The sequence below is a fragment of the Entelurus aequoreus genome, linkage group LG28, assembly GCF_033978785.1.
Source record: "Entelurus aequoreus isolate RoL-2023_Sb linkage group LG28, RoL_Eaeq_v1.1, whole genome shotgun sequence".
Classification (NCBI taxonomy): domain Eukaryota; kingdom Metazoa; phylum Chordata; class Actinopteri; order Syngnathiformes; family Syngnathidae; genus Entelurus; species Entelurus aequoreus.
Window position 1 is genome coordinate 219,950 of NC_084758.1, and position 72,089 is coordinate 292,038.

Consider the following 72,089-nt stretch of genomic DNA (forward strand, 5'->3'; position numbering starts at 1 on the left):
GTCAGACAGGAAGTCATCAGTGTCACTGTTATGTAAGGTACTTTTATTTTGTTAGCACAGTCAGACAGGAAGTCATCACTGTCACTGTTATGTAAGGTACTTTTATTTTGTTAGCGCAGTCAGACAGGAAGTCATCACTGTCACTGTTATGTAAGGTACTTTTATTTTGTTAGTGCAGTCAGACAGGAAGTCATCACTGTCACTGTTATGTAAGGTACTTTTATTTTGTTAGCGCAGTCAGACAGGAAGTCATCAGTGTCACTGTTATGTAAGGTACTTTTATTTTGTTAGCGCAGTCAGACAAGAAGTCATCACTGTCACTGTTATGTAAGGTACTTTTATTTTGTTAGGCAGTCAGACAGGAAGTCATCACTGTCACTGTTATGTAAGGTACTTTTATTTTGTTAGTGCAGTCAGACAGGAAGTCATCACTGTCACTGTTATGTAAGGTACTTTTATTTTGTTAGTGCAGTCAGTCAGGAAGTCATTACTGTCACTGTTATGTAAGGTACTTTTATTTTGTTAGCCCAGTCAGACAGGAAGTCATCAGTGTCACTGTTATGTAAGGTACTTTTATTTTGTTAGCGCAGTCAGACAAGAAGTCATCACTGTCACTGTTATATCAACCTCAAATTACTCCTTTCAACTCTCAAAAAGCAATGCAATAAATTAAGAAATAAGTCAACCAACCTGACTAAATCCTTAAAAAAAAATTACATTAACGACAAAATAGAGGAAAACACGAATAAGCCACGTGAGCTCTGGAAAATTCTCAACAACCAGCTTCCTGGTTGCAGCCAGAAACTTAAAACAAGACTCACCAACATCAGCATCAAGGAGGGTGACTCCCTCATTACAGACAAAATGGAGGTAGCTAGCAGACTTAACGCCTTTTTCACCAGCATAGCTGCAACTCTTGTCAACAAGCTGCCCCACCACTCTGGTCGCTTTGGTGTAGAACACATTAAAGCCTTCTACAGAAAGCTAGGAGTATCCAACAATGATTTCAAATTAGAAATGGTCACAGCTGATGAGGTGTTTAAAAAATTGAGTGCGCTCCACCCTAACAAGGCCACCGGCCTTGATAATATTCCCTCCAGATTCCTCAGGGACTCTGCCTCCATCATTGCCCCGATCATCACGCACATAATAAACCTATCAATTACACAAGGCCAAGTACCAAAAGATTTTAAGATAGCAAGAGTAACTCCCCTCTTTAAAAAAGGAAGCAAATTGGAACCTGGCAACTACCGACCTGTTTCTATTCTCAGCTCCATTTCGAAAGTAATGGAGAAAATAGTTTATGAACAGGTCGATAGTTACCTTGCCACTAATAAACTCATGTACAAATTCCAATCCGGCTTCAGAACTAACCACTCCACTGACACATGCCTTCTCTATCTGACCGACCACATCAAACATGAGGTGGACGCGGGCAAATACTGCGGCATGGTCATGCTGGACCTTCAGAAGGCCTTTGACACCGTTAACCACGCTATACTGTTGGATAAGCTCAGAGCAATCGGATTTAACAAAACCTCTTGGAGCTGGATGCAGTCTTACTTGGAGGGGAGGGAGCAGGTGGTAGAGGTGAACGGCACCGTGTCCCCCCCCCTCTCGGTGAGCTGTGGAGTCCCCCAAGGCAGTATATTGGGACCTTTACTGTTCCTAATATACATAAACGACATGTCATCGGCATGTGACTGTGAATTGTTTTTGTTTGCGGATGACTCTGCCCTGCTGGTATCCGGCAAGGACAAGTCACAGGTGGAGAAAATCCTCAGTGCTGAGCTCTGTAGAACCTGCACCTGGCTCGCTGACAACAAGCTATCCATCCACTTGGGTAAAACAGAATCCATCCTGTTTGGGTCCCACATCAAACTTAAGAGAGTCAATCACTTCACCATAAAAGTAGGTGACAGTGTCATCACCAGGAAAGATGAGGTCACCTACCTAGGTTCCATTCTAGAGGCTAACCTTTCCTGTGATAAAATGGCAACCAAGGTAATCAAAAAGGTTAACCAACGAACGAGATTTCTCTACAGAATTTCCTCTCTGGTCAACAAAAGCACCTTGAGGATTCTGGCGGGAACTCTCGTTCAACCCTTTTTCGATTACGCATGCACCTCCTGGTACCCTAGCACCTCCAAAACCCTCAAATCTAAACTCCAAACATCTCAGAACAAGCTAGTCAGGTTACTTCTAGACCTCCACCCCAGATCCCACCTCACTCCTACCCACTTCTCTAAAGTGGGCTGGCTCAAGGTGGAGGACAGAGTTAAACAACTTGCACTGAGCCTAGTCTATAAAATCCGCTACACCTCCCTGATACCGAAGTACATGTCAAACTACTTCCTTAACGTAAATGACCGCCATAACCACAACACCAGGGGGTGCTCCACTAACCACGTTAAACCCAGATTCCGAACTAACAAAGGTCTTAACTCATTCTCTTTCTATGCCACATCAATGTGGAATGCGCTCCCAACAGGTATAAAAGAAAGGGCATCTCTATCCTCCTTCAAAACCGCTATAAAAGTTCACCTCCAGGCAGCTACAACCCTAAACTAACACCCTCCCCGGATTGCTAATAATCAAATGTAAACAATCAAATGCAGATTCTTTTTCTTATGCCTTCTGATCTCTCTCTCTCTCTCTCTCTCTCTATGTCCACTACTTGATGTCCATATCCGCACCCCCCCACCCCACCCCCCCTCCACACTCCTGATTGTAAATAATGTAAATAATTCAATGTGATTATCTTGTGTGATGACTGTATTATGATGATAGTATATATGATAGTATATATCTGTATCATGAATCAATTTAAGTGGACCCCGACTTAAACAAGTTGAAAAACTTATTCGGGTGTTACCATTTAGTGGTCAATTGTACGGAATATGTACTTCACTGTGCAACCTACTAATAAAAGTCTCAATCAATCAATCAATCAATCAATGTAAGGTACTTTTATTTTGTTAGTGCAGTCAGACAGGAAGTCATTACTGTCACTGTTATGTAAGGTACTTTTATTTTGTTAGCCCAGTCAGACAGGAAGTCATCAGTGTCACTGTTATGTAAGGTACTTTTATTTTGTTAGCACAGTCAGACAGGAAGTCATCACTGTCACTGTTATGTAAGGTACTTTTATTTTGTTAGCGCAGTCAGACAGGAAGTCATCAGTGTCACTGTTATGTAAGGTACTTTTATTTTGTTAGTGCAGTCAGACAGGAAGTCATCACTGTCACTGTTATGTAAGGTACTTTTATTTTGTTAGCGCAGTCAGACAGGAAGTCATCAGTGTCACTGTTATGTAAGGTACTTTTATTTTGTTAGCGCAGTCAGACAAGAAGTCATCACTGTCACTGTTATGTAAGGTACTTTTATTTTGTTAGTGCAGTCAGACAGGAAGTCATCAGTGTCACTGTTATGTAAGGTACTTTTATTTTGTTAGCGCAGTCAGACAAGAAGTCATCACTGTCACTGTTATGTAAGGTACTTTTATTTTGTTAGTGCAGTCAGACAGGAAGTCATTACTGTCACTGTTGTGTAAGGTACTTTTATTTTGTTAGCCCAGTCAGACAGGAAGTCATCAGTGTCACTGTTATGTAAGGTACTTTTATTTTGTTAGCACAGTCAGACAGGAAGTCATCACTGTCACTGTTATGTAAGGTACTTTTATTTTGTTAGGCAGTCAGACAGGAAGTCATCACTGTCACTGTTATGTAAGGTACTTTTATTTTGTTAGTGCAGTCAGACAGGAAGTCATCACTGTCACTGTTATGTAAGGTACTTTTATTTTGTTAGTGCAGTCAGACAGGAAGTCATCACTGTCACTGTTATGTAAGGTACTTTTATTTTGTTAGTGCAGTCAGACAAGAAGTCATCACTGTCACTGTTATGTAAGGTACTTTTATTTTGTTAGCGCAGTCAGACAGGAAGTCATCAGGGTCACTGTTATGTAAGGTACTTTTATTTTGTGAGCGCAGTCAGACAAGAAGTCATCACTGTCACTGTTATGTAAGGTACTTTTATTTTGTTAGTGCAGTCAGACAGGAAGTCATCAGTGTCACTGTTATGTAAGGTACTTTTATTTTGTTAGCGCAGTCGGAAGATAAGTCATCACTGTCACTGTTATGTAAGGTACTTTTATTTTGTAAGTGCAGTCAGACAGGAAGTCATTACTGTCACTGTTATGTAAGGTACTTTTATTTTGTTAGCCCAGTCAGACAGGAAGTCATCAGTGTCACTGTTATGTAAGGTACTTTTATTTTGTTAGCACAGTCAGACAGGAAGTCATAACTGTCACTGTTATGTAAGGTACTTTTATTTTGTTAGCGCAGTCAGACAGGAAGTCATCACTGTCACTCTTATGTAAGGTACTTTTATTTTGTTAGTGCAGTCAGACAGGAAGTCATCACTGTCACTGTTATGTAAGGTACTTTTATTTTGTTAGCGCAGTCAGACAGGAAGTCATCAGTGTCACTGTTATGTAAGGTACTTTTATTTTGTTAGCGCAGTCAGACAAGAAGTCATCACTGTCACTGTTATGTAAGGTACTTTTATTTTGTTAGTGCAGTCAGACAGGAAGTCATCAGTGTCACTGTTATGTAAGGTACTTTTATTTTGTTAGCGCAGTCAGACAAGAAGTCATCACTGTCACTGTTATGTAAGGAACTTTTATTTTGTTAGTGCAGTCAGACAGGAAGTCATTACTGTCACTGTTATGTAAGGTACTTTTATTTTGTTAGCCCAGTCAGACAGGAAGTCATCAGTGTCACTGTTATGTAAGGTACTTTTATTTTGTTAGCACAGTCAGACAAGAAGTCATCACTGTCACTGTTATGTAAGGTACTTTTATTTTGTTAGTGCAGTCAGACAGGAAGTCATCACTGTCACTGTTATGTAAGGTACTTTTATTTTGATAGGCAGTCAGACAGGAAGTCATCACTGTCACTGTTATGTAAGGTACTTTTATTTTGTTAGTGCAGTCAGACAGGAAGTCATCACTGTCACTGTTATGTAAGGTACTTTTATTTTGTTAGTGCAGTCAGACAGGAAGTCATCACTGTCACTGTTATGTAAGGTACTTTTATTTTGTTAGCGCAGTCAGACAGGAAGTCATCAGTGTCACTGTTATGTAAGGTACTTTTATTTTGTTAGCGCAGTCAGACAAGAAGTCATCACTGTCACTGTTATGTAAGGTACTTTTATTTTGTTAGTGCAGTCAGACAGGAAGTCATCAGTGTCACTGTTATGTAAGGTACTTTTATTTTGTTAGCGCAGTCAGACAAGAAGTCGTCACTGTCACTGTTATGTAAGGTACTTTTATTTTGTTAGTGCAGTCAGACAGGAAGTCATCACTGTCACTGTTATGTAAGGTACTTTTATTTTGTTAGCCCAGTCAGACAGGAAGTCATCAGTGTCACTGTTATGTAAGGTACTTTTATTTTGTTAGCACAGTCAGACAGGAAGTCATCACTGTCACTGTTATGTAAGGTACTTTTATTTTGTTAGTGCAGTCAGACAGGAAGTCATCACTGTAACTGTTATGTAAGGTACTTTTATTTTGTTAGCGCAGTCTGACAGGAAGTCATCAGTGTCACTGTTATGTAAGGTACTTTTATTTTGTTAGCGCAGTCAGACAAGAAGTCATCACTGTCACTGTTATGTAAGGTACTTTTATTTTGTTAGTGCAGTCAGACAGGAAGTCATCAGTGTCACTGTTATGTAAGGTACTTTTATTTTGTTAGCGCAGTCGGACAAGAAGTCATCACTGTCACTGTTATGTAAGGTACTTTTATTTTGTTAGTGCAGTCAGACAGGAAGTCATTACTGTCACTGTTATGTAAGGTACTTTTATTTTGTTAGCCCAGTCAGACAGGAAGTAATCAGTGTCACTGTTATGTAAGGTACTTTTATTTGGTTAGCACAGTCAGACAGGAAGTCATCACTGTCACTGTTATGTAAGGTACTTTTATTTTGTTAGTGCAGTCAGACAGGAAGTCATCACTGTCACTGTTATGTAAGGTACTTTTATTTTGTTAGTGCAGTCAGACAGGAAGTCATCACTGTCACTGTTATGTAAGGTACTTTTATTTTGTTAGGCAGTCAGACAGGAAGTCATCACTGTCACTGTTATGTAAGGTACTTTTATTTTGTTAGTGCAGTCAGAAAGGAAGTCATCACTGTCACTGTTATGTAAGGTACTTTTATTTTGTTAGTGCAGTCAGACAGGAAGTCATCACTGTCACTGTTATGTAAGGTACTTTTATTTTGTTAGCGCTGTCAGACAGGAAGTCATCAGTGTCACTGTTATGTAAGGTACTTTTATTTTGTTAGCGCAGTCAGACAAGACGTCATCACTGTCACTGTTATGTAAGGTACTTTTATTTTTTTAGTGCAGTCAGACAGGAAGTCATCACTGTCACTGTTATGTAAGGTACTTTTATTTTGTTAGTGCAGTCAGACAGGAAGTCATCACTGTAACTGTTATGTAAGGTACTTTTATTTTGTTAGCGCAGTCTGACAGGAAGTCATCAGTGTCACTGTTATGTAAGGTACTTTTATTTTGTTAGCGCAGTCGGACAAGAAGTCATCACTGTCACTGTTATGTAAGGTACTTTTATTTTGTTAGTGCAGTCAGACAGGAAGTCATCAGTGTCACTGTTATGTAAGGTACTTTTATTTTGTTAGCGCAGTCGGACAAGAAGTCATCACTGTCACTGTTATGTAAGGTACTTTTATTTTGTTAGTGCAGTCAGACAGGAAGTCATTACTGTCACTGTTATGTAAGGTACTTTTATTTTGTTAGCCCAGTCAGACAGGAAGTAATCAGTGTCACTGTTATGTAAGGTACTTTTATTTGGTTAGCACAGTCAGACAGGAAGTCATCACTGTCACTGTTATGTAAGGTACTTTTATTTTGTTAGTGCAGTCAGACAGGAAGTCATCACTGTCACTGTTATGTAAGGTACTTTTATTTTGTTAGTGCAGTCAGACAGGAAGTCATCACTGTCACTGTTATGTAAGGTACTTTTATTTTGTTAGGCAGTCAGACAGGAAGTCATCACTGTCACTGTTATGTAAGGTACTTTTATTTTGTTAGTGCAGTCAGAAAGGAAGTCATCACTGTCACTGTTATGTAAGGTACTTTTATTTTGTTAGTGCAGTCAGACAGGAAGTCATCACTGTCACTGTTATGTAAGGTACTTTTATTTTGTTAGCGCTGTCAGACAGGAAGTCATCAGTGTCACTGTTATGTAAGGTACTTTTATTTTGTTAGCGCAGTCAGACAAGACGTCATCACTGTCACTGTTATGTAAGGTACTTTTATTTTGTTAGTGCAGTCAGACAGGAAGTCATCAGTGTCACTGTTATGTAAGGTACTTTTATTTTGTTAGCGCAGTCGGACAAGAAGTCATCACTGTCACTGTTATGTAAGGTACTTTTATTTTGTTAGTGCAGTCAGACAGGAAGTCATTACTGTCACTGTTATGTAAGGTACTTTTATTTTGTTAGCCCAGTCAGACAGGAAGTCATCAGTGTCACTGTTATGTAAGGTACTTTTATTTTGTTAGCACAGTCAGACAGGAAGTCATCACTGTCACTGTTATGTAAGGTACTTTTATTTTGTTAGCGCAGTCAGACAGGAAGTCATCACTGTCACTGTTATGTAAGGTACTTTTATTTTGTTAGTGCAGTCAGACAGGAAGTCATCACTGTCACTGTTATGTAAGGTACTTTTATTTTGTTAGCGCAGTCAGACAGGAAGTCATCAGTGTCACTGTTATGTAAGGTACTTTTATTTTGTTAGCGCAGTCAGACAAGAAGTCATCACTGTCACTGTTATGTAAGGTACTTTTATTTTGTTAGTGCAGTCAGACAGGAAGTCATCAGTGTCACTGTTATGTAAGGTACTTTTATTTTGTTAGCGCAGTCAGACAAGAAGTCATCACTGTCACTGTTATGTAAGGTACTTTTATTTTGTTAGTGCAGTCAGACAGGAAGTCATCACTGTCACTGTTATGTAAGGTACTTTTATTTTGTTAGCCCAGTCAGACAGGAAGTCATCAGTGTCACTGTTATGTAAGGTACTTTTATTTTGTTCGCACAGTCAGACAGGAAGTCATCACTGTCACTGTTATGTAAGGTACTTTTATTTTGTTAGGCAGTCAGACAGGAAGTCATCACTGTCACTGTTATGTAAGGTACTTTTATTTTGTTAATTCAGTCAGACAGGAAGTCATCACTGTCACTGTTATGTAAGGTACTTTTATTTTGTTAGTGCAGTCAGACAGGAAGTCATCACTGTCACTGTTATGTAAGGTACTTTTATTTTGTTAGCGCAGTCAGACAGGAAGTCATCAGTGTCACTGTTATGTAAGGTACTTTTATTTTGTTAGCGCAGTCAGACAAGAAGTCATCACTGTCACTGTTATGTAAGGTACTTTTATTTTGTTAGTGCAGTCAGACAGGAAGTCATCAGTGTCACTGTTATGTAAGGTACTTTTATTTTGTTAGCGCAGTCAGACAAGAAGTCATCACTGTCACTGTTATGTAAGGTACTTTTATTTTGTTAGTGCAGTCAGACAGGAAGTCATTACTGTCACTGTTATGTAAGGTACTTTTATTTTGTTAGCCCAGTCAGACAGGAAGTCATCAGTGTCACTGTTATGTAAGGTACTTTTATTTTGTTAGCACAGTCAGACAGGAAGTCATCACTGTCACTGTTATGTAAGGTACTTTTATTTTGTTAGCGCAGTCAGACAGGAAGTCATCACTGTCACTGTTATGTAAGGTACTTTTATTTTGTTAGTGCAGTCAGACAGGAAGTCATCACTGTCACTGTTATGTAAGGTACTTTTATTTTGTTAGCGCAGTCAGACAGGAAGTCATCAGTGTCACTGTTATGTAAGGTACTTTTATTTTGTTAGCGCAGTCAGACAAGAAGTCATCACTGTCACTGTTATGTAAGGTACTTTTATTTTGTTAGTGCAGTCAGACAGGAAGTCATCAGTGTCACTGTTATGTAAGGTACTTTTATTTTGTTAGCGCAGTCAGACAGGAAGTCATCACTGTCACTGTTATGTAAGGTACTTTTATTTTGTTAGCGCAGTCAGACAGGAAGTCATCAGTGTCACTGTTATGTAAGGTACTTTTATTTTGTTAGCGCAGTCAGACAAGAAGTCATCACTGTCACTGTTATGTAAGGTACTTTTATTTTGTTAGTGCAGTCAGACAGGAAGTCATCAGTGTCACTGTTATGTAAGGTACTTTTATTTTGTTAGCGCAGTCAGACAAGAAGTCATCACTGTCACTGTTATGTAAGGTACTTTTATTTTGTTAGTGCAGTCAGACAGGAAGTCATTACTGTCACTGTTTTGTAAGGTACTTTTATTTTGTTAGCCCAGTCAGACAGGAAGTCATCAGTGTCACTGTTATGTAAGGTACTTTTATTTTGTTAGGCAGTCACACAGGAAGTCATCACTGTCACTGTTATGTAAGGTACTTTTATTTTGTTAGTGCAGTCAGACAGGAAGTCATCACTGTCACTGTTATGTAAGGTACTTTTATTTTGTTAGTGCAGTCAGACAGGAAGTCATCACTGTCACTGTTATGTAAGGTACTTTTATTTTGTTAGCGCAGTCAGACAGGAAGTCATCAGTGTCACTGTTATGTAAGGTACTTTTATTTTGTTAGCGCAGTCAGACAAGAAGTCATCACTGTCACTGTTATGTAAGGTACTTTTATTTTGTTAGTGCAGTCAGACAGGAAGTCATCAGTGTCACTGTTATGTAAGGTACTTTTATTTTGTTAGCGCAGTCAGACAAGAAGTCGTCACTGTCACTGTTATGTAAGGTACTTTTATTTTGTTAGTGCAGTCAGACAGGAAGTCATCACTGTCACTGTTATGTAAGGTACTTTTATTTTGTTAGCCCAGTCAGACAGGAAGTCATCAGTGTCACTGTTATGTAAGGTACTTTTATTTTGTTAGCACAGTCAGACAGGAAGTCATCACTGTCACTGTTATGTAAGGTACTTTTATTTTGTTAGCACAGTCAGACAGGAAGTCGTCACTGTTATGTAAGGTACTTTTATTTTGTTAGTGCAGTCAGACAGGAAGTCATCACTGTAACTGTTATGTAAGGTACTTTTATTTTGTTAGCGCAGTCTGACAGGAAGTCATCAGTGTCACTGTTATGTAAGGTACTTTTATTTTGTTAGCGCAGTCAGACAAGAAGTCATCACTGTCACTGTTATGTAAGGTACTTTTATTTTGTTAGTGCAGTCAGACAGGAAGTCATCAGTGTCACTGTTATGTAAGGTACTTTTATTTTGTTAGCGCAGTCGGACAAGAAGTCATCACTGTCACTGTTATGTAAGGTACTTTTATTTTGTTAGTGCAGTCAGACAGGAAGTCATTACTGTCACTGTTATGTAAGGTACTTTTATTTTGTTAGCCCAGTCAGACAGGAAGTAATCAGTGTCACTGTTATGTAAGGTACTTTTATTTGGTTAGCACAGTCAGACAGGAAGTCATCACTGTCACTGTTATGTAAGGTACTTTTATTTTGTTAGTGCAGTCAGACAGGAAGTCATCACTGTCACTGTTATGTAAGGTACTTTTATTTTGTTAGTGCAGTCAGACAGGAAGTCATCACTGTCACTGTTATGTAAGGTACTTTTATTTTGTTAGGCAGTCAGACAGGAAGTCATCACTGTCACTGTTATGTAAGGTACTTTTATTTTGTTAGTGCAGTCAGAAAGGAAGTCATCACTGTCACTGTTATGTAAGGTACTTTTATTTTGTTAGTGCAGTCAGACAGGAAGTCATCACTGTCACTGTTATGTAAGGTACTTTTATTTTGTTAGCGCTGTCAGACAGGAAGTCATCAGTGTCACTGTTATGTAAGGTACTTTTATTTTGTTAGCGCAGTCAGACAAGACGTCATCACTGTCACTGTTATGTAAGGTACTTTTATTTTGTTAGTGCAGTCAGACAGGAAGTCATCAGTGTCACTGTTATGTAAGGTACTTTTATTTTGTTAGCGCAGTCGGACAAGAAGTCATCACTGTCACTGTTATGTAAGGTACTTTTATTTTGTTAGTGCAGTCAGACAGGAAGTCATTACTGTCACTGTTATGTAAGGTACTTTTATTTTGTTAGCCCAGTCAGACAGGAAGTCATCAGTGTCACTGTTATGTAAGGTACTTTTATTTTGTTAGCACAGTCAGACAGGAAGTCATCACTGTCACTGTTATGTAAGGTACTTTTATTTTGTTAGCGCAGTCAGACAGGAAGTCATCACTGTCACTGTTATGTAAGGTACTTTTATTTTGTTAGTGCAGTCAGACAGGAAGTCATCACTGTCACTGTTATGTAAGGTACTTTTATTTTGTTAGCGCAGTCAGACAGGAAGTCATCAGTGTCACTGTTATGTAAGGTACTTTTATTTTGTTAGCGCAGTCAGACAAGAAGTCATCACTGTCACTGTTATGTAAGGTACTTTTATTTTGTTAGTGCAGTCAGACAGGAAGTCATCAGTGTCACTGTTATGTAAGGTACTTTTATTTTGTTAGCGCAGTCAGACAAGAAGTCATCACTGTCACTGTTATGTAAGGTACTTTTATTTTGTTAGTGCAGTCAGACAGGAAGTCATTACTGTCACTGTTATGTAAGGTACTTTTATTTTGTTAGCCCAGTCAGACAGGAAGTCATCAGTGTCACTGTTATGTAAGGTACTTTTATTTTGTTCGCACAGTCAGACAGGAAGTCATCACTGTCACTGTTATGTAAGGTACTTTTATTTTGTTAGGCAGTCAGACAGGAAGTCATCACTGTCACTGTTATGTAAGGTACTTTTATTTTGTTAATTCAGTCAGACAGGAAGTCATCACTGTCACTGTTATGTAAGGTACTTTTATTTTGTTAGTGCAGTCAGACAGGAAGTCATCACTGTCACTGTTATGTAAGGTACTTTTATTTTGTTAGCGCAGTCAGACAGGAAGTCATCAGTGTCACTGTTATGTAAGGTACTTTTATTTTGTTAGCGCAGTCAGACAAGAAGTCATCACTGTCACTGTTATGTAAGGTACTTTTATTTTGTTAGTGCAGTCAGACAGGAAGTCATCAGTGTCACTGTTATGTAAGGTACTTTTATTTTGTTAGCGCAGTCAGACAAGAAGTCATCACTGTCACTGTTATGTAAGGTACTTTTATTTTGTTAGTGCAGTCAGACAGGAAGTCATTACTGTCACTGTTATGTAAGGTACTTTTATTTTGTTAGCCCAGTCAGACAGGAAGTCATCAGTGTCACTGTTATGTAAGGTACTTTTATTTTGTTAGCACAGTCAGACAGGAAGTCATCACTGTCACTGTTATGTAAGGTACTTTTATTTTGTTAGCGCAGTCGGACAGGAAGTCATCACTGTCACTGTTATGTAAGGTACTTTTATTTTGTTAGTGCAGTCAGACAGGAAGTCATCACTGTCACTGTTATGTAAGGTACTTTTATTTTGTTAGCGCAGTCAGACAGGAAGTCATCAGTGTCACTGTTATGTAAGGTACTTTTATTTTGTTAGCGCAGTCAGACAAGAAGTCATCACTGTCACTGTTATGTAAGGTACTTTTATTTTGTTAGTGCAGTCAGACAGGAAGTCATCAGTGTCACTGTTATGTAAGGTACTTTTATTTTGTTAGCGCAGTCAGACAGGAAGTCATCACTGTCACTGTTATGTAAGGTACTTTTATTTTGTTAGCGCAGTCAGACAGGAAGTCATCAGTGTCACTGTTATGTAAGGTACTTTTATTTTGTTAGCGCAGTCAGACAAGAAGTCCTCACTGTCACTGTTATGTAAGGTACTTTTATTTTGTTAGTGCAGTCAGACAGGAAGTCATCAGTGTCACTGTTATGTAAGGTACTTTTATTTTGTTAGCGCAGTCAGACAAGAAGTCATCACTGTCACTGTTATGTAAGGTACTTTTATTTTGTTAGTGCAGTCAGACAGGAAGTCATTACTGTCACTGTTTTGTAAGGTACTTTTATTTTGTTAGCCCAGTCAGACAGGAAGTCATCAGTGTCACTGTTATGTAAGGTACTTTTATTTTGTTAGGCAGTCACACAGGAAGTCATCACTGTCACTGTTATGTAAGGTACTTTTATTTTGTTAGTGCAGTCAGACAGGAAGTCATCACTGTCACTGTTATGTAAGGTACTTTTATTTTGTTAGTGCAGTCAGACAGGAAGTCATCACTGTCACTGTTATGTAAGGTACTTTTATTTTGTTAGCGCAGTCAGACAGGAAGTCATCAGTGTCACTGTTATGTAAGGTACTTTTATTTTGTTAGCGCAGTCAGACAAGAAGTCATCACTGTCACTGTTATGTAAGGTACTTTTATTTTGTTAGTGCAGTCAGACAGGAAGTCATCAGTGTCACTGTTATGTAAGGTACTTTTATTTTGTTAGCGCAGTCAGACAAGAAGTCATCACTGTCACTGTTATGTAAGGTACTTTTATTTTGTTAGTGCAGTCAGACAGGAAGTCATTACTGTCACTGTTATGTAAGGTACTTTTATTTTGTTAGCCCAGTCAGACAGGAAGTCATCAGTGTCACTGTTATGTAAGGTACTTTTATTTTGTTAGCACAGTCAGACAGGAAGTCATCACTGTCACTGTTATGTAAGGTACTTTTATTTTGTTAGCGCAGTCAGACAGGAAGTCATCACTGTCACTGTTATGTAAGGTACTTTTATTTTGTTAGTGCAGTCAGACAGGAAGTCATCACTGTCACTGTTATGTAAGGTACTTTTATTTTGTTAGCGCAGTCAGACAGGAAGTCATCAGTGTCACTGTTATGTAAGGTACTTTTATTTTGTTAGCGCAGTCAGACAAGAAGTCATCACTGTCACTGTTATGTAAGGTACTTTTATTTTGTTAGTGCAGTCAGACAGGAAGTCATCAGTGTCACTGTTATGTAAGGTACTTTTATTTTGTTAGCGCAGTCAGACAAGAAGTCATCACTGTCACTGTTATGTAAGGTACTTTTATTTTGTTAGTGCAGTCAGACAGGAAGTCATTACTGTCACTGTTTTGTAAGGTACTTTTATTTTGTTAGCCCAGTCAGACAGGAAGTCATCAGTGTCACTGTTATGTAAGGTACTTTTATTTTGTTAGCACAGTCAGACAGGAAGTCATCACTGTCACTGTTATGTAAGGTACTTTTATTTTGTTAGTGCAGTCAGACAGGAAATCATCACTGTCACTGTTATGTAAGGTACTTTTATTTTGTTAGCGCAGTCAGACAGGAAGTCATCAGTGTCACTGTTATGTAAGGTACTTTTCTTTTGTTAGCGCAGTCAGACAAGAAGTCATCACTGTCACTGTTATGTAAGGTACTTTTATTTTGTTAGTGCAGTCAGACAGGAAGTCATCAGTGTCACTGTTATGTAAGGTACTTTTATTTTGTTAGCGCAGTCAGACAAGAAGTCATCACTGTCACTATTATTTAAGGTACTTTTATTTTGTTAGTGCAGTCAGACAGGAAGTCATTACTGTCACTGTTATGTAAGGTACTTTTATTTTGTTAGCCCAGTCAGACAGGAAGTCATCAGTGTCACTGTTATGTAAGGTACTTTTATATTGTTAGCACAGTCAGACAGGAAGTCATCAGTGTCACTGTTATGTAAGGTACTTTTATTTTGTTAGCGCAGTCAGACAAGAAGTCATCACTGTCACTGTTATGTAAGGTACTTTTATTTTGTTAGTGCAGTCAGACAGGAAGTCATCAGTGTCACTGTTATGTAAGGTACTTTTATTTTGTTAGCGCAGTCAGACAAGAAGTCATCACTGTCACTGTTATGTAAGGTACTTTTATTTTGTTAGTGCAGTCAGACAGGAAGTCATTACTGTCACTGTTATGTAAGGTACTTTTATTTTGTTAGCGCAGTCAGACAAGAAGTCGTCACTGTCACTGTTATGTAAGGTACTTTTATTTTGTTAGTGCAGTCAGACAGGAAGTCATCACTGTCACTGTTATGTAAGGTACTTTTATTTTGTTAGCCCAGTCAGACAGGAAGTCATCAGTGTCACTGTTATGTAAGGTACTTTTATTTTGTTAGCACAGTCAGACAGGAAGTCATCACTGTCACTGTTATGTAAGGTACTTTTATTTTGTTAGTGCAGTCAGACAGGAAGTCATCACTGTAACTGTTATGTAAGTTACTTTTATTTTGTAAGCGCAGTCTGACAGGAAGTCATCAGTGTCACTGTTATGTAAGGTACTTTTATTTTGTTAGCGCAGTCAGACAAGAAGTCATCACTGTCACTGTTATGTAAGGTACTTTTATTTTGTTAGTGCAGTCGGACAGGAAGTCATCAGTGTCACTGTTATGTAAGGTACTTTTATTTTGTTAGCGCAGTCAGACAAGAAGTCATCACTGTCACTGTTATGTAAGGTACTTTTATTTTGTTAGTGCAGTCAGACAGGAAGTCATTACTGTCACTGTTATGTAAGGTACTTTTATTTTGTCAGCCCAGTCAGACAGGAAGTCATCAGTGTCACTGTTATGTAAGGTACTTTTATCTGGTTAGCACAGTCAGACAGGAAGTCATCACTGTCACTGTTATGTAAGGTACTTTTTTTTTGTTAGTGCAGTCAGACAGGAAGTCATCACTGTCACTGTTATGTAAGGTACTTTTATTTTGTTAGTGCAGTCAGACAGGAAGTCATCACTGTCACTGTTATGTAAGGTACTTTTATTTTGTTAGGCAGTCAGACAGGAAGTCATCACTGTCACTGTTATGTAAGGTACTTTTATTTTGTTAGTGCAGTCAGAAAGGAAGTCATCACTGTCACTGTTATGTAAGGTACTTTTATTTTGTTAGTGCAGTCAGACAGGAAGTCATCACTGTCACTGTTATGTAAGGTACTTTTATTTTGTTAGCGCTGTCAGACAGGAAGTCATCAGTGTCACTGTTATGTAAGGTACTTTTATTTTGTTAGCGCAGTCAGACAAGAAGTCATCACTGTCACTGTTATGTAAGGTACTTTTATTTTGTTAGTGCAGTCAGACAGGAAGTCATCAGTGTCACTGTTATGTAAGGTACTTTTATTTTGTAGGCGCAGTCGGACAAGAAGTCATCACTGTCACTGTTATGTAAGGTACTTTTATTTTGTTAGTGCAGTCAGACAGGAAGTCATTACTGTCACTGTTATGTAAGGTACTTTTATTTTGTTAGCCCAGTCAGACAGGAAGTCATCAGTGTCACTGTTATGTAAGGTACTTTTATTTTGTTAGGCAGTCAGACAGGAAGTCATCACTGTCACTGTTATGTAAGGTACTTTTATTTTGTTAGCGCAGTCAGACAAGAAGTCATCACTGTCACTGTTATGTAAGGTACTTTTATTTTGTTAGCACAGTCAGACAGGAAGTCATCACTGTCACTGTTATGTAAGGTACTTTTATTTTGTTAGGCAGTCAGACAGGAAGTCATCACTGTCACTGTTATGTAAGGTACTTTTATTTTGTTAGTGCAGTCAGACAGGAAGTCATCACTGTCACTGTCACTGTTATGTAAGGTACTTTTATTTTGTTAGTGCAGTCAGACAGGAAGTCATCACTGTCACTGTTATGTAAGGTACTTTTATTTTGTTAGCGCTGTCAGACAGGAAGTCATCAGTGTCACTGTTATGTAAGGTACTTTTATTTTGTTAGCGCAGTCAGACAAGAAGTCATCACTGTCACTGTTATGTAAGGTACTTTTATTTTGTTAGTGCAGTCAGACAGGAAGTCATCAGTGTCACTGTTATGTAAGGTACTTTTATTTTGTAGGCGCAGTCGGACAAGAAGTCATCACTGTCACTGTTATGTAAGGTACTTTTATTTTGTTAGTGCAGTCAGACAGGAAGTCATTACTGTCACTGTTATGTAAGGTACTTTTATTTTGTTAGCCCAGTCAGACAGGAAGTCATCAGTGTCACTGTTATGTAAGGTACTTTTATTTTGTTAGGCAGTCAGACAGGAAGTCATCACTGTCACTGTTATGTAAGGTACTTTTATTTTGTTAGCGCAGTCAGACAAGAAGTCATCACTGTCACTGTTATGTAAGGTACTTTTATTTTGTTAGCACAGTCAGACAGGAAGTCATCACTGTCACTGTTATGTAAGGTACTTTTATTTTGTTAGGCAGTCAGACAGGAAGTCATCACTGTCACTGTTATGTAAGGTACTTTTATTTTGTTAGTGCAGTCAGACAGGAAGTCATCACTGTCACTGTTATGTAAGGTACTTTTATTTTGTTAGTGCAGTCAGACAGGAAGTCATCACCGTCACTGTTATGTAAGGTACTTTTATTTTGTTAGCGCAGTCAGACAGGAAGTCATCAGTGTCACTGTTATGTGAGGTACTTTTATTTTGTTAGCGCAGTCAGACAAGAAGTCATCACTGTCACTGTTATGTAAGGTACTTTTATTTTGTTAGTGCAGTCAGACAGGAAGTCATCAGTGTCACTGTTATGTAAGGTACTTTTATTTTGTTATCGCAGTCAGACAAGAAGTCATCACTGTCACTGTTATGTAAGGTACTTTTATTTTGTTAGTGCAGTCAGACAGGAAGTCATTACTGTCACTGTTATGTAAGGTACTTTTATTTTGTTAGCCCAGTCAGACAGGAAGTCATCAGTGTCACTGTTATGTAAGGTACTTTTATTTTGTTAGCACAGTCAGACAGGAAGTCATCACTGTCACTGTTATGTAAGGTACTTTTATTTTGTTAGCGCAGTCAGACAGGAAGTCATCACTGTCACTGTTATGTAAGGTACTTTTATTTTGTTAGTGCAGTCAGACAGGAAGTCATCACTGTCACTGTTATGTAAGGTACTTTTATTTTGTTAGCGCAGTCAGACAGGAAGTCATCAGTGTCACTGTTATGTAAGGTACTTTTATTTTGTTAGCGCAGTCAGACAAGAAGTCATCACTGTCACTGTTATGTAAGGTACTTTTATTTTGTTAGTGCAGTCAGACAGGAAGTCATTACTGTCACTGTTTTGTAAGGTACTTTTATTTTGTTAGCCCAGTCAGACAGGAAGTCATCAGTGTCACTGTTATGTAAGGTACTTTTATTTTGTTAGCACAGTCAGACAGGAAGTCATCACTGTCACTGTTATGTAAGGTACTTTTATTTTGTTAGTGCAGTCAGACAGGAAATCATCACTGTCACTGTTATGTAAGGTACTTTTATTTTGTTAGCGCAGTCAGACAGGAAGTCATCACTGTCACTGTTATTTAAGGTACTTTTATTTTGTTAGCGCAGTCAGACAAGAAGTCATCACTGTCACTGTTATGTAAGGTACTTTTATTTTGTTAGCGCAGTCGGACAGGAAGTCATCAGTGTCACTGTTATGTAAGGTACTTTTATTTTGTTAGCGCAGTCAGACAAGAAGTCATCACTGTCACTGTTATGTAAGGTACTTTTATTTTGTTAGTGCAGTCAGACAGGAAGTCATTACTGTCACTGTTATGTAAGGTACTTTTATTTTGTTAGCCCAGTCAGACAGGAAGTCATCAGTGTCACTGTTATGTAAGGTACTTTTATTTTGTTAGCACAGTCAAACAGGAAGTCATCACTGTCACTGTTATGTAAAGTAATTTTATTTTGTTAGTGCAGTCAGACAGGAAGTCATCACTGTCACTGTTATGTAAGGTACTTTTATTTTGTTAGCGCAGTCAGACAGGAAGTCATCAGTGTCACTGTTATGTAAGGTACTTTTATTTTGTTAGCGCAGTCAGACAAGAAGTCATCACTGTCACTGTTATGTAAGGTACTTTTATTTTGTTAGTGCAGTCAGACAGGAAGTCATCAGTGTCACTGTTATGTAAGGTACTTTTATTTTGTTAGCGCAGTCAGACAAGAAGTCATCACTGTCACTGTTATGTAAGGTACTTTTATTTTGTTAGTGCAGTCAGACAGGAAGTCTTTACTGTCACTGTTATGTAAGGTACTTTTATTTTGTTAGCCCAGTCAGACAGGAAGTCATCAGTGTCACTGTTATGTAAGGTACTTTTATTTTGTTAGCACAGTCAGACAGGAAGTCATCACTGTCACTGTTATGTAAGGTACTTTTATTTTGTTTGTGCAGTCAGACAGGAAGTCATCACTGTCACTGTTATGTAAGGTACTTTTATTTTGTTAGGCAGTCAGACAGGAAGTCATCACTGTCACTGTTATGTAAGGTACTTTTATTTTGTTGGTGCAGTCAGACAGGAAGTCATCACTGTCACTGTTATGTAAGGTACTTTTATTTTGTTAGTGCAGTCAGACAGGAAGTCATCACTGTCACTGTTATGTAAGGTACTTTTATTTTGTTAGCGCAGTCAGACAGGAAGTCATCAGTGTCACTGTTATGTAAGGTACTTTTATTTTGTTAGCGCAGTCAGACAAGAAGTCATCACTGACACTGTTATGTAAGGTACTTTTATTTTGTTAGTGCAGTCAGACAGGAAGTCATCAGTGTCACTGTTATGTAAGGTACTTTTATTTTGTTAGCGCAGTCAGACAAGAAGTCATCACCGTCACTGTTATGTAAGGTACTTTTATTTTGTTAGCGCAGTCAGACAGGAAGTCATCAGTGTCACTGTTATGTGAGGTACTTTTATTTTGTTAGCGCAGTCAGACAAGAAGTCATCACTGTCACTGTTATGTAAGGTACTTTTATTTTGTTAGTGCAGTCAGACAGGAAGTCATCAGTGTCACTGTTATGTAAGGTACTTTTATTTTGTTATCGCAGTCAGACAAGAAGTCATCACTGTCACTGTTATGTAAGGTACTTTTATTTTGTTAGTGCAGTCAGACAGGAAGTCATTACTGTCACTGTTATGTAAGGTACTTTTATTTTGTTAGCCCAGTCAGACAGGAAGTCATCAGTGTCACTGTTATGTAAGGTACTTTTATTTTGTTAGCACAGTCAGACAGGAAGTCATCACTGTCACTGTTATGTAAGGTACTTTTATTTTGTTAGCGCAGTCAGACAGGAAGTCATCACTGTCACTGTTATGTAAGGTACTTTTATTTTGTTAGTGCAGTCAGACAGGAAGTCATCACTGTCACTGTTATGTAAGGTACTTTTATTTTGTTAGCGCAGTCAGACAGGAAGTCATCAGTGTCACTGTTATGTAAGGTACTTTTATTTTGTTAGCGCAGTCAGACAAGAAGTCATCACTGTCACTGTTATGTAAGGTACTTTTATTTTGTTAGTGCAGTCAGACAGGAAGTCATTACTGTCACTGTTTTGTAAGGTACTTTTATTTTGTTAGCCCAGTCAGACAGGAAGTCATCAGTGTCACTGTTATGTAAGGTACTTTTATTTTGTTAGCACAGTCAGACAGGAAGTCATCACTGTCACTGTTATGTAAGGTACTTTTATTTTGTTAGTGCAGTCAGACAGGAAATCATCACTGTCACTGTTATGTAAGGTACTTTTATTTTGTTAGCGCAGTCAGACAGGAAGTCATCACTGTCACTGTTATTTAAGGTACTTTTATTTTGTTAGCGCAGTCAGACAAGAAGTCATCACTGTCACTGTTATGTAAGGTACTTTTATTTTGTTAGCGCAGTCGGACAGGAAGTCATCAGTGTCACTGTTATGTAAGGTACTTTTATTTTGTTAGCGCAGTCAGACAAGAAGTCATCACTGTCACTGTTATGTAAGGTACTTTTATTTTGTTAGTGCAGTCAGACAGGAAGTCATTACTGTCACTGTTATGTAAGGTACTTTTATTTTGTTAGCCCAGTCAGACAGGAAGTCATCAGTGTCACTGTTATGTAAGGTACTTTTATTTTGTTAGCACAGTCAGACAGGAAGTCATCACTGTCACTGTTATGTAAAGTAATTTTATTTTGTTAGTGCAGTCAGACAGGAAGTCATCACTGTCACTGTTATGTAAGGTACTTTTATTTTGTTAGCGCAGTCAGACAGGAAGTCATCAGTGTCACTGTTATGTAAGGTACTTTTATTTTGTTAGCGCAGTCAGACAAGAAGTCATCACTGTCACTGTTATGTAAGGTACTTTTATTTTGTTAGTGCAGTCAGACAGGAAGTCATCAGTGTCACTGTTATGTAAGGTACTTTTATTTTGTTAGCGCAGTCAGACAAGAAGTCATCACTGTCACTGTTATGTAAGGTACTTTTATTTTGTTAGTGCAGTCAGACAGGAAGTCTTTACTGTCACTGTTATGTAAGGTACTTTTATTTTGTTAGCCCAGTCAGACAGGAAGTCATCAGTGTCACTGTTATGTAAGGTACTTTTATTTTGTTAGCACAGTCAGACAGGAAGTCATCACTGTCACTGTTATGTAAGGTACTTTTATTTTGTTTGTGCAGTCAGACAGGAAGTCATCACTGTCACTGTTATGTAAGGTACTTTTATTTTGTTAGGCAGTCAGACAGGAAGTCATCACTGTCACTGTTATGTAAGGTACTTTTATTTTGTTAGTGCAGTCAGACAGGAAGTCATCACTGTCACTGTTATGTAAGGTACTTTTATTTTGTTAGTGCAGTCAGACAGGAAGTCATCACTGTCACTGTTATGTAAGGTACTTTTATTTTGTTAGCGCAGTCAGACAGGAAGTCATCAGTGTCACTGTTATGTAAGGTACTTTTATTTTGTTAGCGCAGTCAGACAAGAAGTCATCACTGACACTGTTATGTAAGGTACTTTTATTTTGTTAGTGCAGTCAGACAGGAAGTCATCAGTGTCACTGTTATGTAAGGTACTTTTATTTTGTTAGCGCAGTCAGACAAGAAGTCATCACTGTCACTGTTATGTAAGGTACTTTTATTTTGTTAGTGCAGTCAGACAGGAAGTCATCAGTGTCACTGTTATGTAAGGTACTTTTATTTTGTTAGCGCAGTCAGACAAGAAGTCATCACTGTCACTGTTATGTAAGGTACTTTTATTTTGTTAGTGCAGTCAGACAGGAAGTCATTACAGTCACTGTTATGTAAGGTACTTTTATTTTGTTAGCCCAGTCAGACAGGAAGTCATCAGTGTCACTGTTATGTAAGGTACTTTTATTTTGTTGGCACAGTCAGACAGGAAGTCATCAGTGTCACTGTTATGTAAGGTACTTTTATTTTGTTAGCACAGTCAGACAGGAAGTCATCACTGTCACTGTTATGTAAGGTACTTTTATTTTGTTAGGCAGTCAGACAGGAAGTCATCACTGTCACTGTTATGTAAGGTACTTTTATTTTGTTAGTGCAGTCAGACAGGAAGTCATCACTGTCACTGTTATGTAAGGTACTTTTATTTTGTTAGTGCAGTCAGACAGGAAGTCATCACTGTCACTGTTATGTAAGGTACTTTTATTTTGTTAGCGCAGTCAGACAGGAAGTCATCAGTGTCACTGTTATGTAAGGTACTTTTATTTTGTTAGCGCAGTCAGACAAGAAGTCATAACTGTCACTGTTATGTAAGGTACTTTTATTTTGTTAGTGCAGTCAGACAGGAAGTCATTACTGTCACTGTTATGTAAGGTACTTTTATTTTGTTAGCCCAGTCAGACAGGAAGTCATCAGTGTCACTGTTATGTAAGGTACTTTTATTTTGTTAGCACAGTCAGACAGGAAGTCATCAGTGTCACTGTTATGTAAGGTACTTTTATTTTGTTAGCGCAGTCAGACAGGAAGTCATCACTGTCACTGTAATGTAAGGTACTTTTATTTTGTTAGCGCAGTCAGACAAGAAGTCATCACTGTCACTGTTATGTAAGGTACTTTTATTTTGTTAGTGCAGTCAGACAGGAAGTCATTACTGTCACTGTTTTGTAAGGTACTTTTATTTTGTTAGCCCAGTCAGACAGGAAGTCATCAGTGTCACTGTTTTGTAAGGTACTTTTATTTTGTTAGCACAGTCAGACAGGAAGTCATCACTGTCACTGTTATGTAAGGTACTTTTATTTTGTTAGTGCAGTCAGACAGGAAATCATCACTGTCACTGTTATGTAAGGTACTTTTATTTTGTTAGCGCAGTCAGACAGGAAGTCATCAGTGTCACTGTTATGTAAGGTACTTTTATTTTGTTAGCGCAGTCAGACAGGAAGTCATCACTGTCACTGTTATGTAAGGTACTTTTATTTTGTTAGTGCAGTCAGACAGGAAGTCATCACTGTCACTGTTATGTAAGGTACTTTTATTTTGTTAGTGCAGTCAGACAGGAAGTCATCACTGTCACTGTTATGTAAGGTACTTTTATTTTGTTAGCGCAGTCAGACAGGAAGTCATCAGTGTCACTGTTATGTAAGGTACTTTTATTTTGTTAGCGCAGTCAGACAAGAAGTCATCACTGTCACTGTTATGTAAGGTACTTTTATTTTGTTAGTGCAGTCAGACAGGAAGTCATCAGTGTCACTGTTATGTAAGGTACTTTTATTTTGTTAGCGCAGTCAGACAAGAAGTCATCACTGTCACTGTTATGTAAGGTACTTTTATTTTGTTAGTGCAGTCAGACAGGAAGTCATCAGTGTCACTGTTATGTAAGGTACTTTTATTTTGTTAGCGCAGTCAGACAAGAAGTCATCACTGTCACTGTTATGTAAGGTACTTTTATTTTGTTAGTGCAGTCAGACAGGAAGTCATTACTGTCACTGTTATGTAAGGTACTTTTATTTTGTTAGCCCAGTCAGACAGGAATTCATCAGTGTCACTGTTATGTAAGGTACTTTTATTTTGTTAGCACAGTCACACAGGAAGTCATCACTGTCACTGTTATGTAAGGTACTTTTATTTTGTTAGGCAGTCAGACAGGAAGTCATCACTGTCACTGTTATGTAAGGTACTTTTATTTTGTTAGTGCAGTCAGACAGGAAGTCATCACTGTCACTGTTATGTAAGGTACTTTTATTTTGTTAGTGCAGTCAGACAGGAAGTCATCACTGTCACTGTTATGTAAGGTACTTTTATTTTGTTAGCGCAGTCAGACAGGAAGTCATCAGTGTCACTGTTATGTAAGGTACTTTTATTTTGTTAGCGCAGTCAGACAAGAAGTCATCACTGTCACTGTTATGTAAGGTACTTTTATTTTGTTAACGCAGTCTGACAGGAAGTCATTACTGTCACTGTTATGTAAGGTACTTTTATTTTGTTAGCCCAGTCAGACAGGAAGTCATCAGTGTCACTGTTATGTAAGGTACTTTTATTTTTTTAGCACAGTCAGACAGGAAGTCATCACTGTCACTGTTATGTAAGGTACTTTTATTTTGTTAGCGCAGTCAGACAGGAAGTCCCCACTGTCACTGTTATGTAAGGTACTTTTATTTTGTTAGTGCAGTCAGACAGGAAGTCATCACTGTCACTGTTATGTAAGGTACTTTTATTTTGTTAGCGCAGTCAGACAGGAAGTCATCAGTGTCACTGTTATGTAAGGTACTTTTATTTTGTTAGCGCAGTCAGACAAGAAGTCATCACTGTCACTGTTATGTAAGGTACTTTTATTTTGTTAGTGCAGTCAGACAGGAAGTCATCAGAGTCACTGTTATGTAAGGTACTTTTATTTTGTTAGCGCAGTCAGACAAGAAGTCATCACTGTCACTGTTATGTAAGGTACTTTTATTTTGTTAGTGCAGTCAGACAGGAAGTCATTACTGTCACTGTTTTGTAAGGTACTTTTATTTTGTTAGCCCAGTCAGACAGGAAGTCATCAGTGTCACTGTTTTGTAAGGTACTTTTATTTTGTTAGCACAGTCAGACAGGAAGTCATCACTGTCACTGTTATGTAAGGTACTTTTATTTTGTTAGTGCAGTCAGACAGGAAATCATCACTGTCACTGTTATGTAAGGTACTTTTATTTTGTTAGCGCAGTCAGACAGGAAGTCATCAGTGTCACTGTTATGTAAGGTACTTTTATTTTGTTAGCGCAGTCAGACAGGAAGTCATCAGTGTCACTGTTATGTAAGGTACTTTTATTTTGTTAGTGCAGTCAGACAGGAAGTCATCAGTGTCACTGTTATGTAAGGTACTTTTATTTTGTTAACGCAGTCAGACAATAAGTCATCACTGTCACTGTTATTTAAGTTACTTTTATTTTGTTAGTGCAGTCAGACAGGAAGTCATTACTGTCACTGTTATGTAAGGTACTTTTATTTTGTTAGCGCAGTCAGACAGGAAGTCATCAGTGTCACTGTTATGTAAGGTACTTTTATTTTGTTAGCGCAGTCAGACAAGAAGTCATCACTGTCACTGTTATGTAAGGTACTTTTATTTTGTTAGTGCAGTCAGACAGGAAGTCATCAGTGTCACTGTTATGTAAGGTACTTTTATTTTGTTAGCGCAGTCAGACAAGAAGTCATCACTGTCACTGTTATGTAAGGTACTTTTATTTTGTTAGTGCAGTCAGACAGGAAGTCATTACTGTCACTGTTATGTAAGGTACTTTTATTTTGTTAGCGCAGTCAGACAAGAAGTCGTCACTGTCACTGTTATGTAAGGTACTTTTATTTTGTTAGTGCAGTCAGACAGGAAGTCATCACTGTCACTGTTATGTAAGGTACTTTTATTTTGTTAGCCCAGTCAGACAGGAAGTCATCAGTGTCACTGTTATGTAAGGTACTTTTATTTTGTTAGCACAGTCAGACAGGAAGTCATCACTGTCACTGTTATGTAAGGTACTTTTATTTTGTTAGTGCAGTCAGACAGGAAGTCATCACTGTAACTGTTATGTAAGTTACTTTTATTTTGTAAGCGCAGTCTGACAGGAAGTCATCAGTGTCACTGTTATGTAAGGTACTTTTATTTTGTTAGCGCAGTCAGACAAGAAGTCATCACTGTCACTGTTATGTAAGGTACTTTTATTTTGTTAGTGCAGTCGGACAGGAAGTCATCAGTGTCACTGTTATGTAAGGTACTTTTATTTTGTTAGCGCAGTCAGACAAGAAGTCATCACTGTCACTGTTATGTAAGGTACTTTTATTTTGTTAGTGCAGTCAGACAGGAAGTCATTACTGTCACTGTTATGTAAGGTACTTTTATTTTGTTAGCCCAGTCAGACAGGAAGTCATCAGTGTCACTGTTATGTAAGGTACTTTTATTTTGTTAGCACAGTCAGACAGGAAGTCATCACTGTCACTGTTATGTAAGGTACTTTTATTTTGTTAGCGCAGTCAGACAGGAAGTCATCACTGTCACTGTTATGTAAGGTACTTTTATTTTGTTAGTGCAGTCAGACAGGAAGTCATCACTGTCACTGTTATGTAAGGTACTTTTATTTTGTTAGCGCAGTCAGACAGGAAGTCATCAGTGTCACTGTTATGTAAGGTACTTTTATTTTGTTAGCGCAGTCAGACAAGAAGTCATCACTGTCACTGTTATGTAAGGTACTTTTATTTAGTTAGTGCAGTCGGACAGGAAGTCATCAGTGTCACTGTTATGTAAGGTACTTTTATTTTGTTAGCGCAGTCAGACAAGAAGTCATCACTGTCACTGTTATGTAAGGTACTTTTATTTTGTTAGTGCAGTCAGACAGGAAGTCATCAGTGTCACTGTTATGTAAGGTACTTTTATTTTGTTAGCGCAGTCAGACAAGATGTCATCACTGTCACTGTTATGTAAGGTACTTTTATTTTGTTAGTGCAGTCAGACAGGAAGTCATCACTGTCACTGTTATGTAAGGTACTTTTATTTTGTTAGCCCAGTCAGACAGGAAGTCATCAGTGTCACTGTTATGTAAGGTACTTTTATTTTGTTAGCACAGTCAGACAGGAAGTCATCACTGTCACTGTTATGTAAGGTACTTTTATTTTGTTAGTGCAGTCAGACAGGAAGTCATCACTGTAACTGTTATGTAAGGTACTTTTATTTTGTTAGCGCAGTCAGACAGGAAGTCATCAGTGTCACTGTTATGTAAGGTACTTTTATTTTGTTAGCGCAGTCAGACAAGAAGTCATCACTGTCCCTGTTATGTAAGGTACTTTTATTTTGTTAGTGCAGTCAGACAGGAAGTCATCAGTGTCACTGTTATGTAAGGTACTTTTATTTTGTTAGCGCAGTCAGACAAGAAGTCATCACTGTCACTGTTATGTAAGGTACTTTTATTTTGTTAGTGCAGTCAGACAGGAAGTCATTACTGTCACTGTTATGTAAGGTACTTTTATTTTGTTAGCCCAGTCAGACAGGAAGTCATCAGTGTCACTGTTATGTAAGGTACTTTTATTTTGTTAGCACAGTCAGACAGGAAGTCATCACTGTCACTGTTATGTAAGGTACTTTTATTTTGTTAGTGCAGTCAGACAGGAAGTCATCACTGTCACTGTTATGTAAGGTACTTTTATTTTGTTAGTGCAGTCAGACAGGAAGTCATCACTGTCACTGTTATGTAAGGTACTTTTATTTTGTTAGGCAGTCAGACAGGAAGTCATCACTGTCACTGTTATGTAAGGTACTTTTATTTTGTTAGTGCAGTCAGACAGGAAGTCATCACTGTCACTGTTATGTAAGGTACTTTTATTTTGTTAGTGCAGTCAGACAGGAAGTCATCACTGTCACTGTTATGTAAGGTACTTTTATTTTGTTAGCGCTGTCAGACAGGAAGTCATCAGTGTCACTGTTATGTAAGGTACTTTTATTTTGTTAGCGCAGTCAGACAAGAAGTCATCACTGTCACTGTTATGTAAGGTACTTTTATTTTGTTAGTGCAGTCAGACAGGAAGTCATCAGTGTCACTGTTATGTAAGGTACTTTTATTTTGTTAGCGCAGTCGGACAAGAAGTCATCACTGTCACTGTTATGTAAGGTTCTTTTATTTTGTTAGTGCAGTCAGACAGGAAGTCATTACTGTCACTGTTCTGTAAGGTACTTTTATTTTGTTAGCCCAGTCAGACAGGAAGTCATCAGTGTCACTGTTATGTAAGGTACTTTTATTTTGTTAGCACAGTCAGACAGGAAGTCATCACTGTCACTGTTATGTAAGGTACTTTTATTTTGTTAGCGCAGTCAGACAGGAAGTCATCACTGTCACTGTTATGTAAGGTACTTTTATTTTGTTAGTGCAGTCAGACAGGAAGTCATCACTGTCACTGTTATGTAAGGTACTTTTATTTTGTTAGCGCAGTCAGACAGGAAGTCATCAGTGTCACTGTTATGTAAGGTACTTTTATTTTGTTAGCGCAGTCAGACAAGAAGTCATCACTGTCACTGTTATGTAAGGTACTTTTATTTTGTTAGGCAGTCAGACAGGAAGTCATCACTGTCACTGTTATGTAAGGTACTTTTATTTTGTTAGTGCAGTCAGACAGGAAGTCATCACTGTCACTGTTATGTAAGGTACTTTTATTTTGTTAGTGCAGTCAGTCAGGAAGTCATTACTGTCACTGTTATGTAAGGTACTTTTATTTTGTTAGCCCAGTCAGACAGGAAGTCATCAGTGTCACTGTTATGTAAGGTACTTTTATTTTGTTAGCGCAGTCAGACAAGAAGTCATCACTGTCACTGTTATGTAAGGTACTTTTATTTTGTTAGTGCAGTCAGACAGGAAGTCATTACTGTCACTGTTATGTAAGGTACTTTTATTTTGTTAGCCCAGTCAGACAGGAAGTCATCAGTGTCACTGTTATGTAAGGTACTTTTATTTTGTTAGCACAGTCAGACAGGAAGTCATCACTGTCACTGTTATGTAAGGTACTTTTATTTTGTTAGCGCAGTCAGACAGGAAGTCATCAGTGTCACTGTTATGTAAGGTACTTTTATTTTGTTAGTGCAGTCAGACAGGAAGTCATCACTGTCACTGTTATGTAAGGTACTTTTATTTTGTTAGCGCAGTCAGACAGGAAGTCATCAGTGTCACTGTTATGTAAGGTACTTTTATTTTGTTAGCGCAGTCAGACAAGAAGTCATCACTGTCACTGTTATGTAAGGTACTTTTATTTTGTTAGTGCAGTCAGACAGGAAGTCATCAGTGTCACTGTTATGTAAGGTACTTTTATTTTGTTAGCGCAGTCAGACAAGAAGTCATCACTGTCACTGTTATGTAAGGTACTTTTATTTTGTTAGTGCAGTCAGACAGGAAGTCATTACTGTCACTGTTGTGTAAGGTACTTTTATTTTGTTAGCCCAGTCAGACAGGAAGTCATCAGTGTCACTGTTATGTAAGGTACTTTTATTTTGTTAGCACAGTCAGACAGGAAGTCATCACTGTCACTGTTATGTAAGGTACTTTTATTTTGTTAGGCAGTCAGACAGGAAGTCATCACTGTCACTGTTATGTAAGGTACTTTTATTTTGTTAGTGCAGTCAGACAGGAAGTCATCACTGTCACTGTTATGTAAGGTACTTTTATTTTGTTAGTGCAGTCAGACAGGAAGTCATCACTGTCACTGTTATGTAAGGTACTTTTATTTTGTTAGTGCAGTCAGACAAGAAGTCATCACTGTCACTGTTATGTAAGGTACTTTTATTTTGTTAGCGCAGTCAGACAGGAAGTCATCAGGGTCACTGTTATGTAAGGTACTTTTATTTTGTGAGCGCAGTCAGACAAGAAGTCATCACTGTCACTGTTATGTAAGGTACTTTTATTTTGTTAGTGCAGTCAGACAGGAAGTCATCAGTGTCACTGTTATGTAAGGTACTTTTATTTTGTTAGCGCAGTCGGAAGATAAGTCATCACTGTCACTGTTATGTAAGGTACTTTTATTTTGTAAGTGCAGTCAGACAGGAAGTCATTACTGTCACTGTTATGTAAGGTACTTTTATTTTGTTAGCCCAGTCAGACAGGAAGTCATCAGTGTCACTGTTATGTAAGGTACTTTTATTTTGTTAGCACAGTCAGACAGGAAGTCATAACTGTCACTGTTATGTAAGGTACTTTTATTTTGTTAGCGCAGTCAGACAGGAAGTCATCACTGTCACTCTTATGTAAGGTACTTTTATTTTGTTAGTGCAGTCAGACAGGAAGTCATCACTGTCACTGTTATGTAAGGTACTTTTATTTTGTTAGCGCAGTCAGACAGGAAGTCATCAGTGTCACTGTTATGTAAGGTACTTTTATTTTGTTAGCGCAGTCAGACAAGAAGTCATCACTGTCACTGTTATGTAAGGTACTTTTATTTTGTTAGTGCAGTCAGACAGGAAGTCATCAGTGTCACTGTTATGTAAGGTACTTTTATTTTGTTAGCGCAGTCAGACAAGAAGTCATCACTGTCACTGTTATGTAAGGAACTTTTATTTTGTTAGTGCAGTCAGACAGGAAGTCATTACTGTCACTGTTATGTAAGGTACTTTTATTTTGTTAGCCCAGTCAGACAGGAAGTCATCAGTGTCACTGTTATGTAAGGTACTTTTATTTTGTTAGCACAGTCAGACAAGAAGTCATCACTGTCACTGTTATGTAAGGTACTTTTATTTTGTTAGTGCAGTCAGACAGGAAGTCATCACTGTCACTGTTATGTAAGGTACTTTTATTTTGTTAGGCAGTCAGACAGGAAGTCATCACTGTCACTGTTATGTAAGGTACTTTTATTTTGTTAGTGCAGTCAGACAGGAAGTCATCACTGTCACTGTTATGTAAGGTACTTTTATTTTGTTAGTGCAGTCAGACAGGAAGTCATCACTGTCACTGTTATGTAAGGTACTTTTATTTTGTTAGCGCAGTCAGACAGGAAGTCATCAGTGTCACTGTTATGTAAGGTACTTTTATTTTGTTAGCGCAGTCAGACAAGAAGTCATCACTGTCACTGTTATGTAAGGTACTTTTATTTTGTTAGTGCAGTCAGACAGGAAGTCATCAGTGTCACTGTTATGTAAGGTACTTTTATTTTGTTAGCGCAGTCAGACAAGAAGTCGTCACTGTCACTGTTATGTAAGGTACTTTTATTTTGTTAGTGCAGTCAGACAGGAAGTCATCACTGTCACTGTTATGTAAGGTACTTTTATTTTGTTAGCCCAGTCAGACAGGAAGTCATCAGTGTCACTGTTATGTAAGGTACTTTTATTTTGTTAGCACAGTCAGACAGGAAGTCATCACTGTCACTGTTATGTAAGGTACTTTTATTTTGTTAGTGCAGTCAGACAGGAAGTCATCACTGTAACTGTTATGTAAGGTACTTTTATTTTGTTAGCGCAGTCTGACAGGAAGTCATCAGTGTCACTGTTATGTAAGGTACTTTTATTTTGTTAGCGCAGTCAGACAAGAAGTCATCACTGTCACTGTTATGTAAGGTACTTTTATTTTGTTAGTGCAGTCAGACAGGAAGTCATCAGTGTCACTGTTATGTAAGGTACTTTTATTTTGTTAGCGCAGTCGGACAAGAAGTCATCACTGTCACTGTTATGTAAGGTACTTTTATTTTGTTAGTGCAGTCAGACAGGAAGTCATTACTGTCACTGTTATGTAAGGTACTTTTATTTTGTTAGCCCAGTCAGACAGGAAGTAATCAGTGTCACTGTTATGTAAGGTACTTTTATTTGGTTAGCACAGTCAGACAGGAAGTCATCACTGTCACTGTTATGTAAGGTACTTTTATTTTGTTAGTGCAGTCAGACAGGAAGTCATCACTGTCACTGTTATGTAAGGTACTTTTATTTTGTTAGTGCAGTCAGACAGGAAGTCATCACTGTCACTGTTATGTAAGGTACTTTTATTTTGTTAGGCAGTCAGACAGGAAGTCATCACTGTCACTGTTATGTAAGGTACTTTTATTTTGTTAGTGCAGTCAGAAAGGAAGTCATCACTGTCACTGTTATGTAAGGTACTTTTATTTTGTTAGTGCAGTCAGACAGGAAGTCATCACTGTCACTGTTATGTAAGGTACTTTTATTTTGTTAGCGCTGTCAGACAGGAAGTCATCAGTGTCACTGTTATGTAAGGTACTTTTATTTTGTTAGCGCAGTCAGACAAGACGTCATCACTGTCACTGTTATGTAAGGTACTTTTATTTTGTTAGTGCAGTCAGACAGGAAGTCATCACTGTCACTGTTATGTAAGGTACTTTTATTTTGTTAGTGCAGTCAGACAGGAAGTCATCACTGTAACTGTTATGTAAGGTACTTTTATTTTGTTAGCGCAGTCTGACAGGAAGTCATCAGTGTCACTGTTATGTAAGGTACTTTTATTTTGTTAGCGCAGTCGGACAAGAAGTCATCACTGTCACTGTTATGTAAGGTACTTTTATTTTGTTAGTGCAGTCAGACAGGAAGTCATCAGTGTCACTGTTATGTAAGGTACTTTTATTTTGTTAGCGCAGTCGGACAAGAAGTCATCACTGTCACTGTTATGTAAGGTACTTTTATTTTGTTAGTGCAGTCAGACAGGAAGTCATTACTGTCACTGTTATGTAAGGTACTTTTATTTTGTTAGCCCAGTCAGACAGGAAGTAATCAGTGTCACTGTTATGTAAGGTACTTTTATTTGGTTAGCACAGTCAGACAGGAAGTCATCACTGTCACTGTTATGTAAGGTACTTTTATTTTGTTAGTGCAGTCAGACAGGAAGTCATCACTGTCACTGTTATGTAAGGTACTTTTATTTTGTTAGTGCAGTCAGACAGGAAGTCATCACTGTCACTGTTATGTAAGGTACTTTTATTTTGTTAGGCAGTCAGACAGGAAGTCATCACTGTCACTGTTATGTAAGGTACTTTTATTTTGTTAGTGCAGTCAGAAAGGAAGTCATCACTGTCACTGTTATGTAAGGTACTTTTATTTTGTTAGCGCAGTCGGACAAGAAGTCATCACTGTCACTGTTATGTAAGGTACTTTTATTTTGTTAGTGCAGTCAGACAGGAAGTCATTACTGTCACTGTTATGTAAGGTACTTTTATTTTGTTAGCCCAGTCAGACAGGAAGTCATCAGTGTCACTGTTATGTAAGGTACTTTTATTTTGTTAGCACAGTCAGACAGGAAGTCATCACTGTCACTGTTATGTAAGGTACTTTTATTTTGTTAGCGCAGTCAGACAGGAAGTCATCACTGTCACTGTTATGTAAGGTACTTTTATTTTGTTAGTGCAGTCAGACAGGAAGTCATCACTGTCACTGTTATGTAAGGTACTTTTATTTTGTTAGCGCAGTCAGACAGGAAGTCATCAGTGTCACTGTTATGTAAGGTACTTTTATTTTGTTAGCGCAGTCAGACAAGAAGTCATCACTGTCACTGTTATGTAAGGTACTTTTATTTTGTTAGTGCAGTCAGACAGGAAGTCATCAGTGTCACTGTTATGTAAGGTACTTTTATTTTGTTAGCGCAGTCAGACAAGAAGTCATCACTGTCACTGTTATGTAAGGTACTTTTATTTTGTTAGTGCAGTCAGACAGGAAGTCATTACTGTCACTGTTATGTAAGGTACTTTTATTTTGTTAGCCCAGTCAGACAGGAAGTCATCAGTGTCACTGTTATGTAAGGTACTTTTATTTTGTTCGCACAGTCAGACAGGAAGTCATCACTGTCACTGTTATGTAAGGTACTTTTATTTTGTTAGGCAGTCAGACAGGAAGTCATCACTGTCACTGTTATGTAAGGTACTTTTATTTTGTTAATTCAGTCAGACAGGAAGTCATCACTGTCACTGTTATGTAAGGTACTTTTATTTTGTTAGTGCAGTCAGACAGGAAGTCATCACTGTCACTGTTATGTAAGGTACTTTTATTTTGTTAGCGCAGTCAGACAGGAAGTCATCAGTGTCACTGTTATGTAAGGTACTTTTATTTTGTTAGCGCAGTCAGACAAGAAGTCATCACTGTCACTGTTATGTAAGGTACTTTTATTTTGTTAGTGCAGTCAGACAGGAAGTCATCAGTGTCACTGTTATGTAAGGTACTTTTATTTTGTTAGCGCAGTCAGACAAGAAGTCATCACTGTCACTGTTATGTAAGGTACTTTTATTTTGTTAGTGCAGTCAGACAGGAAGTCATTACTGTCACTGTTATGTAAGGTACTTTTATTTTGTTAGCCCAGTCAGACAGGAAGTCATCAGTGTCACTGTTATGTAAGGTACTTTTATTTTGTTAGCACAGTCAGACAGGAAGTCATCACTGTCACTGTTATGTAAGGTACTTTTATTTTGTTAGCGCAGTCAGACAGGAAGTCATCACTGTCACTGTTATGTAAGGTACTTTTATTTTGTTAGTGCAGTCAGACAGGAAGTCATCACTGTCAGTGTTATGTAAGGTACTTTTATTTTGTTAGCGCAGTCAGACAGGAAGTCATCAGTGTCACTGTTATGTAAGGTACTTTTATTTTGTTAGCGCAGTCAGACAAGAAGTCATCACTGTCACTGTTATGTAAGGTACTTTTATTTTGTTAGTGCAGTCAGACAGGAAGTCATCAGTGTCACTGTTATGTAAGGTACTTTTATTTTGTTAGCGCAGTCAGACAGGAAGTCATCACTGTCACTGTTATGTAAGGTACTTTTATTTTGTTAGCGCAGTCAGACAGGAAGTCATCAGTGTCACTGTTATGTAAGGTACTTTTATTTTGTTAGCGCAGTCAGACAAGAAGTCATCACTGTCACTGTTATGTAAGGTACTTTTATTTTGTTAGTGCAGTCAGACAGGAAGTCATCAGTGTCACTGTTATGTAAGGTACTTTTATTTTGTTAGCGCAGTCAGACAAGAAGTCATCACTGTCACTGTTATGTAAGGTACTTTTATTTTGTTAGTGCAGTCAGACAGGAAGTCATTACTGTCACTGTTTTGTAAGGTACTTTTATTTTGTTAGCCCAGTCAGACAGGAAGTCATCAGTGTCACTGTTATGTAAGGTACTTTTATTTTGTTAGGCAGTCACACAGGAAGTCATCACTGTCACTGTTATGTAAGGTACTTTTATTTTGTTAGTGCAGTCAGACAGGAAGTCATCACTGTCACTGTTATGTAAGGTACTTTTATTTTGTTAGTGCAGTCAGACAGGAAGTCATCACTGTCACTGTTATGTAAGGTACTTTTATTTTGTTAGCGCAGTCAGACAGGAAGTCATCAGTGTCACTGTTATGTAAGGTACTTTTATTTTGTTAGCGCAGTCAGACAAGAAGTCATCACTGTCACTGTTATGTAAGGTACTTTTATTTTGTTAGTGCAGTCAGACAGGAAGTCATCAGTGTCACTGTTATGTAAGGTACTTTTATTTTGTTAGCGCAGTCAGACAAGAAGTCATCACTGTCACTGTTATGTAAGGTACTTTTATTTTGTTAGTGCAGTCAGACAGGAAGTCATTACTGTCACTGTTATGTAAGGTACTTTTATTTTGTTAGCCCAGTCAGACAGGAAGTCATCAGTGTCACTGTTATGTAAGGTACTTTTATTTTGTTAGCACAGTCAGACAGGAAGTCATCACTGTCACTGTTATGTAAGGTACTTTTATTTTGTTAGTGCAGTCAGACAGGAAGTCATTACTGTCACTGTTATGTAAGGTACTTTTATTTTGTTAGCCCAGTCAGACAGGAAGTCATCAGTGTCACTGTTATGTAAGGTACTTTTATTTTGTTAGCACAGTCAGACAGGAAGTCATAACTGTCACTGTTATGTAAGGTACTTTTATTTTGTTAGCGCAGTCAGACAGGAAGTCATCACTGTCACTGTTATGTAAGGTACTTTTATTTTGTTAGTGCAGTCAGACAGGAAGTCATCACTGTCACTGTTATGTAAGGTACTTTTATTTTGTTAGCGCAGTCAGACAGGAAGTCATCAGTGTCACTGTTATGTAAGGTACTTTTATTTTGTTAGCGCAGTCAGACAAGAAGTCATCACTGTCACTGTTATGTAAGGTACTTTTATTTTGTTAGTGCAGTCAGACAGGAAGTCATCAGTGTCACTGTTATGTAAGGTACTTTTATTTTGTTAGCGCAGTCAGACAAGAAGTCATCACTGTCACTGTTATGTAAGGAACTTTTATTTTGTTAGTGCAGTCAGACAGGAAGTCATTACTGTCACTGTTATGTAAGGTACTTTTATTTTGTTAGCCCAGTCAGACAGGAAGTCATCAGTGTCACTGTTATGTAAGGTACTTTTATTTTGTTAGCACAGTCAGACAAGAAGTCATCACTGTCACTGTTATGTAAGGTACTTTTATTTTGTTAGTGCAGTCAGACAGGAAGTCATCACTGTCACTGTTATGTAAGGTACTTTTATTTTGTTAGGCAGTCAGACAGGAAGTCATCACTGTCACTGTTATGTAAGGTACTTTTATTTTGTTAGTGCAGTCAGACAGGAAGTCATCACTGTCACTGTTATGTAAGGTACTTTTATTTTGTTAGTGCAGTCAGACAGGAAGTCATCACTGTCACTGTTATGTAAGGTACTTTTATTTTGTTAGCGCAGTCAGACAGGAAGTCATCAGTGTCACTGTTATGTAAGGTACTTTTATTTTGTTAGCGCAGTCAGACAAGAAGTCATCACTGTCACTGTTATGTAAGGTACTTTTATTTTGTTAGTGCAGTCAGACAGGAAGTCATCAGTGTCACTGTTATGTAAGGTACTTTTATTTTGTTAGCGCAGTCAGACAAGAAGTCGTCACTGTCACTGTTATGTAAGGTACTTTTATTTTGTTAGTGCAGTCAGACAGGAAGTCATCACTGTCACTGTTATGTAAGGTACTTTTATTTTGTTAGCCCAGTCAGACAGGAAGTCATCAGTGTCACTGTTATGTAAGGTACTTTTATTTTGTTAGCACAGTCAGACAGGAAGTCATCACTGTCACTGTTATGTAAGGTACTTTTATTTTGTTAGCACAGTCAGACAGGAAGTCATCACTGTCACTGTTATGTAAGGTACTTTTATTTTGTTAGTGCAGTCAGACAGGAAGTCATCACTGTAACTGTTATGTAAGGTACTTTTATTTTGTTAGCGCAGTCTGACAGGAAGTCATCAGTGTCACTGTTATGTAAGGTACTTTTATTTTGTTAGCGCAGTCAGACAAGAAGTCATCACTGTCACTGTTATGTAAGGTACTTTTATTTTGTTAGTGCAGTCAGACAGGAAGTCATCAGTGTCACTGTTATGTAAGGTACTTTTATTTTGTTAGCGCAGTCGGACAAGAAGTCATCACTGTCACTGTTATGTAAGGTACTTTTATTTTGTTAGTGCAGTCAGACAGGAAGTCATTACTGTCACTGTTATGTAAGGTACTTTTATTTTGTTAGCCCAGTCAGACAGGAAGTAATCAGTGTCACTGTTATGTAAGGTACTTTTATTTGGTTAGCACAGTCAGACAGGAAGTCATCACTGTCACTGTTATGTAAGGTACTTTTATTTTGTTAGTGCAGTCAGACAGGAAGTCATCACTGTCACTGTTATGTAAGGTACTTTTATTTTGTTAGTGCAGTCAGACAGGAAGTCATCACTGTCACTGTTATGTAAGGTACTTTTATTTTGTTAGGCAGTCAGACAGGAAGTCATCACTGTCACTGTTATGTAAGGTACTTTTATTTTGTTAGTGCAGTCAGAAAGGAAGTCATCACTGTCACTGTTATGTAAGGTACTTTTATTTTGTTAGTGCAGTCAGACAGGAAGTCATCACTGTCACTGTTATGTAAGGTACTTTTATTTTGTTAGCGCTGTCAGACAGGAAGTCATCACTGTCACTGTTATGTAAGGTACTTTTATTTTGTTAGTGCAGTCAGACAGGAAGTCATCAGTGTCACTGTTATGTAAGGTACTTTTATTTTGTTAGCGCAGTCGGACAAGAAGTCATCACTGTCACTGTTATGTAAGGTACTTTTATTTTGTTAGTGCAGTCAGACAGGAAGTCATTACTGTCACTGTTATGTAAGGTACTTTTATTTTGTTAGCCCAGTCAGACAGGAAGTCATCAGTGTCACTGTTATGTAAGGTACTTTTATTTTGTTAGCACAGTCAGACAGGAAGTCATCACTGTCACTGTTATGTAAGGTACTTTTATTTTGTTAGCGCAGTCAGACAGGAAGTCATCACTGTCACTGTTATGTAAGGTACTTTTATTTTGTTAGTGCAGTCAGACAGGAAGTCATCACTGTCACTGTTATGTAAGGTACTTTTATTTTGTTAGCGCAGTCAGACAGGAAGTCATCAGTGTCACTGTTATGTAAGGTACTTTTATTTTGTTAGCGCAGTCAGACAAGAAGTCATCACTGTCACTGTTATGTAAGGTACTTTTATTTTGTTAGTGCAGTCAGACAGGAAGTCATCAGTGTCACTGTTATGTAAGGTACTTTTATTTTGTTAGCGCAGTCAGACAAGAAGTCATCACTGTCACTGTTATGTAAGGTACTTTTATTTTGTTAGTGCAGTCAGACAGGAAGTCATTACTGTCACTGTTATGTAAGGTACTTTTATTTTGTTAGCCCAGTCAGACAGGAAGTCATCAGTGTCACTGTTATGTAAGGTACTTTTATTTTGTTCGCACAGTCAGACAGGAAGTCATCACTGTCACTGTTATGTAAGGTACTTTTATTTTGTTAGGCAGTCAGACAGGAAGTCATCACTGTCACTGTTATGTAAGGTACTTTTATTTTGTTAATTCAGTCAGACAGGAAGTCATCACTGTCACTGTTATGTAAGGTACTTTTATTTTGTTAGTGCAGTCAGACAGGAAGTCATCACTGTCACTGTTATGTAAGGTACTTTTATTTTGTTAGCGCAGTCAGACAGGAAGTCATCAGTGTCACTGTTATGTAAGGTACTTTTATTTTGTTAGCGCAGTCAGACAAGAAGTCATCACTGTCACTGTTATGTAAGGTACTTTTATTTTGTTAGTGCAGTCAGACAGGAAGTCATCAGTGTCACTGTTATGTAAGGTACTTTTATTTTGTTAGCGCAGTCAGACAAGAAGTCATCACTGTCACTGTTATGTAAGGTACTTTTATTTTGTTAGTGCAGTCAGACAGGAAGTCATTACTGTCACTGTTATGTAAGGTACTTTTATTTTGTTAGCCCAGTCAGACAGGAAGTCATCAGTGTCACTGTTATGTAAGGTACTTTTATTTTGTTAGCACAGTCAGACAGGAAGTCATCACTGTCACTGTTATGTAAGGTACTTTTATTTTGTTAGCGCAGTCGGACAGGAAGTCATCACTGTCACTGTTATGTAAGGTACTTTTATTTTGTTAGTGCAGTCAGACAGGAAGTCATCACTGTCACTGTTATGTAAGGTACTTTTATTTTGTTAGCGCAGTCAGACAGGAAGTCATCAGTGTCACTGTTATGTAAGGTACTTTTATTTTGTTAGCGCAGTCAGACAAGAAGTCATCACTGTCACTGTTATGTAAGGTACTTTTATTTTGTTAGTGCAGTCAGACAGGAAGTCATCAGTGTCACTGTTATGTAAGGTACTTTTATTTTGTTAGCGCAGTCAGACAGGAAGTCATCACTGTCACTGTTATGTAAGGTACTTTTATTTTGTTAGCGCAGTCAGACAGGAAGTCATCAGTGTCACTGTTATGTAAGGTACTTTTATTTTGTTAGCGCAGTCAGACAAGAAGTCCTCACTGTCACTGTTATGTAAGGTACTTTTATTTTGTTAGTGCAGTCAGACAGGAAGTCATCAGTGTCACTGTTATGTAAGGTACTTTTATTTTGTTAGCGCAGTCAGACAAGAAGTCATCACTGTCACTGTTATGTAAGGTACTTTTATTTTGTTAGTGCAGTCAGACAGGAAGTCATTACTGTCACTGTTTTGTAAGGTACTTTTATTTTGTTAGCCCAGTCAGACAGGAAGTCATCAGTGTCACTGTTATGTAAGGTACTTTTATTTTGTTAGGCAGTCACACAGGAAGTCATCACTGTCACTGTTATGTAAGGTACTTTTATTTTGTTAGTGCAGTCAGACAGGAAGTCATCACTGTCACTGTTATGTAAGGTACTTTTATTTTGTTAGTGCAGTCAGACAGGAAGTCATCACTGTCACTGTTATGTAAGGTACTTTTATTTTGTTAGCGCAGTCAGACAGGAAGTCATCAGTGTCACTGTTATGTAAGGTACTTTTATTTTGTTAGCGCAGTCAGACAAGAAGTCATCACTGTCACTGTTATGTAAGGTACTTTTATTTTGTTAGTGCAGTCAGACAGGAAGTCATCAGTGTCACTGTTATGTAAGGTACTTTTATTTTGTTAGCGCAGTCAGACAAGAAGTCATCACTGTCACTGTTATGTAAGGTACTTTTATTTTGTTAGTGCAGTCAGACAGGAAGTCATTACTGTCACTGTTATGTAAGGTACTTTTATTTTGTTAGCCCAGTCAGACAGGAAGTCATCAGTGTCACTGTTATGTAAGGTACTTTTATTTTGTTAGCACAGTCAGACAGGAAGTCATCACTGTCACTGTTATGTAAGGTACTTTTATTTTGTTAGCGCAGTCAGACAGGAAGTCATCACTGTCACTGTTATGTAAGGTACTTTTATTTTGTTAGTGCAGTCAGACAGGAAGTCATCACTGTCACTGTTATGTAAGGTACTTTTATTTTGTTAGCGCAGTCAGACAGGAAGTCATCAGTGTCACTGTTATGTAAGGTACTTTTATTTTGTTAGCGCAGTCAGACAAGAAGTCATCACTGTCACTGTTATGTAAGGTACTTTTATTTTGTTAGTGCAGTCAGACAGGAAGTCATCAGTGTCACTGTTATGTAAGGTACTTTTATTTTGTTAGCGCAGTCAGACAAGAAGTCATCACTGTCACTGTTATGTAAGGTACTTTTATTTTGTTAGTGCAGTCAGACAGGAAGTCATTACTGTCACTGTTTTGTAAGGTACTTTTATTTTGTTAGCCCAGTCAGACAGGAAGTCATCAGTGTCACTGTTATGTAAGGTACTTTTATTTTGTTAGCACAGTCAGACAGGAAGTCATCACTGTCACTGTTATGTAAGGTACTTTTATTTTGTTAGTGCAGTCAGACAGGAAATCATCACTGTCACTGTTATGTAAGGTACTTTTATTTTGTTAGCGCAGTCAGACAGGAAGTCATCAGTGTCACTGTTATGTAAGGTACTTTTCTTTTGTTAGCGCAGTCAGACAAGAAGTCATCACTGTCACTGTTATGTAAGGTACTTTTATTTTGTTAGTGCAGTCAGACAGGAAGTCATCAGTGTCACTGTTATGTAAGGTACTTTTATTTTGTTAGCGCAGTCAGACAAGAAGTCATCACTGTCACTATTATTTAAGGTACTTTTATTTTGTTAGTGCAGTCAGACAGGAAGTCATTACTGTCACTGTTATGTAAGGTACTTTTATTTTGTTAGCCCAGTCAGACAGGAAGTCATCAGTGTCACTGTTATGTAAGGTACTTTTATATTGTTAGCACAGTCAGACAGGAAGTCATCAGTGTCACTGTTATGTAAGGTACTTTTATTTTGTTAGCGCAGTCAGACAAGAAGTCATCACTGTCACTGTTATGTAAGGTACTTTTATTTTGTTAGTGCAGTCAGACAGGAAGTCATCAGTGTCACTGTTATGTAAGGTACTTTTATTTTGTTAGCGCAGTCAGACAAGAAGTCATCACTGTCACTGTTATGTAAGGTACTTTTATTTTGTTAGTGCAGTCAGACAGGAAGTCATTACTGTCACTGTTATGTAAGGTACTTTTATTTTGTTAGCGCAGTCAGACAAGAAGTCGTCACTGTCACTGTTATGTAAGGTACTTTTATTTTGTTAGTGCAGTCAGACAGGAAGTCATCACTGTCACTGTTATGTAAGGTACTTTTATTTTGTTAGCCCAGTCAGACAGGAAGTCATCAGTGTCACTGTTATGTAAGGTACTTTTATTTTGTTAGCACAGTCAGACAGGAAGTCATCACTGTCACTGTTATGTAAGGTACTTTTATTTTGTTAGTGCAGTCAGACAGGAAGTCATCACTGTAACTGTTATGTAAGTTACTTTTATTTTGTAAGCGCAGTCTGACAGGAAGTCATCAGTGTCACTGTTATGTAAGGTACTTTTATTTTGTTAGCGCAGTCAGACAAGAAGTCATCACTGTCACTGTTATGTAAGGTACTTTTATTTTGTTAGTGCAGTCGGACAGGAAGTCATCAGTGTCACTGTTATGTAAGGTACTTTTATTTTGTTAGCGCAGTCAGACAAGAAGTCATCACTGTCACTGTTATGTAAGGTACTTTTATTTTGTTAGCCCAGTCAGACAGGAAGTCATTACTGTCACTGTTATGTAAGGTACTTTTATTTTGTCAGCCCAGTCAGACAGGAAGTCATCAGTGTCACTGTTATGTAAGGTACTTTTATTTTGTTAGGCAGTCAGACAGGAAGTCATCACTGTCACTGTTATGTAAGGTACTTTTATTTTGTTAGTGCAGTCAGAAAGGAAGTCATCACTGTCACTGTTATGTAAGGTACTTTTATTTTGTTAGTGCAGTCAGACAGGAAGTCATCACTGTCACTGTTATGTAAGGTACTTTTATTTTGTTAGCGCTGTCAGACAGGAAGTCATCAGTGTCACTGTTATGTAAGGTACTTTTATTTTGTTAGCGCAGTCAGACAAGAAGTCATCACTGTCACTGTTATGTAAGGTACTTTTATTTTGTTAGTGCAGTCAGACAGGAAGTCATCAGTGTCACTGTTATGTAAGGTACTTTTATTTTGTAGGCGCAGTCGGACAAGAAGTCATCACTGTCACTGTTATGTAAGGTACTTTTATTTTGTTAGTGCAGTCAGACAGGAAGTCATTACTGTCACTGTTATGTAAGGTACTTTTATTTTGTTAGCCCAGTCAGACAGGAAGTCATCAGTGTCACTGTTATGTAAGGTACTTTTATTTTGTTAGGCAGTCAGACAGGAAGTCATCACTGTCACTGTTATGTAAGGTACTTTTATTTTGTTAGCGCAGTCAGACAAGAAGTCATCACTGTCACTGTTATGTAAGGTACTTTTATTTTGTTAGCACAGTCAGACAGGAAGTCATCACTGTCACTGTTATGTAAGGTACTTTTATTTTGTTAGGCAGTCAGACAGGAAGTCATCACTGTCACTGTTATGTAAGGTACTTTTATTTTGTTAGTGCAGTCAGACAGGAAGTCATCACTGTCACTGTTATGTAAGGTACTTTTATTTTGTTAGTGCAGTCAGACAGGAAGTCATCACCGTCACTGTTATGTAAGGTACTTTTATTTTGTTAGCGCAGTCAGACAGGAAGTCATCAGTGTCACTGTTATGTGAGGTACTTTTATTTTGTTAGCGCAGTCAGACAAGAAGTCATCACTGTCACTGTTATGTAAGGTACTTTTATTTTGTTAGTGCAGTCAGACAGGAAGTCATCAGTGTCACTGTTATGTAAGGTACTTTTATTTTGTTATCGCAGTCAGACAAGAAGTCATCACTGTCACTGTTATGTAAGGTACTTTTATTTTGTTAGTGCAGTCAGACAGGAAGTCATTACTGTCACTGTTATGTAAGGTACTTTTATTTTGTTAGCCCAGTCAGACAGGAAGTCATCAGTGTCACTGTTATGTAAGGTACTTTTATTTTGTTAGCACAGTCAGACAGGAAGTCATCACTGTCACTGTTATGTAAGGTACTTTTATTTTGTTAGCGCAGTCAGACAGGAAGTCATCACTGTCACTGTTATGTAAGGTACTTTTATTTTGTTAGTGCAGTCAGACAGGAAGTCATCACTGTCACTGTTATGTAAGGTACTTTTATTTTGTTAGCGCAGTCAGACAGGAAGTCATCAGTGTCACTGTTATGTAAGGTACTTTTATTTTGTTAGCGCAGTTAGACAAGAAGTCATCACTGTCACTGTTATGTAAGGTACTTTTATTTTGTTAGTGCAGTCAGACAGGAAGTCATTACTGTCACTGTTTTGTAAGGTACTTTTATTTTGTTAGCCCAGTCAGACAGGAAGTCATCAGTGTCACTGTTATGTAAGGTACTTTTATTTTGTTAGCACAGTCAGACAGGAAGTCATCACTGTCACTGTTATGTAAGGTACTTTTATTTTGTTAGTGCAGTCAGACAGGAAATCATCACTGTCACTGTTATGTAAGGTACTTTTATTTTGTTAGCGCAGTCAGACAGGAAGTCATCACTGTCACTGTTATTTAAGGTACTTTTATTTTGTTAGCGCAGTCAGACAAGAAGTCATCACTGTCACTGTTATGTAAGGTACTTTTATTTTGTTAGCGCAGTCGGACAGGAAGTCATCAGTGTCACTGTTATGTAAGGTACTTTTATTTTGTTAGCGCAGTCAGACAAGAAGTCATCACTGTCACTGTTATGTAAGGTACTTTTATTTTGTTAGTGCAGTCAGACAGGAAGTCATTACTGTCACTGTTATGTAAGGTACTTTTATTTTGTTAGCCCAGTCAGACAGGAAGTCATCAGTGTCACTGTTATGTAAGGTACTTTTATTTTGTTAGCACAGTCAAACAGGAAGTCATCACTGTCACTGTTATGTAAAGTAATTTTATTTTGTTAGTGCAGTCAGACAGGAAGTCATCACTGTCACTGTTATGTAAGGTACTTTTATTTTGTTAGCGCAGTCAGACAGGAAGTCATCAGTGTCACTGTTATGTAAGGTACTTTTATTTTGTTAGCGCAGTCAGACAAGAAGTCATCACTGTCACTGTTATGTAAGGTACTTTTATTTTGTTAGTGCAGTCAGACAGGAAGTCATCAGTGTCACTGTTATGTAAGGTACTTTTATTTTGTTAGCGCAGTCAGACAAGAAGTCATCACTGTCACTGTTATGTAAGGTACTTTTATTTTGTTAGTGCAGTCAGACAGGAAGTCTTTACTGTCACTGTTATGTAAGGTACTTTTATTTTGTTAGCCCAGTCAGACAGGAAGTCATCAGTGTCACTGTTATGTAAGGTACTTTTATTTTGTTAGCACAGTCAGACAGGAAGTCATCACTGTCACTGTTATGTAAGGTACTTTTATTTTGTTTGTGCAGTCAGACAGGAAGTCATCACTGTCACTGTTATGTAAGGTACTTTTATTTTGTTAGGCAGTCAGACAGGAAGTCATCACTGTCACTGTTATGTAAGGTACTTTTATTTTGTTAGTGCAGTCAGACAGGAAGTCATCACTGTCACTGTTATGTAAGGTACTTTTATTTTGTTAGTGCAGTCAGACAGGAAGTCATCACTGTCACTGTTATGTAAGGTACTTTTATTTTGTTAGCGCAGTCAGACAGGAAGTCATCAGTGTCACTGTTATGTAAGGTACTTTTATTTTGTTAGCGCAGTCAGACAAGAAGTCATCACTGACACTGTTATGTAAGGTACTTTTATTTTGTTAGTGCAGTCAGACAGGAAGTCATCAGTGTCACTGTTATGTAAGGTACTTTTATTTTGTTAGCGCAGTCAGACAAGAAGTCATCACCGTCACTGTTATGTAAGGTACTTTTATTTTGTTAGCGCAGTCAGACAGGAAGTCATCAGTGTCACTGTTATGTGAGGTACTTTTATTTTGTTAGCGCAGTCAGACAAGAAGTCATCACTGTCACTGTTATGTAAGGTACTTTTATTTTGTTAGTGCAGTCAGACAGGAAGTCATCAGTGTCACTGTTATGTAAGGTACTTTTATTTTGTTATCGCAGTCAGACAAGAAGTCATCACTGTCACTGTTATGTAAGGTACTTTTATTTTGTTAGTGCAGTCAGACAGGAAGTCATTACTGTCACTGTTATGTAAGGTACTTTTATTTTGTTAGCCCAGTCAGACAGGAAGTCATCAGTGTCACTGTTATGTAAGGTACTTTTATTTTGTTAGCACAGTCAGACAGGAAGTCATCACTGTCACTGTTATGTAAGGTACTTTTATTTTGTTAGCGCAGTCAGACAGGAAGTCATCACTGTCACTGTTATGTAAGGTACTTTTATTTTGTTAGTGCAGTCAGACAGGAAGTCATCACTGTCACTGTTATGTAAGGTACTTTTATTTTGTTAGCGCAGTCAGACAGGAAGTCATCAGTGTCACTGTTATGTAAGGTACTTTTATTTTGTTAGCGCAGTCAGACAAGAAGTCATCACTGTCACTGTTATGTAAGGTACTTTTATTTTGTTAGTGCAGTCAGACAGGAAGTCATTACTGTCACTGTTTTGTAAGGTACTTTTATTTTGTTAGCCCAGTCAGACAGGAAGTCATCAGTGTCACTGTTATGTAAGGTACTTTTATTTTGTTAGCACAGTCAGACAGGAAGTCATCACTGTCACTGTTATGTAAGGTACTTTTATTTTGTTAGTGCAGTCAGACAGGAAATCATCACTGTCACTGTTATGTAAGGTACTTTTATTTTGTTAGCGCAGTCAGACAGGAAGTCATCACTGTCACTGTTATTTAAGGTACTTTTATTTTGTTAGCGCAGTCAGACAAGAAGTCATCACTGTCACTGTTATGTAAGGTACTTTTATTTTGTTAGCGCAGTCGGACAGGAAGTCATCAGTGTCACTGTTATGTAAGGTACTTTTATTTTGTTAGCGCAGTCAGACAAGAAGTCATCACTGTCACTGTTATGTAAGGTACTTTTATTTTGTTAGTGCAGTCAGACAGGAAGTCATTACTGTCACTGTTATGTAAGGTACTTTTATTTTGTTCGCCCAGTCAGACAGGAAGTCATCAGTGTCACTGTTATGTAAGGTACTTTTATTTTGTTAGCACAGTCAGACAGGAAGTCATCACTGTCACTGTTATGTAAAGTAATTTTATTTTGTTAGTGCAGTCAGACAGGAAGTCATCACTGTCACTGTTATGTAAGGTACTTTTATTTTGTTAGCGCAGTCAGACAGGAAGTCATCAGTGTCACTGTTATGTAAGGTACTTTTATTTTGTTAGCGCAGTCAGACAAGAAGTCATCACTGTCACTGTTATGTAAGGTACTTTTATTTTGTTAGTGCAGTCAGACAGGAAGTCATCAGTGTCACTGTTATGTAAGGTACTTTTATTTTGTTAGCGCAGTCAGACAAGAAGTCATCACTGTCACTGTTATGTAAGGTACTTTTATTTTGTTAGTGCAGTCAGACAGGAAGTCTTTACTGTCACTGTTATGTAAGGTACTTTTATTTTGTTAGCCCAGTCAGACAGGAAGTCATCAGTGTCACTGTTATGTAAGGTACTTTTATTTTGTTAGCACAGTCAGACAGGAAGTCATCACTGTCACTGTTATGTAAGGTACTTTTATTTTGTTTGTGCAGTCAGACAGGAAGTCATCACTGTCACTGTTATGTAAGGTACTTTTATTTTGTTAGGCAGTCAGACAGGAAGTCATCACTGTCACTGTTATGTAAGGTACTTTTATTTTGTTAGTGCAGTCAGACAGGAAGTCATCACTGTCACTGTTATGTAAGGTACTTTTATTTTGTTAGTGCAGTCAGACAGGAAGTCATCACTGTCACTGTTATGTAAGGTACTTTTATTTTGTTAGCGCAGTCAGACAGGAAGTCATCAGTGTCACTGTTATGTAAGGTACTTTTATTTTGTTAGCGCAGTCAGACAAGAAGTCATCACTGACACTGTTATGTAAGGTACTTTTATTTTGTTAGTGCAGTCAGACAGGAAGTCATCAGTGTCACTGTTATGTAAGGTACTTTTATTTTGTTAGCGCAGTCAGACAAGAAGTCATCACTGTCACTGTTATGTAAGGTACTTTTATTTTGTTAGTGCAGTCAGACAGGAAGTCATCAGTGTCACTGTTATGTAAGGTACTTTTATTTTGTTAGCGCAGTCAGACAAGAAGTCATCACTGTCACTGTTATGTAAGGTACTTTTATTTTGTTAGTGCAGTCAGACAGGAAGTCATTACAGTCACTGTTATGTAAGGTACTTTTATTTTGTTAGCCCAGTCAGACAGGAAGTCATCAGTGTCACTGTTATGTAAGGTACTTTTATTTTGTTGGCACAGTCAGACAGGAAGTCATCAGTGTCACTGTTATGTAAGGTACTTTTATTTTGTTAGCACAGTCAGACAGGAAGTCATCACTGTCACTGTTATGTAAGGTACTTTTATTTTGTTAGGCAGTCAGACAGGAAGTCATCACTGTCACTGTTATGTAAGGTACTTTTATTTTGTTAGTGCAGTCAGACAGGAAGTCATCACTGTCACTGTTATGTAAGGTACTTTTATTTTGTTAGTGCAGTCAGACAGGAAGTCATCACTGTCACTGTTATGTAAGGTACTTTTATTTTGTTAGCGCAGTCAGACAGGAAGTCATCAGTGTCACTGTTATGTAAGGTACTTTTATTTTGTTAGCGCAGTCAGACAAGAAGTCATAACTGTCACTGTTATGTAAGGTACTTTTATTTTGTTAGTGCAGTCAGACAGGAAGTCATTACTGTCACTGTTATGTAAGGTACTTTTATTTTGTTAGCCCAGTCAGACAGGAAGTCATCAGTGTCACTGTTATGTAAGGTACTTTTATTTTGTTAGCACAGTCAGACAGGAAGTCATCAGTGTCACTGTTATGTAAGGTACTTTTATTTTGTTAGCGCAGTCAGACAGGAAGTCATCACTGTCACTGTAATGTAAGGTACTTTTATTTTGTTAGCGCAGTCAGACAAGAAGTCATCACTGTCACTGTTATGTAAGGTACTTTTATTTTGTTAGTGCAGTCAGACAGGAAGTCATTACTGTCACTGTTTTGTAAGGTACTTTTATTTTGTTAGCCCAGTCAGACAGGAAGTCATCAGTGTCACTGTTTTGTAAGGTACTTTTATTTTGTTAGCACAGTCAGACAGGAAGTCATCACTGTCACTGTTATGTAAGGTACTTTTATTTTGTTAGTGCAGTCAGACAGGAAATCATCACTGTCACTGTTATGTAAGGTACTTTTATTTTGTTAGCGCAGTCAGACAGGAAGTCATCAGTGTCACTGTTATGTAAGGTACTTTTATTTTGTTAGCGCAGTCAGACAGGAAGTCATCACTGTCACTGTTATGTAAGGTACTTTTATTTTGTTAGTGCAGTCAGACAGGAAGTCATCACTGTCACTGTTATGTAAGGTACTTTTATTTTGTTAGTGCAGTCAGACAGGAAGTCATCACTGTCACTGTTATGTAAGGTACTTTTATTTTGTTAGCGCAGTCAGACAGGAAGTCATCAGTGTCACTGTTATGTAAGGTACTTTTATTTTGTTAGCGCAGTCAGACAAGAAGTCATCACTGTCACTGTTATGTAAGGTACTTTTATTTTGTTAGTGCAGTCAGACAGGAAGTCATCAGTGTCACTGTTATGTAAGGTACTTTTATTTTGTTAGCGCAGTCAGACAAGAAGTCATCACTGTCACTGTTATGTAAGGTACTTTTATTTTGTTAGTGCAGTCAGACAGGAAGTCATCAGTGTCACTGTTATGTAAGGTACTTTTATTTTGTTAGCGCAGTCAGACAAGAAGTCATCACTGTCACTGTTATGTAAGGTACTTTTATTTTGTTAGTGCAGTCAGACAGGAAGTCATTACTGTCACTGTTATGTAAGGTACTTTTATTTTGTTAGCCCAGTCAGACAGGAATTCATCAGTGTCACTGTTATGTAAGGTACTTTTATTTTGTTAGCACAGTCACACAGGAAGTCATCACTGTCACTGTTATGTAAGGTACTTTTATTTTGTTAGGCAGTCAGACAGGAAGTCATCACTGTCACTGTTATGTAAGGTACTTTTATTTTGTTAGTGCAGTCAGACAGGAAGTCATCACTGTCACTGTTATGTAAGGTACTTTTATTTTGTTAGTGCAGTCAGACAGGAAGTCATCACTGTCACTGTTATGTAAGGTACTTTTATTTTGTTAGCGCAGTCAGACAGGAAGTCATCAGTGTCACTGTTATGTAAGGTACTTTTATTTTGTTAGCGCAGTCAGACAAGAAGTCATCACTGTCACTGTTATGTAAGGTACTTTTATTTTGTTAACGCAGTCTGACAGGAAGTCATTACTGTCACTGTTATGTAAGGTACTTTTATTTTGTTAGCCCAGTCAGACAGGAAGTCATCAGTGTCACTGTTATGTAAGGTACTTTTATTTTGTTAGCACAGTCAGACAGGAAGTCATCACTGTCACTGTTATGTAAGGTACTTTTATTTTGTTAGCGCAGTCAGACAGGAAGTCCCCACTGTCACTGTTATGTAAGGTACTTTTATTTTGTTAGTGCAGTCAGACAGGAAGTCATCACTGTCACTGTTATGTAAGGTACTTTTATTTTGTTAGCGCAGTCAGACAGGAAGTCATCAGTGTCACTGTTATGTAAGGTACTTTTATTTTGTTAGCGCAGTCAGACAAGAAGTCATCACTGTCACTGTTATGTAAGGTACTTTTATTTTGTTAGTGCAGTCAGACAGGAAGTCATCAGAGTCACTGTTATGTAAGGTACTTTTATTTTGTTAGCGCAGTCAGACAAGAAGTCATCACTGTCACTGTTATGTAAGGTACTTTTATTTTGTTAGTGCAGTCAGACAGGAAGTCATTACTGTCACTGTTTTGTAAGGTACTTTTATTTTGTTAGCCCAGTCAGACAGGAAGTCATCAGTGTCACTGTTTTGTAAGGTACTTTTATTTTGTTAGCACAGTCAGACAGGAAGTCATCACTGTCACTGTTATGTAAGGTACTTTTATTTTGTTAGTGCAGTCAGACAGGAAATCATCACTGTCACTGTTATGTAAGGTACTTTTATTTTGTTAGCGCAGTCAGACAGGAAGTCATCAGTGTCACTGTTATGTAAGGTACTTTTATTTTGTTAGCGCAGTCAGACAGGAAGTCATCAGTGTCACTGTTATGTAAGGTACTTTTATTTTGTTAGTGCAGTCAGACAGGAAGTCATCAGTGTCACTGTTATGTAAGGTACTTTTATTTTGTTAACCTAGTCAGACAATAAGTCATCACTGTCACTGTTATTTAAGTGACTTTTATTTTGTTAGTGCAGTCAGACAGGAAGTCATTACTGTCACTGTTATGTAAGGTACTTTTATTTTGTTAGCGCAGTCAGACAGGAAGTCATCAGTGTCACTGTTATGTAAGGTACTTTTATTTTGTTAGCGCAGTCAGACAAGAAGTCATCACTGTCACTGTTATGTAAGGTACTTTTATTTTGTTAGTGCAGTCAGACAGGAAGTCATCAGTGTCACTGTTATGTAAGGTACTTTTATTTTGTTAGCGCAGTCAGACAAGAAGTCATCACTGTCACTGTTATGTAAGGTACTTTTATTTTGTTAGTGCAGTCAGACAGGAAGTCATTACTGTCACTGTTATGTAAGGTACTTTTATTTTGTTAGCCCAGTCAGACAGGAAGTCATCAGTGTCACTGTTATGTAAGGTACTTTTATTTTGTTAGCACAGTCAGACAGGAAGTCATCACTGTCACTGTTATGTAAGGTAATTTTATTTTGTTAGCGCAGTCAGACAGGAAGTAATCAGTGTCACTGTTATGTAAGGTACTTTTATTTTGTTAGCACAGTCAGACAGGAAGTCATCACTGTCACTGTTATGTAAGGTACTTTTATTTTGTTTGTGCAGTCAGACAGGAAGTTATCACTGTCACTGTTATGTAAGGTACTTTTATTTTGTTAGGCAGTCAGACAGGAAGTCATCACTGTCACTGTTATGTAAGGTACTTTTATTTTGTTAGTCCAGTCAGACAGGAAGTCATCACTGTCACTGTTATGTAAGGTACTTTTATTTTGTTAGTGCAGTCAGACAGGAAGTCATCACTGTCACTGTTATGTAAGGTACTTTTATTTTGTTAGCGCAGTCAGACAGGAAGTCATCAGTGTCACTGTTATGTAAGGTACTTTTATTTTGTCAGCGCAGTCAGACAAGAAGTCATCACTGTCACTGTTATGTAAGGTACTTTTATTTTGTTAGTGCAGTCAGACAGGAAGTCATCAGAGTCACTGTTATGTAAGGTACTTTTATTTTGTTAGCGCAGTCAGACAAGAAGTCATCACTGTCACTGTTATGTAAGGTACTTTTATTTTGTTAGTGCAGTCAGACAGGAAGTCATCAGTGTCACTGTTATGTAAGGTACTTTTATTTTGTTAGCGCAGTCAGACAAGAAGTCATCACTGTCACTGTTATGTAAGGTACTTTTATTTTGTTAGTGCAGTCAGACAGGAAGTCATTACCGTCACTGTTATGTAAGGTACTTTTATTTTGTTAGCCCAGTCAGACAGGAAGTCATCAGTGTCACTGTTATGTAAGGTACTTTTATTTTGTTAGCACAGTCAGACAGGAAATCATCACTGTCACTGTTATGTAAGGTACTTTTATTTTGTTAGGCAGTCAGACAGGAAGTCATCACTGTCACTGTTATGTAAGGTACTTTTATTTTGTTAGTGCAGTCAGACAGGAAGTCATCACTGTCACTGTTATGTAAGGTACTTTTATTTTGTTAGTGCAGTCAGACAGGAAGTCATCACTGTCACTGTTATGTAAGGTACTTTTATTTTGTTAGTGCAGTCAGACAGGAAGTCATCACTGTCACTGTTATGTAAGGTACTTTTATTTTGTTAGCGCAGTCAGACAGGAAGTCATCAGTGTCACTGTTATGTAAGGTACTTTTATTTTGTTAGCGCAGTCAGACAAGAAGTCATCACTGTCACTGTTATGTAGGGTACTTTTATTTTGTTAGTGCAGTCAGACAGGAAGTCATCAGTGTCACTGTTATGTAAGGTACTTTTATTTTGTTAGCGCAGTCAGACAAGAAGTCATCACTGTCACTGTTATGTAAGGTACTTTTATTTTGTTAGCACAGTCAGACAGGAAGTCATCACTGTCACTGTTATGTAAGGTACTTTTATTTTGTTAGCGAAGTCAGACAAGAAGTCATCACTGTCACTGTTATGTAAGGTACTTTTATTTTGTTAGTGCAGTCAGACAGGAAGTCATTACTGTCACTGTTATGTAAGGTACTTTTATTTTGTTAGCACAGTCAGACAGGAAGTCATCACTGTCACTGTTATGTAAGGTACTTTTATTTTGTTTGTGCAGTCAGACAGGAAGTCATCACTGTCACTGTTATGTAAGGTACTTTTATTTTGTTAGGCAGTCAGACAGGAAGTCATCACTGTCACTGTTATGTAAGGTACTTTTATTTTGTTAGGCAGTCAGACAGGAAGTCATCACTGTCACTGTTATGTAAGGTACTTTTATTTTGTTAGTGCAGTCAGACAGGAAGTCATCACTGTCACTGTTATGTAAGGTACTTTTATTTTGTTAGTGCAGTCAGACAGGAAGTCATCACTGTCACTGTTATGTAAGGTACTTTTATTTTGTAAGCGCAGTCAGACAGGAAGTCATCAGTGTCACTGTTATGTAAGGTACTTTTATTTTGGTAGCGCAGTCAGACAAGAAGTCATCACTGTCACTGTTATGTAAGGTACTTTTATTTTGTTAGTGCAGTCAGACAGGAAGTCATCAGTGTCACTGTTATGTAAGGTACTTTTATTTTGTTAGCGCAGTCAGACAAGAAGTCATCACTGTCACTGTTATGTAAGGTACTTTTATTTTGTTAGCGCAGTCAGACAGGAAGTCATCAGTGTCACTGTTATGTAAGGTACTTTTATTTTGTTAGCGCAGTCAGACAAGAAGTCATCACTGTCACTGTTATGTAAGGTACTTTTATTTTGTTAGTGCAGTCAGACAGGAAGTCATCAGTGTCACTGTTATGTAAGGTACTTTTATTTTGTTAGCGCAGTCAGACAAGAAGTCATCACTGTCACTGTTATGTAAGGTACTTTTATTTTGTTAGTGCAGTCAGACAGGAAGTCATTACTGTCACTGTTATGTAAGGTACTTTTATTTTGTTAGCACAGTCTGACAGGAAGTCATCACTGTCACTGTTATGTAAGGTACTTTTATTTTGTTTGTGCAGTCAGACAGGAAGTCATCACTGTCACTGTTATGTAAGGTACTTTTATTTTGTTAGGCAGTCAGACAGGAAGTCGTCACTGTCACTGTTATGTAAGGTACTTTTATTTTGTTAGTGCAGTCAGAAAGGAAGTCATCACTGTCACTGTTATGTAAGGTACTGTTATTTTGTTAGGCAGTCAGACAGGAAGTCATCACTGTCACTGTTATGTAAGGTACTTTTATTTTGTTAGTGCAGTCAGACAGGAAGTCATCACTGTCACTGTTATGTAAGGTACTTTTATTTTGTTAGTGCAGTCAGACAGGAAGTCATCACTGTCACTGTTATGTAAGGTACTTTTATTTTGTAAGCGCAGTCAGACAGGAAGTCATCAGTGTCACTGTTATGTAAGGTACTTTTATTTTGTTAGCGCAGTCAGACAAGAAGTCATCACTGTCACTGTTATGTAAGGTACTTTTATTTTGTTAGTGCAGTCAGACAGGAAGTCATCAGTGTCACTGTTATGTAAGGTACTTTTATTTTGTTAGCGCAGTCAGACAAGAAGTCATCACTGTCACTGTTATGTAAGGTACTTTTATTTTGTTAGCGCAGTCAGACAGGAAGTCATCAGTGTCACTGTTATGTAAGGTACTTTTATTTTGTTAGCGCAGTCAGACAAGAAGTCATCACTGTCACTGTTATGTAAGGTACTTTTATTTTGTTAGTGCAGTCAGACAGGAAGTCATCACTGTCACTGTTATGTAAGGTACTTTTATTTTGTTAGCGCAGTCAGACAGGAAGTCATCAGTGTCACTGTTATGTAAGGTACTTTTATTTTGTTAGCGCAGTCAGACAAGAAGTCATCACTGTCACTGTTATGTAAGGTACTTTTATTTTGTTAGTGCAGTCAGACAGGAAGTCATCAGTGTCACTGTTATGTAAGGTACTTTTATTTTGTTAGCGCAGTCAGACAAGAAGTCATCACTGTCACTGTTATGTAAGGTACTGTTATTTTGTTAGTGCAGTCAGACAGGAAGTCATTACTGTCACTGTTATGTAAGGTACTTTTATTTTGTTAGCCAAGTCAGACAGGAAGTCATCACTGTCACTGTTATGTAAGGTACTTTTATTTTGTTAGCGCAGTCAGACAGGAAGTCATCAGTGTCACTGTTATGTAAGGTACTTTTATTTTGTTAGCGCAGTCAGACTAGAAGTCATCACTGTCACTGTTATGTAGGGTACTTTTATTTTGTTAGTGCAGTCAGACAGGAAGTCATCAGTGTCACTGTTATGTAAGGTACTTTTATTTTGTTAGCGCAGTCAGACAAGAAGTCATCACTGTCACTGTTATGTAAGGTACTTTTATTTTGTTAGCACAGTCAGACAGGAAGTCATCACTGTCACTGTTATGTAAGGTACTTTTATTTTGTTAGCGAAGTCAGACAAGAAGTCATCACTGTCACTGTTATGTAAGGTACTTTTATTTTGTTAGTGCAGTCAGACAGGAAGTCATTACTGTCACTGTTATGTAAGGTACTTTTATTTTGTTAGCACAGTCAGACAGGAAGTCATCACTGTCACTGTTATGTAAGGTACTTTTATTTTGTTTGTGCAGTCAGACAGGAAGTCATCACTGTCACTGTTATGTAAGGTACTTTTATTTTGTTAGGCAGTCAGACAGGAAGTCATCACTGTCACTGTTATGTAAGGTACTTTTATTTTGTTAGGCAGTCAGACAGGAAGTCATCACTGTCACTGTTATGTAAGGTACTTTTATTTTGTTAGTGCAGTCAGACAGGAAGTCATCACTGTCACTGTTATGTAAGGTACTTTTATTTTGTTAGTGCAGTCAGACAGGAAGTCATCACTGTCACTGTTATGTAAGGTACTTTTATTTTGTAAGCGCAGTCAGACAGGAAGTCATCAGTGTCACTGTTATGTAAGGTACTTTTATTTTGGTAGCGCAGTCAGACAAGAAGTCATCACTGTCACTGTTATGTAAGGTACTTTTATTTTGTTAGTGCAGTCAGACAGGAAGTCATCAGTGTCACTGTTATGTAAGGTACTTTTATTTTGTTAGCGCAGTCAGACAAGAAGTCATCACTGTCACTGTTATGTAAGGTACTTTTATTTTGTTAGCGCAGTCAGACAGGAAGTCATCAGTGTCACTGTTATGTAAGGTACTTTTATTTTGTTAGCGCAGTCAGACAAGAAGTCATCACTGTCACTGTTATGTAAGGTACTTTTATTTTGTTAGTGCAGTCAGACAGGAAGTCATCACTGTCACTGTTATGTAAGGTACTTTTATTTTGTTAGCGCAGTCAGACAGGAAGTCATCAGTGTCACTGTTATGTAAGGTACTTTTATTTTGTTAGCGCAGTCAGACAAGAAGTCATCACTGTCACTGTTATGTAAGGTACTTTTATTTTGTTAGTGCAGTCAGACAGGAAGTCATCAGTGTCACTGTTATGTAAGGTACTTTTATTTTGTTAGCGCAGTCAGACAAGAAGTCATCACTGTCACTGTTATGTAAGGTACTGTTATTTTGTTAGTGCAGTCAGACAGGAAGTCATTACTGTCACTGTTATGTAAGGTACTTTTATTTTGTTAGCCAAGTCAGACAGGAATTCATCACTGTCACTGTTATGTAAGGTACTTTTATTTTGTTAGCGCAGTCAGACAGGAAGTCATCAGTGTCACTGTTATGTAAGGTACTTTTATTTTGTTAGCGCAGTCAGACTAGAAGTCATCACTGTCACTGTTATGTAAGGTACTTTTATTTTGTTAGTGCAGTCAGACAGGAAGTCATCAGTGTCACTGTTATGTAAGGTACTTTTATTTTGTTAGCGCAGTCAGACAAGAAGTCATCACTGTCACTGTTATGTAAGGTACTTTTATTTTGTTAGTGCAGTCAGACAGGAAGTCATTACTGTCACTGTTATGTAAGGTACTTTTATTTTGTTAGCCAAGTCAGACAGGAAGTCATCAGTGTCACTGTTATGTAAGGTACTTTTATTTTGTTAGCACAGTCAGACAGGAAGTCATCACTGTCACTGTTATGTAAGGTACTTTTATTTTGTTTGTGCAGTCAGACAGGAAGTCATCACTGTCACTGTTATGTAAGGTACTTTTATTTTGTTAGGCAGTCAGACAGGAAGTCATCAGTGTCACTGTTATGTAAGGTACTTTTATTTTGTTAGCGCAGTCAGACAAGAAGTCATCACTGTCACTGTTATGTAAGGTACTTTTATTTTGTTAGTGCAGTCAGACAGGAAGTCATCACTGTCACTGTTATGTAAGGTACTTTTATTTTGTTAGCGCAGTCAGACAGGAAGTCATCAGTGTCACTGTTATGTAAGGTACTTTTATTTTGTTAGCGCAGTCAGACAAGAAGTCATCACTGTCACTGTTATGTAAGGTACTTTTATTTTGTTAGTGCAGTCAGACAGGAAGTCATCAGTGTCACTGTTATGTAAGGTACTTTTATTTTGTTAGCGCAGTCAGACAAGAAGTCATCACTGTCACTGTTATGTAAGGTACTGTTATTTTGTTAGTGCAGTCAGACAGGAAGTCATTACTGTCACTGTTATGTAAGGTACTTTTATTTTGTTAGCCAAGTCAGACAGGAAGTCATCACTGTCACTGTTATGTAAGGTACTTTTATTTTGTTAGCGCAGTCAGACAGGAAGTCATCAGTGTCACTGTTATGTAAGGTACTTTTATTTTGTTAGCGCAGTCAGACTAGAAGTCATCACTGTCACTGTTATGTAAGGTACTTTTATTTTGTTAGTGCAGTCAGACAGGAAGTCATCAGTGTCACTGTTATGTAAGGTACTTTTATTTTGTTAGCGCAGTCAGACAAGAAGTCATCACTGTCACTGTTATGTAAGGTACTTTTATTTTGTTAGTGCAGTCAGACAGGAAGTCATTACTGTCACTGTTATGTAAGGTACTTTTATTTTGTTAGCCAAGTCAGACAGGAAGTCATCAGTGTCACTGTTATGTAAGGTACTTTTATTTTGTTAGCACAGTCAGACAGGAAGTCATCACTGTCACTGTTATGTAAGGTACTTTTATTTTGTTTGTGCAGTCAGACAGGAAGTCATCACTGTCACTGTTATGTAAGGTACTTTTATTTTGTTAGGCAGTCAGACAGGAAGTCATCACTGTCACTGTTATGTAGGGTACTTTTATTTTGTTAGTGCAGTCAGAAAGGAAGTCATCACTGTCACTGTTATGTAAGGTACTTTTATTTTGTTAGCGCAGTCAGACAGGAAGTCATCAGTGTCACTGTTATGTAAGGTACTTTTATTTTGTTAGCGCAGTCAGACAAGAAGTCATCACGGTCACTGTTATGTAAGGTACTTTTATTTTGTTAGTGCAGTCAGACAGGAAGTCATCAGTGTCACTGTTATGTAAGGTACTTTTATTTTGTTAGCGCAGTCAGACAAGAAGTCATCACTGTCACTGTTATGTAAGGTACTTTTATTTTGTTAGTGCAGTCAGACAGGAAGTCATCACTGTCACTGTTATGTAAGGTACTTTTATTTTGTTAGGCAGTCAGACAGGAAGTCATCACTGTCACTGTTATGTAAGGTACTTTTATTTTGTTAGTGCAGTCAGACAGGAAGTCATCACTGTCACTGTTATGTAAGGTACTTTTATTTTGTTAGTGCAGTCAGACAGGAAGTCATCACTGTCACTGTTATGTAAGGTACTTTTATTTTGTTAGTGCAGTCAGACAGGAAGTCATCAGTGTCACTGTTATGTAAGGTACTTTTATTTTGTTAGCGCAGTCAGACAAGAAGTCATCATTGCCACTGTTTTGTAAGGTACTTTTATTTTGTTAGTGCAGTCAGACAGGAAGTCATCAGTGTCACTGTTATGTAAGGTACTTTTATTTTGTTAGCGCAGTCAGACAAGAAGTCATCACTGTCACTGTTATGTAAGGTACTTTTATTTTGTTAGTGCAGTCAGACAGGAAGTCATTACTGTCACTGTTATGTAAGGTACTTTTATTTTGTTAGCCCAGTCAGACAGGAAGTCATCAGTGTCACTGTTATGTAAGGTACTTTTATTTTGTTAGCGCAGTCAGACAGGAATTCATCAGTGTCACTGTTATGTAAGGTACTTTTATTTTGTTAGCCCAGTCAGACAGGAATTCATCAGTGTCACTGTTATGTAAGGTACTTTTATTTTGTTAGCACAGTCAGACAGGAAGTCATCACTGTCACTGTTATGTAAGGTACTTTTATTTTGTTAGTGCAGTCAGACAGGAAGTCATCACTGTCACTGTTATGTAAAGTACTTTTATTTTGTTAGCGCAGTCAGACAGGAAGTCATCAGTGTCACTGTTATGTAAGGTACTTTTATTTTGTTAGCGCAGTCAGACAAGAAGTCATCACTGTCACTGTTATGTAAGGTACTTTTATTTTGTTAGTGCAGTCAGACAGGAAGTCATTACTGTCACTGTTATGTAAGGTACTTTTATTTTGTTAGCCCAGTCAGACAGGAAGTCATCAGTGTCACTGTTATGTAAGGTACTTTTATTTTGTTAGCGCAGTCAGACAAGAAGTCATCACTGTCACTGTTATGTAAGGTACTTTTATTTTGTTAGTGCAGTCAGACAGGAAGTCATTACTGTCACTGTTATGTAAGGTACTTTTATTTTGTTAGCCCAGTCAGACAGGAAGTCATCAGTGTCACTGTTATGTAAGGTACTTTTATTTTGTTGGCACAGTCAGACAGGAAGTCATCACTGTCACTGTTATGTAAGGTACTTTTATTTTGTTAGTGCAGTCAGACAGGAAGTCATCACTGTCACTGTTATGTAAGGTACTTTTATTTTGTTAGCGCAGTCAGACAGGAAGTCATCAGTGTCACTGTTATGTAAGGTACTTTTATTTTGTTAGCGCAGTCAGACAAGAAGTCATCACTGTCACTGTTATGTAAGGTACTTTTATTTTGTTAGTGCAGTCAGACAGGAAGTCATCAGTGTCACTGTTATGTAAGGTACTTTTATTTTGTTAGCGCAGTCAGACAAGAAGTCATCACTGTCACTGTTATGTAAGGTACTTTTATTTTGTTAGTGCAGTCAGACAGGAAGTCATTACTGTCACTGTTATGTAAGGTACTTTTATTTTGTTAGCCCAGTCCGACAGGAAGTCATCAGTGTCACTGTTATGTAAAGTACTTTTATTTTGTTAGCACAGTCAGACAAGAAGTCATAACTGTCACTGTTATGTAAGGTACTTTTATTTTGTTAGTGCAGTCAGACAGGAAGTCATCAGTGTCACTGTTATGTAAGGTACTTTTATTTTGTTAGCGCAGTCAGACAAGAAGTCATCACTGTCACTGTTATGTAAGGTACTTTTATTTTGTTAGGCAGTCAGATAGGAAGTCATCACTGTCACTGTTATGTAAGGTACTTTTATTTTGTTAGTGCAGTCAGACAGGAAGTCATCACTGTCACTGTTATGTAAGGTACTTTTATTTTGCTAGCGCAGTCAGACAGGAAGTCATCAGTGTCACTGTTATGTAAGGTACTTTTATTTTGTTAGCGCAGTCAGACAATAAGTCATCACTGTCACTGTTATGTAAGGTACTTTTATTTTGTTAGCGCAGTCAGACAGGAAGTCATCAGTGTCACTGTTATGTAAGGTACTTTTATTTTGTTAGCGCAGTCAGACAAGAAGTCATCACTGTCACTGTTATGTAAGGTACTTTTATTTTGTTAGCGCAGTCAGACAAGAAGTCATCACTGTCACTGTTATGTAAGGTACTTTTATTTTGTTAGTGCAGTCAGACAGGAAGTCATCAGTGTCACTGTTATGTAAGGTACTTTTATTTTGTTAGCGCAGTCAGACAAGAAGTCATCACTGTCACTGTTATGTAAGGTACTTTTATTTTGTTAGTGCAGTCAGACAGGAAGTCATTACTGTCACTGTTATGTAAGGTACTTTTATTTTGTAAGCCCAGTCAGACAGGAAGTCATCAGTGTCACTGTTATGTAAAGTACTTTTATTTTGTTAGCACAGTCAGACAAGAAGTCATAACTGTCACTGTTATGTAAGGTACTTTTATTTTGTTAGTGCAGTCAGACAGGAAGTCATCACTGTCACTGTTATGTAAGGTACTTTTATTTTGTTAGGCAGTCAGATAGGAAGTCATCACTGTCACTGTTATGTAAGGTACTTTTATTTTGTTAGTGCAGTCAGACAGGAAGTCATCACTGTCACTGTTATGTAAGGTACTTTTATTTTGTTAGTGCAGTCAGACAGGAAGTCATCACTGTCACTGTTATGTAAGGTACTTTTATTTTGTTAGCGCAGTCAGACAGGAGGTCATCAGTGTCACTGTTATGTAAGGTACTTTTATTTTGTTAGCGCAGTCAGACAAGAAGTCATCACTGTCACTGTTATGTAAGGTACTTTTATTTTGTTAGCGCAGTCAGACAGGAAGTCATCAGTGTCACTGTTATGTAAGGTACTTTTATTTTGTTAGCGCAGTCAGACAAGAAGTCATCACTGTCACTGTTATGTAAGGTACTTTTATTTTGTTAGTGCAGTCAGACAGGAAGTCATCACTGTCACTGTTATGTAAGGTACTTTTATTTTGTTAGCGCAGTCAGACAGGAAGTCATCAGTGTCACTGTTATGTAAGGTACTTTTATTTTGTTAGCGCAGTCAGACAAGAAGTCATCACTGTCACTGTTATGTAAGGTACTTTTATTTTGTTAGTGCAGTCAGACAGGAAGTCATCAGTGTCACTGTTATGTAAGGTACTTTTATTTTGTTAGCGCAGTCAGACAAGAAGTCATCACTGTCACTGTTATGTTAGGTACTTTTATTTTGTTAGTGCAGTCAGACAGGAAGTCAATACTGTCACTGTTATGTAAGGTACTTTTATTTTGTTAGCCCAGTCAGACAGGAAGTCATCAGTGTCACTGTTATGTAAGGTACTTTTATTTTGTTAGCACAGTCAGACAGGAAGTCATCACTGTCACTGTTATGTAAGGTACTTTTATTTTGTTAGTGCAGTCAGACAGGAAGTCATCACTGTCACTGTTATGTAAGGTACTTTTATTTTGTTAGCGCAGTCGGACAGGAAGTCATCAGTGTCACTGTTATGTAAGGTACTTTTATTTTGTTAGCGAAGTCAGACAAGAAGTCATCACTGTCACTGTTATGTAAGGTACTTTTATTTTGTTAGTGCAGTCAGACAGGAAGTCATCAGTGTCACTGTTATGTAAGGTACTTTTATTTTGTTAGCGCAGTCAGACAAGAAGTCATCACTGTCACTGTTATGTAAGGTACTTTTATTTTGTTAGTGCAGTCAGACAGGAAGTCATCACTGTCACTGTTATGTAAGGTACTTTTATTTTGTTAGCGCAGTCAGACAGGAAGTCATCAGTGTCACTGTTATGTAAGGTACTTTTATTTTGTTAGCGCAGTCAGACAAGAAGTCATCACTGTCACTGTTATGTAAGGTACTTTTATTTTGTTAGTGCAGTCAGACAGGAAGTCATCAGTGTCACTGTTATGTAAGGTACTTTTATTTTGTTAGCGCAGTCAGACAAGAAGTCATAACTGTCACTGTTATGTAAGGTACTTTTATTTTGTTAGTGCAGTCAGACAGGAAGTCATCAGTGTCACTGTTATGTAAGGTACTTTTATTTTGTTAGCGCAGTCAGACAAGAAGTCATCACTGTCACTGTTATGTAAGGTACTTTTATTTTGTTAGGCAGTCAGATAGGAAGTCATCACTGTCACTGTTATGTAAGGTACTTTTATTTTGTTAGTGCAGTCAGACAGGAAGTCATCACTGTCACTGTTATGTAAGGTACTTTTATTTTGCTAGCGCAGTCAGACAGGAAGTCATCAGTGTCACTGTTATGTAAGGTACTTTTATTTTGTTAGCGCAGTCAGACAAGAAGTCATCACTGTCACTGTTATGTAAGGTACTTTTATTTTGTTAGCGCAGTCAGACAGGAAGTCATCAGTGTCACTGTTATGTAAGGTACTTTTATTTTGTTAGCGCAGTCAGACAAGAAGTCATCACTGTCACTGTTATGTAAGGTACTTTTATTTTGTTAGCGCAGTCAGACAAGAAGTCATCACTGTCACTGTTATGTAAGGTACTTTTATTTTGTTAGTGCAGTCAGACAGGAAGTCATCAGTGTCACTGTTATGTAAGGTACTTTTATTTTGTTAGCGCAGTCAGACAAGAAGTCATCACTGTCACTGTTATGTAAGGTACTTTTATTTTGCTTAGTGCAGTCAGACAGGAAGTCATTACTGTCACTGTTATGTAAGGTACTTTTATTTTGTAAGCCCAGTCAGACAGGAAGTCATCAGTGTCACTGTTATGTAAAGTACTTTTATTTTGTTAGCACAGTCAGACAAGAAGTCATAACTGTCACTGTTATGTAAGGTACTTTTATTTTGTTAGTGCAGTCAGACAGGAAGTCATCACTGTCACTGTTATGTAAGGTACTTTTATTTTGTTAGGCAGTCAGATAGGAAGTCATCACTGTCACTGTTATGTAAGGTACTTTTATTTTGTTAGTGCAGTCAGACAGGAAGTCATCACTGTCACTGTTATGTAAGGTACTTTTATTTTGTTAGTGCAGTCAGACAGGAAGTCATCACTGTCACTGTTATGTAAGGTACTTTTATTTTGTTAGCGCAGTCAGACAGGAAGTCATCAGTGTCACTGTTATGTAAGGTACTTTTATTTTGTTAGCGCAGTCAGACAAGAAGTCATCACTGTCACTGTTATGTAAGGTACTTTTATTTTGTTAGCGCAGTCAGACAGGAAGTCATCAGTGTCACTGTTATGTAAGGTACTTTTATTTTGTTAGCGCAGTCAGACAAGAAGTCATCACTGTCACTGTTATGTAAGGTACTTTTATTTTGTTAGTGCAGTCAGACAGGAAGTCATCACTGTCACTATGTAAGGTACTTTTATTTTGTTAGCGCAGTCAGACAGGAAGTCATCAGTGTCACTGTTGTGTAAGGTACTTTTATTTTGTTAGCGCAGTCAGACAAGAAGTCATCACTGTCACTGTTATGTAAGGTACTTTTATTTTGTTAGTGCAGTCAGACAGGAAGTCATCAGTGTCACTGTTATGTAAGGTACTTTTATTTTGTTAGCGCAGTCAGACAAGAAGTCATCACTGTCACTGTTATGTTAGGTACTTTTATTTTGTTAGTGCAGTCAGACAGGAAGTCATTACTGTCACTGTTATGTAAGGTACTTTTATTTTGTTAGCCCAGTCAGACAGGAAGTCATCAGTGTCACTGTTATGTAAGGTACTTTTATTTTGTTAGCACAGTCAGACAGGAAGTCATCACTGTCACTGTTATGTAAGGTACTTTTATTTTGTTAGTGCAGTCAGACAGGAAGTCATCACTGTCACTGTTATGTAAGGTACTTTTATTTTGTTAGCGCAGTCAGACAGGAAGTCATCAGTGTCACTGTTATGTAAGGTACTTTTATTTTGTTAGCGCAGTCAGACAAGAAGTCATCACTGTCACTGTTATGTAAGGTACTTTTATTTTGTTAGTGCAGTCAGACAGGAAGTCATCAGTGTCACTGTTATGTAAGGTACTTTTATTTTGTTAGCGCAGTCAGACAAGAAGTCATCACTGTCACTGTTATGTAAGGTACTTTTATTTTGTTAGTGCAGTCAGACAGGAAGTCATCACTGTCACTGTTATGTAAGGTACTTTTATTTTGTTAGCCCAGTCAGACAGGAAGTCATCAGTGTCACTGTTATGTAAGGTACTTTTATTTTGTTAGCACAGTCAGACAGGAAGTCATCACTGTCACTGTTATGTAAGGTACTTTTATTTTGTTAGGCAGTCAGACAAGAAGTCATCACTGTCACTGTTATGTAAGGTACTTTTATTTTGTTAGCGCAGTCAGACAGGAAGTCATCACTGTCACTGTTATGTAAGGTACTTTTATTTTGTTAGTGCAGTCAGACAGGAAGTCATCACTGTCACTGTTATGTAAGGTACTTTTATTTTGGTAGGCAGTCAGACAGGAAGTCATCACTGTCACTGTTATGTAAGGTACTTTTATTTTGTTAGTGCAGTCGGACAGGAAGTCATCACTGTCACTGTTATGTAAGGTACTTTTATTTTGTTAGTGCAGTCAGACAGGAAGTCATCACTGTCACTGTTATGTAAGGTACTTTTATTTTGTTAGCGCAGTCAGACAGGAAGTCATCAGTGTCACTGTTATGTAAGGTACTTTTATTTTGTTAGCGCAGTCAGACAAGAAGTCATCACTGTCACTGTTATGTAAGGTACTTTTATTTTGTTAGTGCAGTCAGACAGGAAGTCATCAGTGTCACTGTTATGTAAGGTACTTTTATTTTGTTAGCGCAGTCAGACAAGAAGTCATCACTGTCACTGTTATGTATGGTACTTTTATTTTGTTAGTGCAGTCAGACAGGAAGTCATCACTGTCACTGTTATGTAAGGTACTTTTATTTTGTTAGCCCAGTCAGACAGGAAGTCATCAGTGTCACTGTTATGTAAGGTACTTTTATTTTGTTAGCACAGTCAGACAGGAAGTCATCACTGTCACTGTTATGTAAGGTACTTTTATTTTGTTAGGCAGTCAGACAAGAAGTCATCACTGTCACTGTTATGTAAGGTACTTTTATTTTGTTAGTGCAGTCAGACAGGAAGTCATCACTGTCACTGTTATGTAAGGTACTTTTATTTTGTTTGTGCAGTCAGACAGGAAGTCATCACTGTCACTGTTATGTAAGGTACTTTTATTTTGTTTGTGCAGTCAGACAGGAAGTCATCACTGTCACTGTTATGTAAGGTACTTTTATTTTGTTAGGCAGTCAGACAGGAAGTCATCACTGTCACTGTTATGTAAGGTACTTTTATTTTGTTAGTGCAGTCAGAAAGGAAGTCATCACTGTCACTGTTATGTAAGGTACTTTTATTTTGTTAGGCAGTCAGACAGGAAGTCATCACTGTCACTGTTATGTAAGGTACTTTTATTTTGTTAGTGCAGTCAGACAGGAAGTCATCACTGTCACTGTTATGTAAGGTACTTTTATTTTGTTAGTGCAGTCAGACAGGAAGTCATCACTGTCACTGTTATGTAAGGTACTTTTATTTTGTAAGCGCAGTCAGACAGGAAGTCATCAGTGTCACTGTTATGTAAGGTACTTTTATTTTGTTAGCGCAGTCAGACAAGAAGTCATCACTGTCACTGTTATGTAAGGTACTTTTATTTTGTTAGTGCAGTCAGACAGGAAGTCATCAGTGTTACTGTTATGTAAGGTACTTTTATTTTGTTAGCGCAGTCAGACAAGAAGTCATCACTGTCACTGTTATGTAAGGTACTTTTATTTTGTTAGCGCAGTCAGACAGGAAGTCATCAGTGTCACTGTTATGTAAGGTACTTTTATTTTGTTAGCGCAGTCAGACAAGAAGTCATCACTGTCACTGTTATGTAAGGTACTTTTATTTTGTTAGTGCAGTCAGACAGGAAGTCATCACTGTCACTGTTATGTAAGGTACTTTTATTTTGTTAGCGCAGTCAGACAGGAAGTCATCAGTGTCACTGTTATGTAAGTTACTTTTATTTTGTTAGCGCAGTCGGACTAGAAGTCATCACTGTCACTGTTATGTAAGGTACTTTTATTTTGTTAGTGCAGTCAGACAGGAAGTCATCAGTGTCACTGTTATGTAAGGTACTTTTATTTTGTTAGCGCAGTCAGACAAGAAGTCATCACTGTCACTGTTATGTAAGGTACTTTTATTTTGTTAGTGCAGTCAGACAGGAAGTCATTACTGTCACTGTTATGTAAGGTACTTTTATTTTGTTAGCCAAGTCAGACAGGAAGTCATCAGTGTCACTGTTATGTAAGGTACTTTTATTTTGTTAGCACAGTCAGACAGGAAGTCATCACTGTCACTGTTATGTAAGGTACTTTTATTTTGTTTGTGCAGTCAGACAGGAAGTCATCACTGTCACTGTTATGTAAGGTACTTTTATTTTGTAAGGCAGTCAGACAGGAAGTCATCACTGTCACTGTTATGTAGGGTACTTTTATTTTTTTAGTGCAGTCAGAAAGGAAGTCATCACTGTCACTGTTATGTAAGGTACTTTTATTTTGTTAGCGCAGTCAGACAGGAAGTCATCAGTGTCACTGTTATGTAAGGTACTTTTATTTTGTTAGCGCAGTCAGACAATAAGTCATCACTGTCACTGTTATGTAAGGTACTTTTATTTTGTTAGCGCAGTCAGACAGGAAGTCATCAGTGTCACTGTTATGTAAGGTACTTTTATTTTGTTAGCGCAGTCAGACAAGAAGTCATCACTGTAACTGTTATGTAAGGTACTTTTATTTTGTTAGCGCAGTCAGACAAGAAGTCATCACTGTCACTGTTATGTAAGGTACTTTTATTTTGTTAGTGCAGTCAGACAGGAAGTCATCAGTGTCACTGTTATGTAAGGTACTTTTATTTTGTTAGCGCAGTCAGACAAGAAGTCATCACTGTCACTGTTATGTAAGGTACTTTTATTTTGTTAGTGCAGTCAGACAGGAAGTCATTACTGTCACTGTTATGTAAGGTACTTTTATTTTGTAAGCCCAGTCAGACAGGAAGTCATCAGTGTCACTGTTATGTAAAGTACTTTTATTTTGTTAGCACAGTCAGACAAGAAGTCATAACTGTCACTGTTATGTAAGGTACTTTTATTTTGTTAGTGCAGTCAGACAGGAAGTCATCACTGTCACTGTTATGTAAGGTACTTTTATTTTGTTAGGCAGTCAGATAGGAAGTCATCACTGTCACTGTTATGTAAGGTACTTTTATTTTGTTAGTGCAGTCAGACAGGAAGTCATCACTGTCACTGTTATGTAAGGTACTTTTATTTTGTTAGTGCAGTCAGACAGGAAGTCATCACTGTCACTGTTATGTAAGGTACTTTTATTTTGTTAGCGCAGTCAGACAGGAAGTCATCAGTGTCACTGTTATGTAAGGTACTTTTATTTTGTTAGCGCAGTCAGACAAGAAGTCATCACTGTCACTGTTATGTAAGGTACTTTTATTTTGTTAGCGCAGTCAGACAGGAAGTCATCAGTGTCACTGTTATGTAAGGTACTTTTATTTTGTTAGCGCAGTCAGACAAGAAGTCATCACTGTCACTGTTATGTAAGGTACTTTTATTTTGTTAGCGCAGTCAGACAGGAAGTCATCACTGTCACTGTTATGTAAGGTACTTTTATTTTGTTAGTGCAGTCAGACAGGAAGTCATCACTGTCACTGTTATGTAAGGTACTTTTATTTTGTTAGCGCAGTCAGACAGGAAGTCATCAGTGTCACTGTTATGTAAGGTACTTTTATTTTGTTAGCGCAGTCAGACAAGAAGTCATCACTGTCACTGTTATGTAAGGTACTTTTATTTTGTTAGTGCAGTCAGACAGGAAGTCATCAGTGTCACTGTTATGTAAGGTACTTTTATTTTGTTAGCACAGTCAGACAGGAAGTCATCACTGTCACTGTTATGTAAGGTACTATTATTTTGTTAGCGCAGTCAGACAGGAAGTCATCACTGTCACTGTTATGTAAGGTACTTTTATTTTGTTAGTGCAGTCAGACAGGAAGTCATCACTGTCACTGTTATGTAAGGTACTTTTATTTTGTTAGCGCAGTCAGACAGGAAGTCATCAGTGTCACTGTTATGTAAGGTACTTTTATTTTGTTAGCGCAGTCAGACAAGAAGTCATCACTGTCACTGTTATGTAAGGTACTTTTATTTTGTTAGCGCAGTCAGACAGGAAGTCATCAGTGTCACTGTTATGTAAGGTACTTTTATTTTGTTAGCGCAGTCAGACAAGAAGTCATCACTGTCACTGTTATGTAAGGTACTTTTATTTTGTTAGTGCAGTCAGACAGGAAGTCATCAGTGTCACTGTTATGTAAGGTACTTTTATTTTGTTAGCGCAGTCAGACAAGAAGTCATCACTGTCACTGTTATGTAAGGTACTTTTATTTTGTTAGTGCAGTCAGACAGGAAGTCATCACTGTCACTGTTATGTAAGGTACTTTTATTTTGTTAGCCCAGTCAGACAGGAAGTCATCAGTGTCACTGTTATGTAAGGTACTTTTATTTTGTTAGCACAGTCAGACAGGAAGTCATCACTGTCACTGTTATGTAAGGTACTTTTATTTTGTTAGGCAGTCAGACAAGAAGTCATCACTGTCACTGTTATGTAAGGTACTTTTATTTTGTTAGTGCAGTCAGACAGGAAGTCATCACTGTCACTGTTATGTAAGGTACTTTTATTTTGTTTGTGCAGTCAGACAGGAAGTCATCACTGTCACTGTTATGTAAGGTACTTTTATTTTGTTAGGCAGTCAGACAGGAAGTCATCACTGTCACTGTTATGTAAGGTACTTTTATTTTGTTAGTGCAGTCAGAAAGGAAGTCATCACTGTCACTGTTATGTAAGGTACTTTTATTTTGTTAGGCAGTCAGACAGGAAGTCATCACTGTCACTGTTATGTAAGGTACTTTTATTTTGTTAGTGCAGTCAGACAGGAAGTCATCACTGTCACTGTTATGTAAGGTACTTTTATTTTGTTAGTGCAGTCAGACAGGAAGTCATCACTGTCACTGTTATGTAAGGTACTTTTATTTTGTAAGCGCAGTCAGACAGGAAGTCATCAGTGTCACTGTTATGTAAGGTACTTTTATTTTGTTAGCGCAGTCAGACAAGAAGTCATCACTGTCACTGTTATGTAAGGTACTTTTATTTTGTTAGTGCAGTCAGACAGGAAGTCATCAGTGTTACTGTTATGTAAGGTACTTTTATTTTGTTAGCGCAGTCAGACAAGAAGTCATCACTGTCACTGTTATGTAAGGTACTTTTATTTTGTTAGCGCAGTCAGACAGGAAGTCATCAGTGTCACTGTTATGTAAGGTACTTTTATTTTGTTAGCGCAGTCAGACAAGAAGTCATCACTGTCACTGTTATGTAAGGTACTTTTATTTTGTTAGTGCAGTCAGACAGGAAGTCATCACTGTCACTGTTATGTAAGGTACTTTTATTTTGTTAGCGCAGTCAGACAAGAAGTCATCACTGTCACTGTTATGTAAGGTACTTTTATTTTGTTAGTGCAGTCAGACAGGAAGTCATCACTGTCACTGTTATGTAAGGTACTTTTATTTTGTTAGCCCAGTCAGACAGGAAGTCATCAGTGTCACTGTTATGTAAGGTACTTTTATTTTGTTAGCACAGTCAGACAGGAAGTCATCACTGTCACTGTTATGTAAGGTACTTTTATTTTGTTAGGCAGTCAGACAAGAAGTCATCACTGTCACTGTTATGTAAGGTACTTTTATTTTGTTAGTGCAGTCAGACAGGAAGTCATCACTGTCACTGTTATGTAAGGTACTTTTATTTTGTTTGTGCAGTCAGACAGGAAGTCATCACTGTCACTGTTATGTAAGGTACTTTTATTTTGTTAGGCAGTCAGACAGGAAGTCATCACTGTCACTGTTATGTAAGGTACTTTTATTTTGTTAGTGCAGTCAGAAAGGAAGTCATCACTGTCACTGTTATGTAAGGTACTTTTATTTTGTTAGGCAGTCAGACAGGAAGTCATCACTGTCACTGTTATGTAAGGTACTTTTATTTTGTTAGTGCAGTCAGACAGGAAGTCATCACTGTCACTGTTATGTAAGGTACTTTTATTTTGTTAGTGCAGTCAGACAGGAAGTCATCACTGTCACTGTTATGTAAGGTACTTTTATTTTGTAAGCGCAGTCAGACAGGAAGTCATCAGTGTCACTGTTATGTAAGGTACTTTTATTTTGTTAGCGCAGTCAGACAAGAAGTCATCACTGTCACTGTTATGTAAGGTACTTTTATTTTGTTAGTGCAGTCAGACAGGAAGTCATCAGTGTTACTGTTATGTAAGGTACTTTTATTTTGTTAGCGCAGTCAGACAAGAAGTCATCACTGTCACTGTTATGTAAGGTACTTTTATTTTGTTAGCGCAGTCAGACAGGAAGTCATCAGTGTCACTGTTATGTAAGGTACTTTTATTTTGTTAGCGCAGTCAGACAAGAAGTCATCACTGTCACTGTTATGTAAGGTACTTTTATTTTGTTAGTGCAGTCAGACAGGAAGTCATCACTGTCACTGTTATGTAAGGTACTTTTATTTTGTTAGCGCAGTCAGACAGGAAGTCATCAGTGTCACTGTTATGTAAGGTACTTTTATTTTGTTAGCGCAGTCGGACTAGAAGTCATCACTGTCATTGTTATGTAAGGTACTTTTATTTTGTTAGTGCAGTCAGACAGGAAGTCATCAGTGTCACTGTTATGTAAGGTACTTTTATTTTGTTAGCGCAGTCAGACAAGAAGTCATCACTGTCACTGTTATGTAAGGTACTTTTATTTTGTTAGTGCAGTCAGACAGGAAGTCATTACTGTCACTGTTATGTAAGGTACTTTTATTTTGTTAGCCAAGTCAGACAGGAAGTCATCAGTGTCACTGTTATGTAAGGTACTTTTATTTTGTTAGCACAGTCAGACAGGAAGTCATCACTGTCACTGTTATGTAAGGTACTTTTATTTTGTTTGTGCAGTCAGACAGGAAGTCATCACTGTCACTGTTATGTAAGGTACTTTTATTTTGTTAGGCAGTCAGACAGGAAGTCATCACTGTCACTGTTATGTAGGGTACTTTTATTTTTTTAGTGCAGTCAGAAAGGAAGTCATCACTGTCACTGTTATGTAAGGTACTTTTATTTTGTTAGCGCAGTCAGACAGGAAGTCATCAGTGTCACTGTTATGTAAGGTACTTTTATTTTGTTAGCGCAGTCAGACAATAAGTCATCACTGTCACTGTTATGTAAGGTACTTTTATTTTGTTAGCGCAGTCAGACAGGAAGTCATCAGTGTCACTGTTATGTAAGGTACTTTTATTTTGTTAGCGCAGTCAGACAAGAAGTCATCACTGTAACTGTTATGTAAGGTACTTTTATTTTGTTAGCGCAGTCAGACAAGAAGTCATCACTGTCACTGTTATGTAAGGTACTTTTATTTTGTTAGTGCAGTCAGACAGGAAGTCATCAGTGTCACTGTTATGTAAGGTACTTTTATTTTGTTAGCGCAGTCAGACAAGAAGTCATCACTGTCACTGTTATGTAAGGTACTTTTATTTTGTTAGTGCAGTCAGACAGGAAGTCATTACTGTCACTGTTATGTAAGGTACTTTTATTTTGTAAGCCCAGTCAGACAGGAAGTCATCAGTGTCACTGTTATGTAAAGTACTTTTATTTTGTTAGCACAGTCAGACAAGAAGTCATAACTGT